At 33.9% G+C, this 72,089-nt stretch overlaps 4 protein-coding genes, 1 long non-coding RNA gene and 1 pseudogene across 7 annotated transcripts; 1 reads left to right on the top strand and 5 right to left on the bottom strand.

Annotated features, from left to right (window-relative positions):
- Positions 1-25,152: 25,152 nt before the first annotated feature.
- Positions 25,153-28,079, bottom strand: LOC108473733 (trihelix transcription factor GTL2). Its single transcript, XM_017775461.2, has 2 exons — positions 27,344-28,079; positions 25,153-26,976 (listed from the first exon to the last, which is right to left on the bottom strand). The coding sequence occupies exons 1-2, from the start codon at positions 27,808-27,810 to the stop codon at positions 25,398-25,400; spliced, it is 2,046 nt and encodes a 681-aa protein (XP_017630950.1). The 5' UTR covers positions 27,811-28,079; the 3' UTR covers positions 25,153-25,397.
- Positions 28,080-34,298: 6,219 nt separating this feature from the next.
- Positions 34,299-35,728, bottom strand: LOC108473884 (probable ribose-5-phosphate isomerase 3, chloroplastic). The gene has a single exon (XM_017775689.2). It carries the CDS (start codon positions 35,340-35,342, stop codon positions 34,497-34,499), a length of 846 nt encoding a protein of 281 aa, XP_017631178.1. The 5' UTR covers positions 35,343-35,728; the 3' UTR covers positions 34,299-34,496.
- Positions 35,689-38,858, top strand: LOC108473885 (PITH domain-containing protein At3g04780-like; annotated as a pseudogene).
- Positions 38,859-42,901: 4,043 nt separating this feature from the next.
- On the bottom strand, positions 42,902-49,043 carry LOC108470479 (peptide-N(4)-(N-acetyl-beta-glucosaminyl)asparagine amidase). Its single transcript, XM_017771803.2, has 17 exons — positions 48,847-49,043; positions 48,701-48,754; positions 48,419-48,625; positions 48,200-48,298; positions 47,750-47,836; positions 47,359-47,441; positions 47,084-47,197; positions 46,432-46,486; positions 46,242-46,328; positions 45,520-45,575; positions 45,343-45,402; positions 45,152-45,239; positions 44,266-45,018; positions 44,103-44,163; positions 43,762-43,861; positions 43,214-43,348; positions 42,902-43,121 (listed from the first exon to the last, which is right to left on the bottom strand). The coding sequence occupies exons 1-17, from the start codon at positions 48,922-48,924 to the stop codon at positions 43,037-43,039; spliced, it is 2,202 nt and encodes a 733-aa protein (XP_017627292.1). The 5' UTR covers positions 48,925-49,043; the 3' UTR covers positions 42,902-43,036.
- A 9,945-nt stretch (positions 49,044-58,988) lies between these two features.
- On the bottom strand, positions 58,989-61,612 carry LOC108480314 (probable phosphoinositide phosphatase SAC9). Of its 3 annotated transcripts, none has more exons than XR_008274818.1 (5): positions 61,534-61,612; positions 60,740-60,783; positions 59,802-59,924; positions 59,439-59,533; positions 58,989-59,356 (listed from the first exon to the last, which is right to left on the bottom strand). XR_008274818.1 is itself a non-coding variant. In XM_053022392.1 (5 exons), exons 1-4 carry the CDS (start codon positions 61,552-61,554, stop codon positions 59,496-59,498), a joined length of 234 nt encoding a protein of 77 aa, XP_052878352.1. In that variant the 5' UTR covers positions 61,555-61,569; the 3' UTR covers positions 58,989-59,356; positions 59,439-59,495. The 3 variants fall into 3 exon arrangements, 1 of the variants encoding a protein (XP_052878352.1); XM_053022392.1 differs by having other exon boundaries at positions 59,802-59,932; positions 61,534-61,569; XR_008274817.1 differs by lacking the exon at positions 61,534-61,612 and having other exon boundaries at positions 60,740-60,890.
- Positions 61,613-61,959: 347 nt separating this feature from the next.
- Positions 61,960-63,598, bottom strand: LOC108480315 (uncharacterized). The gene is made up of 5 exons (XR_001870601.2): positions 62,841-63,598; positions 62,661-62,730; positions 62,476-62,561; positions 62,201-62,263; positions 61,960-62,031 (listed from the first exon to the last, which is right to left on the bottom strand). It is a non-coding gene; the product is annotated as an uncharacterized LOC108480315 (long non-coding RNA).
- Positions 63,599-72,089: the final 8,491 nt, after the last annotated feature.

Genomic DNA, 72,089 nt, shown 5'->3' with positions numbered 1-72,089 from the left:
CACCAACCTTGCACACTATCTCCGTCCAACCCAACACACCATGTGGGGATAAAATCGACCCAGCCATCCCTGCACACCGTATATGGGGTTATAATCGACCCATCCAACCCTACACACCATAAAGTATCGCACTGCAGCACGTATTATAAGTATACAACTTAGCTGCCAGATAACGGGCTTATGAAGCCCATCAGGTACTCCCTTCACTTCGTCAAACCCACCTCGATGCAATGCATCATACAAGCATAGCATGCTATAATGCAGATAAACAGATCATACCTTTATTTACAGAACATAACAGATCAGATAATCATGCTAAGTATATCATGCGTACCCATACATCACAGAATTAAGAGTCTAGATAAGGCTTACCGACCCTACTACAGGTCACAGTCGACTTGGGAAACCCTTACAACCTTATAAAACATTTCAGATTAAAGGGGCTCACAGGCCTGTGTACCTTACCCGTGTGGGCCCTGCGCGTGTGGTCGACGACCAAATTGGCCTTGCCGTGTGGATCTGCGGCACGCCCAGATTCTCACTGCGTCCTTGCACTGACCTACAAGCCATCACACACCCGTGTCTATCGCGCCCGTGTGGTGCACGCATAACCTGGCTCGTCAGTAACATGCCCGTGTCTCGCGATGCAAGCTACTACACGGGCAGACCACACGCCCGTGTGGCATCGACAGGCTACTTTTCAGTTTTCACTGAAACTTGTTTTCTGTGTAATTAGAGTACACACCTGGTTCGTTTTTACTGCTAATCTAACATGAGCACTCCAAAGCCTAAAATCGACAATACCGAGCCTAAAATTAGTCTTTTAAGTCAGATTATTAAGAATAGGCAAATCCCAAAACGAGATATCTACTTACCTTCAACGAATATGGTGATTCCTTGCTGTTTAGAACCCCGATTAATGACCCACAGAACCTTGAATATCCCCTAAACAGCAAACAAAAACCCTCTTAAATGATCTCTAAAAAAATTACGCAACTTAATAAAGCGATACTTATCGAATCGATAGAACAGCTAGCAATACGCCTAAGCTTATCGAAAAAGACGAAAAACGAGGGAGAGGTGGAAAAGGAGAAGAGAATTTTCGGTAGCAAGGGGGATTTAGAAAAAAAAGAGAAGACGACCGAGAAAAGCTTTTTGTTAAAAGAAGGAAATAAGCCCTAATTTCCCTTAAAAACCCTCAACTCAACATTTTGATAAAACCCAACTCTTAGCCAAAACTTGCAGCAAAATAATTCTAAAGCCACTGCAAGGATTCAAACTCAGGACCTTGAACAGCCTGACACTCCTCTTAACCATTAGACCAGTAAGCCCATTCTATTAAGTTTTTACCAACAATTCCTTAAAAGCCCACTGACCTAAAGTCAGGCTTTAGCCCAAGTTAAAGCTTGAACCTGGGACCCCCTCCAAACACACCCCAGAGCACATAACCTCCTAAACCAACAAATCTTTTAAGCCAAAATATCACAAAATAAGAGTTCAGATACTTCCATGCCCAGCCATCACAAAAGCTGAAACTATAGAAATTTGGGGCGTTACATTCTTGACTTAACACTAATCCTTGGAAGACTTTTGAATAATAGACATACTGACTCTCGTGAAAGATAGTCTTCTTGAATTCTTAAAATTGAAACATGTATATAAGATCAACAAAATTTCAACTTGAATCATCCAGATAAGTCTATCGTAAAAGAACTCATAACACAGGTACGCTTCACATCAGAGGCTCTTTTGAGCTAATCATGTACAGAGGTGTCAGGTTACTTGTCTAAACTAAACTTTAATCAACACAATAATAGTCTAGCCAGGGCTGTATATACATGTACGGTTACCAGTCCAAGCTAAATCCATGTCACATGTATCTTTGAGTCTGTAACAAATGTTAGATTTCAGAATCATTAGGAAATAGCACGTGACCATGTGTATGAATCGTTTACTAAGTTTATCAAGACGCTTTCATTTATATTCTCGATCTTATTCCTTTGTATTGGACTGTCATACATATATATATGCAGATTCATATATGCGAGCTGTATTGTGGACTTCTATATGGATAATTTTTACAAGTAACCTTATTATGAAGCTTAGAGAATAATTCTAACAGAATGTCTTATTTTGCGTATGCTCATGGTCATGGAACTTGCTTACATACATGAGGCTTAAGACCTTAGACTTTGCATATCAATCATTTTCACTAGTGACATATATTATGCAATCAACTAAACATATTATAAATAACACAACATAAATCATAACAAACCTATCACTATTAACAATTCATTAAAATAACAACTTATAAATTTGACCAGACATGTATCTAAAATCAACACTTTGCATGCTTCATCAGTACAACAACATTCCACTGTAAATCCACTATTCATCAACAGTTGAACATGAAGTCAAACATACCAAAACAACATAACACTAATATACATAAACAACCATTGAGGATTTAAGTTCAGAAACTCACCAAGAATATACTTGAAATTTGATTCCGCTATATTTGCTTAAATTTTTCTTCATTGCTTGAGCCAACTCTTTATCGGTTAATTAAGCCTAAGAATCATATCAGAAATAAAAAAGAAGGCAAACTTATGTAAGTATAATTCATTTACATGTAGAAAAACTTTAAAGATTATTATAACTTCAACTGTCACAATACAAATTCAATAAATTAAATTGAAATCATCATTTTTTTCTTCCCTTATCTTTGATCAAAAGATATTGAAGAGTTAGAAAGATTACCAATTTACCGAATTTCTCAATTTCATAAGCTAATTCGTTAGTTTCTCCCTATATGCAGACCGCTCCATAATTTCTCTCTTACCAAAACAAACCAAAGAAGAATATAGAAGAAAGAAAATAAATACAGAAATAAGAGAATGTTCCTAGGAGAATGATGTCCATCTATTATATAACCCTCCTATACTTGTACACTAAAACCAATTTATCAGCAGCAACATTAATGTCCCCCATCATAATGTTTCCCACTAAAAAAATACTTGGTTATAAAGTAATGAGACTAATAATAGAAAACTAACCATTTGCTAAATCGGTTAGCAAGATCCAAGTAATTACACTAGAACCTTAAACAATAGGAGTTTATATACTTTGATACCCAAAATTACTTTTGTACTTATCATTTAATATTTCCAGGTGTGACAAGTGGTGCTTTCATGTGTTGATTAAGCCTCGTGAGCAAAAATACACTTGGAGATGTGCGTAAATTCTTGAAGATCTACAACACTATAGATAGCGTTCAAGGGCTTTAAGTTGTAACTAGCTGCTTTGTCTTCATTTTTAGTTTAGGTGGTTTCATGTTTGATGGTTTGACCTCTTAGTTTCTTCAATAAGTGGCTCCCAACCATACAAAAGAACTTGCCAACCAGACAAAGGCTTTCATATGTGTCTTCCAATAGGCATAATTCGATCTATAAAGTATAACGGGTCTCTATATTAATATACCCTCCACCTTAATAGAAAATCAATTGGATATGTGTCTTCCAATAGGCATAATTGGATATGTACATAATTCATATGTATGTGAGGCTTTATCGAGAGAGTGATCCAATCCACTAAAAAAAAGGAATGCAAGACATGAATTAAGTGCAACTCACTCACCAAGTTGCAACTTCATTCCTATAAACAATTTAGATAACTCTTCCACTAAGACTTTCCCTTTTGAAATTGTCTTAGTTGCAAACTGAACAACAAAAATAGTTTGCTTACAACAAATTTGCAAAAAAATAAGTTCTTCACATGAATATGATATGTGCTCTCTCAATCTCATAAAAAAATGACAAGCCTTCACTTAAATAGACATTTACGCTATGTGTGTTCACATGAATAGCATAGCCATTCATACTTTATTCTACATAACAAAGCCATTCAATTGTTTGGTTGGTTGTAAAGTCTATTCCATTGAATAGCCATTATAGGCTAATTTCGTAAAAATACTGAATAGCAATTTAGTGCCACCCCCAATGAATGGCTGTTTAATATTTCCAGCAATATACCAAATTAATTTTCTTCATTTTCTACCCATCTCACATCTTCTAACTTTTTCTCTACCTATCTTAACATCTAAATTCTTTTTTCTCCTTGTTCTACTCTAATGGTGATTGAAACCATTGCATGCCTCCATGCTTTGAAGATTGGAGTAGATTTGGGTCATCAAATGTCATATTAGAAGAAGATGATTTCTTTATAATCAGTAAAATGTGCAAGAAAGAATATAATTTTACAGGGGTTGAAACGATTTTGAATAATTGCCAAGCTTTAGGATTTTTTTCTAAATCTCGTTTATTCTCTCATGGATTTCAAGGTCAAGACTACAAAGATAAAATTAGGTTTCAAAGAGAAAATTTTTTTTTGGGTTTCAACACATCTTTTGGCTTTTGATAACTTAAAATAACTCTAAAAATAAAATTTTGATTGTGAAATTTTTTAGATCTAAGGATGTTTTTTAGGAAAAACAAAATGGAAAATATGGAAGATGACTAGATAAATTTTAGGTTGGTTGTCACTGAAAGGTGATAACAAAAAGAAGTAGAAATAACTTTGAAAGTAATGAAGAAGATGAATTTGGTTGGGGGAGGTGGAGATTGTGATGTAAATAATGAAGAATATGGGAAAGTATGAATATTAATTTTTAAAAATTAAATATTATGTATACTTTTCAAAAATAAATAATATTATGTATAAAATATGGTAAGTATTATTTTGTTAATTATCTATTTAAAATATTATTTTAAATAAAATTATAAATTTTATTTTTAATTATAATTTTAAAAATATTTGTTTAAATATTAAAATATTATTTTTTTATTTTAATTTTTACTATATATAATTGATTTATTTTTTAATATATAAAAAAGCTAAAACTGTTATAAAATAAAGAGAGATGGAGAGAATAAAGAACAAAAAATATAAAAACAATAGAGGATGTTCTTTATTGATCAAAATGGATGATTATAATGCTTTATTAGAGTCTCTATTTATAGGCATAAGAAGTACAAAAGAAGTACATTAAAACTTTATCTTAATCAAGATGAACATCCACTTAATGAGATATTTATAACACTCCCCCTTGGATGTCCATTGTTCGATAATCTGCCTCGTTAAAACCTTATTAGAAAAAACACTGTGGGATAAAACCCTAATGAAGGAAAAAGAGTTCACAATCTATACTATGCATAATATGTTACCTCATTAAAAACCTTACCAGAAAAACTCAATGGGACAAAACCTCAATTAAGGGAAAATGAGTGCAACGCGTATTTCCTCCCTCTCATGAAAACATCACATATTTTCTCATATTCTACGTATTCAATCTTGAATACTAGTTTTCCAAATGACTAGTCGAATGTATTTGTTAAGCATTTATATCACAATTCTTTTGAAAGTCATGAGTGAGAGAAATTTTGGGAAATATATTTTGATCTCTTTAGGAGATTCAACAATAATCATAACAAACTGTAGTTATGATTCTTTTATAAAAAACACAAATAGGTATTTTGGATCATTTTGTAATCCTCTTTCAATTGCTATTCACTAAGTTAAATTTACCACATATATTCAAATTATTTCAATTCATATAAATGAACAATTTATCGAAAAATTCAATATGCTTCTAGCATCCTAAATCCTTCAAGAATTTTAATATAAACTTTAGTAAATAGTGATTCATAAAAGGTTGTCACAATAACCATTAGACGCAAGTTAAATATTTTATGAATTGTCAATTTAATAATATATCTAAAGGTTATTACATCCACCACAAAAGAATATTATATCTTTTCATAATCAATGCCAAGACTTAGCGAAAAACTTCATATTTTTATTCCGCTTTTGCAAAACTACTTCAATTGCACTCTCACTAGCTTTATACCTTTAGATATTAGGACTACTGGTCCAAAAACTCCACGAATTTAATTGTACTTGAATTGCGTCTTTCTATTTTGATCAGTTTATTCCATATGTATATTTCTCAATAGATTTATTCAATATCATTCTTTTATTTCATTATTTTAATAATAATATTGCATACAAAATCATTGTTGACTACTTTTATTATTCGATTCCACAATTTCTTGAATTGACATAACTTATCGAGATCCCTTATTTTTATTATTTTAAAATTCAGTTTCAGGTACCTGAATCTCTTCTGAAGTGTTACTTATTAGTTATGTCTTGAGTCTCTTCTAGAGCACCCACCTCCATTATATGATCATCTAGAAGAATTTTCATCTTTGGAACCGATCAGTCTATTATTTATTCTAACTGATTGTCTTATTGGAACTTTGATTCAAATTAAAATATTTGATGGTATATAACAAATGGTTATTCTCATTAAGTTTGTAAATACATCTAACAAGTAACTTGTAATGAGTTATCCTTATTGAACTTTTGGTTCAAATTACTTTCCCCCCTAACTCATTACAAGTTATTATTTCTCTTCCCCTAATGTCGGGAAACTATCGAATCAAAATTGTAATCACAAATCATGTCATAATTGAATCTCGAATACATTCAAAACATCTTATAATATAAAGAAACTTATACTTAATATATATTCCCAACTTTCTTTGAGGATTCACTTATCTTTGTGCATTGTGGTGGAGCAATTGGAACATATACGTACATAAAAAAATTCAAAGATGAGAAATATTTAGCTCTTGATCAAAAACCAAATAGAATAGAGAGTATTTATAACTTATTGACTTGATGCGTAGAACACATAAATCAACATAATCTCCTGTTGAAATAGGAAGCAAAATTCTCATAAGTAATGGTTTAGACATTAATCAGAGGTATTTAATCAATGATTTCTCTAAACCATTACGCGCAAACTTTTACAAAAGTTTCTCAAACTCAATCAATAAAAGATTGAGATATAAACTCATTAGTATTAGCAAGATGAATTATCTTAATTGCATGATTTGGAATTAGTTATTTAAATAGCAATCTTGCAAACGATAGGTTGCAAATTGATAACACATATGTGATTATTTTGTAAATGCATCTACCAAAATCATATAATATCAAAACCATCCACATGGTGGATGAATTGGCCTATATTCGTTTCAGAAATACAAGACATTAAATTTCAACTTTAGCTAGTGAGTTTCTAATAAATCAATTTTCATTGAGAATGTAATGCCCCAAAAATTTAAGAATTTAATTGTGAGATTCTGCAATAATTAAATCTCTGTATCTGTGGTTCTATGTTCTGCTATTATGTTTAAGGTCTAGAGTTCGAGTTGCATTGCTAAAATTTTTATTCTTTTAGAACAATCCCTATCCATGCGGTATATGGGTAAAGGTAGTTCTGGAAGAACCTATGACAAGAATGAGCCTGTTGGTTCATTGGTTAAGAATCTGTCTGTATTCTATTTGGTCCGAGTTCGAATCCCACTGTATGTGTTAAGAGAATTTTTGCTAGTTGTCGAAAGTATGCTGGTGGTTAAGATAAAATTTATTAAAATTTGGTTAATGTATGTATCTTTTTTTCTTCTTTATTTTTTTATTTTTATTTTTCCCTTTTCTTTTTTCATGTTACTTCTTTGAATTCTTCTCGTCGAGTGTGTTCAACACGTGATTATCAGAAATTAGTGAGATCTTTACGTTACTGAAAGACTTCTATATAAGTTCTTTTGGAATTCTTTGACTTTTGTGAGGTTTGGTTAGATTTGTGTTACGGTGTTAAATTGGGAATTATCGAATTGTTTTACTTAAACTCTCTGTTAACTAGCCGTTGTGTTTCCTTAGGCGTGAGTACAGAGGGAAGCGACCCTTCGTGAATTGTACAAACTTAGCACAGTAGAATCATCGGTAAGTGTTAGTCGTTGAAGTTCCCTCGTTTCGATTTAGTCGACATAATTGATTGTGATTTTAATTTTGTGCTAACTAGTTGTTTAGACAAACGATTGATTGTTGAATGATTAATTAGGTTCTGGTTAGTCTTCGTATTGTTCTTCCATTAAAGGAAACCAAGTACGTATCGAAAACCTTAATTCTTGCAAGTTTCGGTTGCTCGAAAATGGTGGTTGTCAATACCATACAACCAGGTGCACGGGTGTGTGACCAGGCCGTGTGGCAAGCCATATGATTGGCTGTGTAACTCACTGTTCATCTATTTGGGGTCATACGGGCGAGGACGCGAGTGTGTGTCTAGGCCGTGTGTGGCTATGTTAGTGCAGAGTTCGCACGGGCAATGGACACGAGCATGTGTCTAGGCCATGTAACTCACTGTTTGTGGTATAAAACTACACGGTCAGTGACAAGGGCATATACCCAGGCCATGTGGGTTATACGGGCAGGGATACGGACGTGTGTCCAGGTCGTGTGACTCACTGTTTAAGTTTTCAGAAACACACGGGCAAGACACATGGACGTGTGCCTAGGCCGTATGTCATGGTATTAAGGCCCAAAACCAGTTTTGAGGCCAAAAATGTTGTTTAACACTGTTACTAACTTTCTCAAAGTATGAATGGCTGAATTTGATTGTATGAAAGCTATCTGATCTTTTGAGACTGATATGTGAATAACATAGTTGTATGTATACCATGATACATATTCTGAAGTGGAACTGTCTTATCTGTTTGCAAAATAACATAGAATGACTGAATACTCAATATGGGTACTTGTACTTTGCATTTGCATAGGTTGGGATATTGTGAAGAAAGAAGAAATCGGTTTTGAAATCGTGGCTACGCTACAATGAGTATAAATCTGATTCTGGCACTTGACGCATGCTGAATTAGCAGCTAAGTTGCGTTTCTATAAAAGTGTCAGTGAACAATTTAAGGTGTGTAGGTTGGTTGGACATTGAATGTCCTTAATGGTGTGTTGGGATGGCCGAAGTCGATGTGTAGCGGGCGGAGATAAGAATATTGCATCTGAATTTGATCGGTATCATATATGAACTGAAATTGCATATATACATATATATGTAACTGGTCTGCTCTAAATCTAAATTGAATTTCACTTCTGTATCGAACCGAATCTCTGAATTTGGAACTACGCTATAAATGAGAATTAATTGAATAAATTTCTTTTACGCACTGAGTTCACAACTCATTTTGTTATTGCTTGAATTTCAGGCAGTTCGTAGACTTGAACGGGTCGGTGCCGCAGGAGCTTGATCGAGCTATTAACTGTCTTTAAATTATTTCAGTAGGAATCTTGTTAAACTATAATAGTATGACTTTGGTATATTATATACTTAACTAATATTGTGTTGAATTTTATATGAATCATGGTTTGGTATTTTTGTGTTTTGCGTGGTATTTGATTATTCATGTAACTCTCTAAGCTTGGATTGGACGTTTAGGACGGGTCTAAGGCGTTAATTTTCACATCAGATATGATCCAAGATGGTCTAACTGGTCACACCAAGTATTAAATGCATTTGCATTAGTAAACTTTTGGTTTACTTTAATATGTTTTCAATTGTACTAAATTGTAACAAATTAATAATTTTACTATCATTCCTTTTACTTTGTATCCACATATAAGTGCTATTGTGACATTTACTATTAGAAATGTCCAAATCAATATGAATATTATAATGGGATTAAGTCAACAAAAAAAATATAATTTCCAAACAATTATATGCAACATTCGCTTCAAGGAATATGCCAAAATCTTCAAATATCTAAAAAAAAAATTGCAACTTCAGGTGCATCAAACCATAACGAGCTTTAGATAGAATTATCATATTTTATTTCTCATAAATAGATCTTTCACAGTCAAATATTTTGCTTCCAACATTTTAGTGGGGATGATAACAAAAGAATATCGTAAAGATTATAAAATAAATATAAATTAATAACTCAATCTTCTCTTTTCATCCTTTCAAAATAGATATTTATAGCAATAGTGATTCATATGAAATATAATATTTTCCTTATTCGAATCTCAAAATAAAATCCATTATTAAAAATATCTTTTAAAACCAATGGATTAACCATCACAAGATATTAATATATTAGCTCTTCTAGAACTTTCGAATAATTTTGTAATATCAATTATTCCATAATATTTGTTTTTTAGTACTAAATAAGACAAATACTTTCTATCTATAATGATAGAATTTATTACTACATTCTCATATCCTTCCTCAAATAGTATTAATGAAACAAAATATTTAGGCATATGCCACATATATGGCCAATAATCTTTCATATCACATTGATAACATAAGTTATCTTTACCTTTTAAAGAGTTATCTTACGAACTCTCATTGTTCTCTTATTTATTACTATGTTCCCACTTTTAGCGGTTCATGATTATACCTTTTATTTTCTTTATGTTTGCATTCACTTTAGGGAATGCAATAAATCTATTAGAATAGATTTCTAAATATCTCCATTGATTCATTATTTCATAATCACCATCTCAAAACATGCATGGATTTCAAATTAAAATCTATCTATTCATGTTGCCATGATTAGTCTTTAATCACATCGGCCTCAATTACAATAATAATCATGATCTCTATATTTTCATTTTTCATGATTGTTATGTACTGCTACATTCACTTCAAAGAATGAAGCAAAACTAGTGGGAAGAATTTCATAGCTTTTCATTAGTAACTTATTATTTTGCTTAGCCACTAGAAGGCATGAGATCGTTCGGAAATACTATTAAAGTCATTTTCGCAATATTGCTACTGCAGGAGCACATTAGATATTTCAATCATATAGTGTAATGTATTTCTTCGGGAAATATATATAGTACAAATACATGAGTATCTCATGTTATTTATATATATGGTTTTAATGTAAAACACATCAAGGTTTTATTCAACATATATCTTCTTGATCTGAAAAATAATATTATATTTTACAAAATTTTGCATCACAAGGAGATAAGATATAAGCTCTTAAAGAGCTTTTTATAGTTTGATGCAATATTAGCTCTTCAGAGCATAGAATCATTTTATTGTATAACCTTAATGAATGCTTAATTTATTTTAAATAAAATTTTATTTATTCATAATAAAATGAATAGGTATAAATAAAACATATATTAAACAAAACAAAAATAAATTCATGTTATTATAAATCATTATGGTTAGATAATATATATTTTATATATCATACCACAACAAAATAAAAAAATATTATAATGTCAAATTAAAATAACTTTACATCTATAAAAGTTTAAACATAAACATTTTCCAACCTCACCTTTTATGACATAATTTCATATCAAATTTTACAATGATATGAAATTATCATAAATAGGGTGAATATCCCAAAGTTCATGACAAGCAAGTATTTTTACTCACATTTCGCATTAATCATATATCTTAATCAAAATCAAAATTAAATCAATAATTCTATTAAAAATGAAAAAATATTTATCTCCACATAAAATCCTCAATAATTAAATGTGTGAAGGGTTTTATAAATTCATAGAGATACGGATAATGAATTATATAAATTTAACTTTTTAATAGAAATCAAATCAAATTTCAAAAGAAGTTGATTAGATTGACTTATGTTACCATGGATGAGAAGTAGTGATTATAAACATCCTTTTAATGAAGAAAAGGATATCATCCCCAAGCAAATATCAAAAAGCAACCTTTGAGAGTGAATCTTACTTCTCAATTTCATATGGATAACAATATCAAATCTTTCACCATCCTTAAGAACAAAAAATAAATAAGTTAATCAAAACAATTATAACATATAATGAAAGAAAAATAGAAAATAATAATCAGATATGAAACATTAAATAAAAAAACTTCCAGTAAAAACTTTACGTCTTGCCGTCAATTGAAAATCATGAAGGATAAAATTGATCATTCGATAAAAGGAACTATCACTTTGAGCAAAATCATGCTAATAACATGTTATAAAATAAAGAGAGATGGAGAGAATAAAAAACAAAGAAAATATGAAATAAATAGATGATGTACTATATTGATCAAAATGGATGATTACAATATTTCATCAAAGTTTCTATTTATAGGCATAAGAAGCATAAAAGAAGTAGAGATCTAATTCTAATAACTATTAGAATTTAAAGTACATTAAAATTTTATCTTGATCGTGATGGACATTGTAATGGCCCATTTTCAGTAAAATCGGAATAGTGGTTTCGTGACCACAAATCTGATCTAGAAAGAAAATTTATTTTAATATTGTGGCATAGTCTATATTACGATAGGAATACTGCATAAAAATTTTGATAGGAAAATTTTATTGATTATATAGTTAAATTGATAAAAAGAGAAAAGAAAGAAAAAAATGCATTCTCGGGACTCCGTTCCGATTGATTTCGTAAATATTTATAATAAATATTTACGAAGCTAGTTGTGTGTCTAATTAGTTGATTAGGTGAATTTGACTTAATTAGAAGTAATTAGGAAAAAGGATTAGATTGAAATAAGTGTGAAAGTTTAATTATAGATTAAAGAAAATAAAAATGACTAAATAGGTAAATATGCCATTATTATAAAATGAAAATGAGGCGGTTTAATGTTGAAAGAAAAAAATCTAAGATATTTTGATATAAAATATATATTATATATTATATTAACTTAATATTTAAGTATTAATATATTGTAACGCCTCAATTTTCGGGAATCCTGTGAATGTTGGCATAGGTTTAATTATGTTAGTGGGCCTCTAGAAGGCCCAAGCTTAAGATAGAACCCGGTAATTTTAGTTAATTTTTGTTCCATAAGAAAAAGGGAGTGAAATTATGAAATAGGACCTATGTGAAAATGTTTGAAAATGCTATAGGCTAAATTGAAGTGGCCAAATAAATAGGAGTGCAAAATAGGAGGATTTGCATGACAAACCTCCCATTTACATGAAGTGGCCAACCATCATGTTGTTGTAGACAAAATGTACACTTGATATCCATAATTTATGGTACAAATTGATATAAATTGATAATAGGTTAGGTAAATGTTCCATGATAATAGGTTAGGTAAATGTTCCATGATAATGGGTTAGGTAAATGTTTCATGATAATAGGCTAGGTAAATGTTTCATGATAATAGGTTAGGTAAATGTTCCATGATAATGGGTTAGGTAAATGTTTCATAATAATGGGTTAGGTAAATGTTTCATGATAAGAATTTCATGTCTTTTGTATTAAAGAATTAAATGGATGAAATATGAAGTTTTATTAAAAGAAAAGGGGGTGAAAAGAACAAAGTTTTGTCCATCTTTGTTCATCATAGCTGAAAGTTAGAGAAGAGAAATGAGAGGAGAAGGCTCTTGAGTATTTGGTCATTAGGAGGAGGAAAATTGAAGGTAAGTTCTTGGTACCTTGCTTCTATTTTGAGGTTCATGAGTTCTTCTTGATTCTACCTTAACTCTTGAAGTATATTTTGATTTTTGGTTGTGTTGTGAGCATTTGGTCATGAATTAAAATGAAGGAAATGGTTGTTGTTTCATGTTCTTTTGATGAAAAATGGAAGATATGTGAAGTTGAGCCAAACAAATGAGCATGCATGTGCCTTAGATGCTAAAGGGAAATCGGCTAACATGTTGTGCTTTAAAATGATGAAATGGAGATTATGCTTAAGTAAAATCATAGATATGTGATGATTGATTGGTGATATACATGTTTAAATAACAAGCATGCAAGTTAGGTGTGAAAGAGTGATTTGGTAATAAATCTGCTTGAGACAGCAGCAGTAACGTGAATTTGGAAAATCACTATAAATTGTGGGAGATGAATTAGAAGCTGAATAAATTATGTAATTAAAGCTTAATGAGTCTAGTTTCAAATGAAATAAACTAGAACATATTTTAAATTCTGTACAATGAGAAATTTGATTCGTAATGAAGAGTGGTCAGATTAGTCAAACAGTGAAACATGGGAAACTTTGAGAAAAATCTGGTATTTATTGGCTAAACCAAAAATTCTGAAAATTTTATGGATAGAAGATATATGAGTCTATTTTCAGGGAAAATTAACGGTACTTGATTTGGAGTTTCGTAGCTCCAGTTATAAATGATTTAGTGACTGTTGCTCAGGAAGACAGCTTGCAGTGAAATTATGATTATGTGGTAAACATTGACAAAAATTTGTTAATGAGTTGCTTATTAATTTCTTATAAGCTCACTATGATCTGTAGGTGTGGTTGGCCAAATATTGTAAGGGTTAATATGTAGTTTGTATTTGAATAGTTAGATTAACGTGTTAGTAATCCAATTGTAGGCGGTTAGTGTGTGGATCTCGTCAAGATATAAATCGGAAGCAGTGTGTAACTAACACCTCTTTCTTAGTCTAGATCGGCAAAAGTCGAAAAGCGAAATGCAAAAGCGGTATTTTATAGATTTGCGAGTGTGCGAATGCTCGTGAGGTAAATCGATTAACGTTTTGGTAAGCTGCAATGTTTGGACTACAAAGTGCATGATTTACGTGCCTCGATATTTTTGGGCTTAATGGGCCAAAATTGGAATGATAGCCAAGCAGGCCCAATTCGGTAAGAACCCTGGTAGTGATTACATTAGTACGTGAAAGGTAGGAATATGCATGAAAACCTAAAATAGATAAATTCTGAAATACCTTTAAAAGTGGAAATTTTACGGTTTACCCACAGGATTTAAATTACGAAATACCCTAGGGTTAAATTGACCTAAATCCATGTTTGATTGTTGTTATTTCTTGCATGCCATGTTGTTATTATCGATGCATGGGATGGGATATTGACGGAGGAAATCTTGAAAGTGGCTTGTCCACGTCTTGGAGGCTTTGCCTCAATTCTTGATAAGCGAGCAACAAAGTGCAAGCTGTGGAGTGTTGAGTGGGTGGGTTGAGCTATTCCCACATGGAGTGTATGGCTGAATGCGGGTGGAGTGTAGTGGTTGGTGGGTTGAGTAGTCTCCCAAATGGGCTTACATATGTTATTGATGTTGCATGTATTTTGAAATGGGCCTATGGGCCATCTTATTATCTGAATAAGGGCTAAGGCCGGTTTATTATAATCTGAAAAGGGCTCGCCCATTACCACTATTACTGAATGGGCTTAGGCCCAATGGGCTTGAGTGACTTGGACTTTGAATGGGTTTTCCTTACACTGAGTTTCCCAAAACTCACCCTTTTATTTTCATCCACGCAGAAATCCCCAACCATAGTGGGCTTGGAGTTGTGAGGGAATTGGAGTGGCCACCGTTCTGAAAGTTTGATTTTCTTCGGTGAATGGACATCCTTTTATTACATTTGAGGTTTTGGGCTTTTAAATGTAATAAGGCCGCTTATTTATTTTTGATGGTTTTAATAGTATTACTAAGATAGGTAATACTTATTTTAAGCTATTGAAATTGGATAGCTTTAGGCGCGTTTTCAAAAACAACAGTTGATTTCAAAATAACACGACAACAAGCAAAGCTTCCGAATGAAAGTATTTTCCAAAATTAATCACTTTTCCTAAAATGACTTAATCAAATCGGTTTCCTAGAAATATCCATGACGTTAAGGTGTGGCAATGGCGGTATGCATGTCTAGGATTGGATCCGAAGGAGCTTGGTACTTAAGTAGTCCGATGGACTCACCACCTCTTTTCGAGTTTCCTACGGTGCCTGACTTCCATTCACTTTAACCCTTAATGAATTAATCTTTTGAACATCAAGTACGATTTTCTGGACTTAGAATAGAAATTTTTTTTTTACGTTTTTGATGTGTTATGCCGAATCCGGTCATAACTTCTGGGCCGGGTTTGGGGTACTACATTTAGTGGTATCAGAGCCTAGGTTACAACAACTCGGCTGTGGAATGGGTTTACAAAAAAAAGATTTTTGAAAGCGAAAATTTTATAAAGAATGCGGAAAACTTGATTTTCAAAATTTAGATCTTTAGAAGGTGGCATTCCGAATCTCCGGCTCAAGTCTGTAAGTATTACTCTGAACTCTTCTGAATATTTTTCGAATTATCATGCATCTTGAAATCTCGCTAGGATACTCGGATAGGATGATCTTGAAAGCATAAGAAAATCGATAAGAGACTAAAAGCGTAGCTAGACTTGATTCTGCGAAAACAAACTCGAACTCTTGTCGATTCATAAAACATCGTAATAAACACCTTTGGAATATTAATTGATGCATAAAATTTGTAATTAAGATAATACGATATGAGTACAAGAGGGCGTGGGCGGAGCCGAGGAAGTGCTCGGCGAGATCTTCGTCTTGAGACATATCTTGGTGGTGGATGCACGGTACCACCGGCAATGAGGTAGAGTCTCATGATGGCGGTGCCGAGGATGATGCCCTATCACGGTAATGCTTCGTGTTCGAAAAGGGTTGTCGAACAAGTTCGAACAACGAAATTGAGGATCTATTTCGAATGACTTGGGACTAACGGAACGGAGATCTTTAAGGCGTGTCGGTATAGCCTCGAATGTGGCGGAATATTGGTTGGAGGCCACTGAAGCGGATTATGGACGACTTGGACCGCTCGAGGAGATTGTGAGTGGGGTATCTGTACTAAGTCCCTTGGGTCACTCGGTTAGGGTAGACAAAGCGTATAGGAATGTACCCTTAGAAACTCAAGGCAAGGTTTTTCTGGAGATCGATGGAGTTACTGTTCGGAGAGTTTGACCTTATTCAGGAATGGATTGGCTTGTTAAGCATAAGGCGACTCGGATTGTCTTGCTAAAGCGAATGGTGTTAAGAACTACAAAGGATGAGGAGGTTATGGTGATAGGTGAGAGAAGGGATTATTTTTCCAATGTGGTGTCGGCATTAAGAGCCGAAAAGTGGATTCGGAAAGGTTGTGAGGCCTAATTGGTATTTGTAAGTCAGTCGGAAGAGGAAGGACTGACAGTGGATAAGGTTAGGACCATAAAGGAGTTCCAAGATGTTTTTCCGGAGGAGCTTCCAAGATTGCCTCCGAATCGAGAAGTTGAGTTTGGAATAGACTTGTTTGCCTGGAATGGCATCTGTGTCTATCGCACTGTATAGGATGGCACCGAAGGAATTAGTAGAGTTAAATGCTCAAATTCAAGAGTTGTTGGATAGGGGCTTCATTAGGCCAAATGTGTCTCCATGAGGAGCACCGGTGCTATTCGTGAAGAAGAAGGATGGTACAATGCAGATGTGCATTGATTATCGCCAGTTGAACAAACTGACGATTAAAAATAAGTATCCACTGCCAAGGATTGATGATTTATTTGACCAACTTAGAGGAGCTTCGGTATTTTCCAAGATTGACCTTCAATCTGGATACTATCAGTTAAGGGTAAAGGAAGTGGATATCCATAAGACAGCATTCAGGACTTGGTATGGTCATCACGAGTTTCTGGTTATGACATTTGGACTGACGAACGCTCTTGTAGCATTTATGGATTTGATGAATCGCGTGTTCTAACCATTTTTAGATCAGTTCGTAGTCGTCTTTATTGATGATATCCTGGTATATTCTGAAACTGAAACGAAACATGATGAGCATCTCCGTATAGTCTTTGTAAGTATTAAGGAGAAGGAACTCTTTGTGAAGTTCAACAAGTGTGAATTTTGGTTGAGGAGGTAACCTTCTTAGGACATGTGGTCTCTGCTGAGGGATTAAAGTGGACCTCGGAAAATTGAAGCGATTTTGGAATGGAAGCCGCCTAGGTCGGTGTAAATACGGAGTTTCCTAGGGTGGCGAGGATACTCTGAAGGTTTGTAGAAGGTTTTTCGTGATTGCATCACCTCTAACAAAACTCATAAGGAAAGGAGTACCATTTGTATGGACTAAGAAGCGATAGAAGCTTTTGAGAAGTTAAAGAAAATTCGATTGAAGCACTGTGTTAATTCAACCGAGTGCAGGAAGGATTTTCTTGTATGCAGTGGACGCATCACACGTGGGTTTAGGCTGCGTGTTAATGCAAGAGGGTAAGGTGGTTGCATATGCATCACGATAGCTTAAGCCTCATGAGGGAAACTATTTGACTCATGATTTAGAGTTGGCGTGATGATATTTGCACTTAAGATTTGGAGACATTACTTGTGCGGAGAAAGGTGTATTATATACACCGACCATAAGAGTCTTAAATATTTGTTGACTTAGAAGGAGCTGAACCTTAGGCAAAGGAGATGGATTGAGTTGCTTAAGGATTATGACTATTCGATCGAGTATCACCCAAGCAAGGCTAATGTGGTAGCCAATGCTCTAAGTCGTAGAGTCAGATCGATCCGAGAGTAATGTTTGCTCGTCTAAGTCAGTATGATGATGGAAGTCGGTTATTGAGTTGCAAGTGAGGCCAACACAGACGGATCAGATTAAGGAAAAACAGTTGAACGATGAGTCTTTGGTCGCTCGTTTTCAACAAGTTAAAGAAGGAAACTTCGAGTTTGGGAGCCAAAAGAGCGATGCAACAAGCAATACCCTCATCTGTTTGGATTAGGTAAATTTCGAGGACGAAATTTCTTTAAGGAGGGTAGAGTTGTAACGCATGTAATTTTCGGAATCCTGTGAATGTTGGCATAGGTTTAATTATGTTAGTGGGCCTCTAGAAGGCCCAAGCTTAAGATAGAACCCGTAATTTTAGTTAATTTTTGTTCCATAAGAAAAGAGAGTGAAATTATGAAATAGGACCTATGTGAAAATGTTTGAAAATGCTATAGGCTAAATTGAAGTGGCCAAATAAATAGGAGTGCAAAATAGGAGGATTTGCATGACAAACCTCCCATTTTACATGAAGTGGCCAACCATCATGTTGTTGTAGACAAAATGTACACTTGATATCCATAATTTATGGTACAAATTGATATAAATTGATAATAGGTTAGGTAAATGTTCCATGATAATAGGTTAGGTAAATGTTCCATGATAATGGGTTAGGTAAATGTTTCATGATAATAGGTTAGGTAAATGTTTCATGATAATAGGTTAGGTAAATGTTCCATGATAATGGGTTAGGTAAATGTTTCATAATAATGGGTTAGGTAAATGTTTCATGATAAGAATTTCATGTCTTTTGTATTAAAGAATTAAATGGATGAAATATGAAGTTTTATTAAAAGAAAAGGGGGTGAAAAGAACAAAGTTTTGTCCATCTTTGTTCATCATAGCTGAAAGTTAGAGAAGAGAAATGAGAGGAGAAGGCTCTTGAGTATTTGGTCATTAGGAGGAGGAAAATTGAAGGTAAGTTCTTGGTACCTTGCTTCTATCTTGAGGTTCATGAGTTCTTCTTGATTCTACCTTAACTCTTGAAGTATATTTTGATTTTTGGTTGTGTTGTGAGCATTTGGTCATGAATTAAAATGAAGGAAATGGTTGTTGTTTCATGTTCTTTTGATGAAAAATGGAAGATATGTGAAGTTGAGCCAAACAAATGAGCATGCATGTGCCTTAGATGCTAAAGGGAAATCGGCTAACATGTTGTGCTTTAAAATGATGAAATGGAGATTATGCTTAAGTAAAATCATAGATATGTGATGATTGATTGGTGATATACATGTTTAAATAACAAGCATGCAAGTTAGGTGTGAAAGAGTGATTTGGTAATAAATCTGCTTGAGACAGCAGCAGTAACGTGACTTTGGAAAATCACTATAAATTGTGGGAGATGAATTAGAAGCTGAATAAATTATGTAATTAAAGCTTAATGAGTCTAGTTTCAAATGAAATAAACTAGAACATATTTTAAATTCTGTACAATGAGAAATTTGATTCGTAATGAAGAGTGGTCAGATTAGTCAAACAGTGAAACATGGGAAACTTTGAGAAAAATCTGGTATTTATTGGCTAAACCAAAATTCTGAAAATTTTATGGATAGAAGATATATGAGTCTATTTTCAGGGAAAATTAACGGTACTTGATTTGGAGTTTCGTAGCTCCAGTTATAAATGATTTAGTGACTGTTGCTCAGGAAGACAGCTTGCAGTGAAATTATGATTATGTGGTAAACATTGACAAAAATTTGTTAATGAGTTGCTTATTAATTTCTTATAAGCTCACTATGATCTGTAGGTGTGGTTGGCCGAATATTGTAAGGGGTTAATATGTAGTTTTTATTTGAATAGTTAGATTAACGTGTTAGTAATCCAATTGTAGGCGGTTCGTGTGTGGATCTCGTCAGCATATCGTCGGAAATAGGTGTGTAACTAACACCCTCTTTCTTAGTCTAGATCGGCAAAAGTCGAAAAAAATCAAATGAAAACCGTATTTTGTAGATTTGCGAGTGTGCGAATGCTCGTGAGGTAAATCGATTAATGTTTTTGGTAAGCTGCAATGTTTGGACCGCAAAGTGCATGATTTACGTGCCTCGATATTTTTAGGCTTAATGGGCCAAAATTGGAATGATGGGCCAACGGCCCAATTCGGTAAGAACCCTCGGTAGTGATTACTGTTAGTACGTGAAAGGTAGGAATATGCATGAAAACCCTAAAATAGATAAATTCTGAAATACCTTTAAAAGTGGAAATTTTACGGTTTACCCACAGGATTTAAATTACGAAATACCCCTAGGATTAAATTGACCTAAATGCATGTTTGATTTGTTGTTATTTCTTGCATGCCATGTTGTTATTATCGATTCATGGGACTGGGATATTGACGGAGGAATCTTGAAAGTGGCTTGTCCACGTCTTGGAGGCTTTGCCTCAATTTTTGATAAGCGAGCGGTAAAATTTGCAATTGTGGAGTGTTAAATTTGGGTGGGTTGAGCTATTCCCACATGGAGTGTATGGCTGGTACGGGTGGAGTGTAGTGGTTGGTGGGTTGAGTAGTCTCCCAAATGGGCTTGCATATGTTATTGATGTTGCATGTATTTTGAAATGGGCCTATGGGCCATCTTATTATCTGAATAAGGGCTAAGGCCCGTTTATTATAATCTGAAAAGGGCTCGCCCAGTACCACTCATTACTGAATGGGCTTAGGCCCAATGGGCTTGAGTGACTTGGACTCTGAATGGGTTTTCCTTACACTGAGTTTCCCAAAACTCACCCTTTTATTTTCATCCACGCAGAAATCCCCAACCATAGTGGGCTTGGAGTTGTGAGGGAATTGAGATGGCCACCCGTTCGAAAGTTTGATTTTCTTACGTGAACTGGACATCCTTTTATTACGTTTGAGGTTTTGGGCTTTTAAATGTAATAAGGCCGCTTATTTATTTTGATGGTTTTAATAGTATTACTAAGATAGGTAATACTTATTTTAAGCTGTTGAAATTGGATAGCTTTAGGGCGTTTTCAAAAACAACAGTTGATTTCAAAATAACACGACAACAAGCAAAGCTTCCGCAATGAAAGTATTTTCCAAAATTAATCACTTTTCCTAAAATGACTTAATCAAATCGGTTTCCTAGAAATATCCATGACGTTAAGGTGTGGCAATGGCGGTATGCATGTCTAGGATTGGATCCGAAGGAGCTTGGTACTTAAGTAGTCCGATGGACTCACCACCTCTTTTCGGTTTCCTACGGTGCCTGACTTCCATTCACTTTAACCCTTAATGAATTAATCTTTTGAACATCAAGTACGATTTTCGGACTTAGAATGGAATTTTTTTTTACGTTTTGATGTGGCATCGGATCAAGCCATAACTTCGGGCGGGTTTGGGGTGCTACATATATAATATATTATATTATTATATTATATATAATATAATATATAAAACATAAGTAAAGTAAAGAAACAGAATAAAAAGAAGAAACAAAACAGAATAGCAGGGACGAAATAGAGAAAAAGGGAGAAAGAAAAGAAAAAAAGAAAATTTGGGATTTCAAGGGTTCAAATTCAATTTGGTAAGTCAATTTAATTCATTTTCTTGTAATTATTGAGATTTTATGATCCTAGAACAAAATACTATTAGGTATATGTTGAAATTTTGAGAGTTAGTAGATTTTTTTATATAGTTTATGTTGAATTTATGGAAAAATTAGAGATTGAACTTATGAAAAATTCAAATTAGAATTGAGAAAAGATTGAATTGTGAAATAGATTGCAATTAGGAGTAAATTATAAGAAGTTTTGAAATTGGGGTTTATTAGTGAAAATTTGGGAGTTAAACTAATTTATAAGTAGAATTTAAATAAAAATAAAGTATAGATTGTAATAGAAAATGAAATAATTTTAGTTATGGAATAAATTGAAATTTAAGTTAATGTAAGAAATGATGAATTTATTATATCATACATGTTTATTTTTTTAATAGCATAGGAAAGTTATTTAATTATTTTTCTCTAACATATAAATATTATATGTTTTATATGAAATTGAAGAGAAAGAAAAGAAAGGAGAGGACCTAATTGAAGAAAAAGGAAAAGAGAAGGCTAAGGAGTGAAGGAGGACATCATCTCAATCTTTTGTTGTAAGTACTACAAGATTTTTTTAAATTAATTTTATTTAAATGCTTATATTGTAGTATAGAATTATTTAAAAATAAAATGTAATATATATGTATATATTTAAATTTATAAGTAAATAAATAATAATAATAATAATAGATTATGGAATTATGAAATTTGAAAAGAAAATTATAATTGGAGAAAATAAGAAGTTATATTGTTTGAACATTAAGTAATAATATTGTGACAAAAGTATATGTGTGAAAAAGATGTGATATTTGTGAATTGTGTAATATGCACTAAATTGTAATGATGAAGAAATGAGAAATCTTTTTCGAGATATTTATGTAAAGTATTTAAATGTATGAAATTCAGTTTTAAGTAGATGAGTTTAGAACTACTAGGATATTAGTGGCATGCCATTAAGGAACTCTAGCACGCTCTCTGATTATTAGCATATTAGTACTCTCCGTTCTATTATTAGCACGTTAAGTTCTCTCTGTTTAGCACATCTGTGCTCTCTGTATAGCACTTTAGTGCTCTCTGTTCGTTTGTGCATAATAATGCACTTCTGTATTTGTTCCATATATCCAGTGTGTTCTATAAAGTCTACTTTGGGTTAAAATTATAAGTTGTGAACCAAAGTCAATTATCAATGTACTAAGGTAAGTTTTATAACTTATATAATAATAAATTAAATTTTGTTAATATAAGATACAGCTAAAGAAACTTATATGCATATAAATATATATTGATCAAATGAGATTATAATATTTTAATAGGATTTATCTGCCTATTTATTCTTGTAGTGCTTACTAAGTCTTTACCGGTTTAACGCGTTTAATTTTAACGTGTAGGTACAGTTAGACTCGAAGAGGTAGAGTCGGCTAGAAGATCTCTCATCTCATCACATCCTCAAGAGCTTCATAAGTAGGTACCATGTTTTGAATTAAAAGTGACATGTACATAGGTGTTATTTTGATCACATCAGAATTTTACAAGACTTTTGTTGTAAATAAAAATGGTAATTAGTATTTTACTGTTTATACTAATGAAATGGTACAAAAGTTTATATAGGATATATGGTATTGGTTGTTTTTGGTTTGAACTTACAGGGGGTTTTATACAAAATAAGCAGAAATGCTGCCGAAATTTTGAAAAAAAAAATTCGTTCCACTCCTATACGTATTTTGGGCCTCGAGGGTCTATTATAAAGACTTAAAAGTTAAACTATGCTACAAATGTTATTTATTTATGAATTATTTTTAAGTTGTCCAATATGTCCGATAATGCTCTGTAGCCCTGATCCGGTGACGGTTTAGGGTTAAGGGGTATTACAGACATCCACTTAATAAGATATTCATAACATAAACAAAAATATTATTGATTTCACTTAAGGGTAAATGGATCACTTTATATATATATATATATATTCCTTATCTATTCTTTTATGGCATTTTAATCAACCAAACGATGTAATACCATTATTCATATATTCTATTCAATCAACCAAACAACGTGATCCCTATTACCTCTTTATTCTATTTTAATTAAATAGTCATTATATTCATACTATATTCCATTCCAACGAACCAAAAGTACTGTTAGTGGCTTGCTAGAGTACAATCAATATGAATATTTAATTTCCTTAAATTTAGCTTGATCATATCTTCAATATGGAATAGAATAAACTAAGATCTTCTTGACCTAGTCTTTGAAGAAAAATAAATCTCTTCACTTAAGAAAACTTGATAAATATTAAGTCTTTTCAAAAGAGTCTTTTCTTGACTTTAACTTCTTCAAAAGCAACATCTCTTTAAATAAAGTAAATAGATTAAATTAGGACTCTTGAAAACTTACATTACTTGATTCAATCTCATCTCTAAATATAATATAGTGATTTGCTAGTCAAAATCCTAAAAAATATGTAAGTAAATAATCAAGATCTGTTGGTCAAACCTGCCAACAAATAATGCAAGTTATAATATCTAGTTAGCTTTTACTTAAGTAGTAACATATGTAAATAAAAGAATTTATATTAGAAAATTTGTTTAGTAAATTTAATAAAAGTAAGTATTGACATAAGTATGTTTTTGGGTAAAAATTTATACTTAAAAGTATGTTTTTTAGTAAAATTAATAAAAATAGTTTTAAGGAAAAGTCAAATATGATAATTTTGAATTTATTCTTTAAAAAGATAATTTATTTCAAATATATATTTTTAAAATAAAATCAATTTACCATTTTCTATATAAAGTGATAAGTTTCAATATTTTTATTTTGAAAATTTTGTATCAAATACAAAATAAAAATAATTTTCAAACTCTTTTAAAATATCATTGATTTATCAAATATAACAATTTTTTTTGAACCTATTGGTTGAAAATTTCAATTTCATGTATAAAAAAATTGTTATTATAATAGATAAAACATTTGGCATAAAATTAATTTAGAGTGTGAAAAGCATTTATGAATATATCCAGATTATATGTAGAAATATCTGTTATGTTTCTGAAATGTTCCAGCAACTAGTGTACAAAACCTCATTTTCTTGGCTGAAAAGATTCCCAACTTCTTTCAGCATTGTTTTTATTTTATTTGGCATGGAACAGTGAACTGCGCCTGAACACTGTCCTTCCTACATTTAGTAAATAACAATCTCTATTGAAATTATCATCAACAAAATTAGGATTTTTTATTTGGAGGGTGGAATGTAAGTTGTTGAGGTTGAAGTTAAATAAAAGGATTGAATTGAACAATTAATGTTTAAGAGGATCCAAAAGCAAAATATACCCTTTCATCCAGCCCTACCTATCCCTTTGAATTCGCCGGGCCCTTAAAAATAGAACTAAACTCGTAAAATGAAAGAATTAGAAGCATTAATCAATAATTATAAAATGAAAGTAGGCCTGACCTGAAATTAAATTGTCATTTCCCAAATTGTCGGTGGTCACTACAGTACAAGTTTAAACATATATCCTCCATGAAAGTTTACATTAGATTCTCTAAGAAAATTAAAAATTAATTTTCAACCCAAAAAAAGTACTATTATTTCTAATATTGTAGTATTAATAATGTCATTAGCGATTGTAATACCAAAAGTAATTTAACGTACACACAAAAATGTAATGTGATTCAGAATTCAAATTCAAAACCTGGTACTTGAATAACCATGTTTGTCTCATTACCTCCCGAAACATGCACAGTTGAATCCTTGTCTCCCCTTTGACATGAATCCTTACCGGTTTCTGGCAATTTTGAGTGGTTTTCCGGCAACGGCGAGCGATTTTCCGGCCCATCAGAAGGTGCTATAAGTGTTCCTTGACTGTACAAAGTGCTTAATTGATGAAAATAAGGGCATGTCCTTGAGTCAAGGGACCTCTTCTTGTTGATATCTTTGGTTTTTCTGAAGTACTTGTTTATGTTTTCCCATTTCTCTTTGCACCTCTTTGCACTTCTCTTGTAGCCCAATTCTAACATCCCTTGTGAGATTCTTTCCCATAGAGGAGCTTTTATGGCTGTTCCTTCCTTCTCATGGTCACCGTTGTTATAAAGACTGCACCTCAGGTTTATTAATGCCAACACTTCATCTCTTGGCCATCTCTTTCCAAGATCTTCTTTCTCATTGGACGTAGGGTTTTGGGGAGCTTTATTTACCGTCAATGGTGAAGTGGGCGGTAATGGATTGCTTTCAGCACTGACAGAATTAGGGTTTTGCGGAGCTAATGATGAAGTATCAGGTGTTTCCGGATTAGGGTTTTGAGGAGCTTGACTTTCTGTCATGGATATGGGCATGCTTTGTTTGTTTTGATGGGCGAGGTTCATAGAAGATGGAGAAGTGGTAGAAACTTGATCAACTTTGTTTTGGTCAGTGACAATGGGATTAGGGTTTTCTGCTACTGCCACTAAAGGAGATGAAGAAGCAATAGGAGGATTTGAACATTCACTTGGTACCTTGACAACATCTTCATTAACCCTTCCAAAACATTGCTTCTTAGAGGATCCAGTTTGTGAAAATTTGCTCAAGAATTTGATTATGGTGGCCTGTCTATCACCAGCAATAGCTTGTTCCTTGGCTCTAAGTTCAAGCTCCTGGTTAATCCTATCCAGCTCTTGCTTCTTCCAAGCTTCTTCTCTTGCAACTTTTTCTTCATCTCTCTTCACCATATCTTCAATCAGCTTATTATGCATCTCTTCCTGTTGGATCATCAACTTGTTCACAATATCTTCACAAAACCCTTTGAACAACTCAAGTTTCTTCACCCTTTTCCTCTTCTTGTTGTTGTTGGCAGCAGCAGCAGCCTTGTTATCATCATAGTTTGCTTTGTTTTCAACCACTTTTTTGTTATCCTGATCTGATGACATTGCAGTGTTGTTTGCTGGTGAAGTTTGATATAATTCATCAATATTTCTTGAATCAGCTTCCAAATTCTGACCCATATTGTCCTCATCTTCCCTTGACTTTTCCACATTTTTGTTGTTTTCATCTGCAACAACAGCCACCTGCTGCTGCTGGCTATGATGATGAGGAGGAGGAGGAGGAGGCGGAGGTGGAGGTGGAGGTGGAGGATTCTCAGCTTGATAAAGTTCTTCAAGTTCACTAAAGATCCTGTAGTTTTTGCTGCAATTGATGCTGTTGAAATATCTGCTTTCTTCTTCAAATTTTTCTTTGCATTTGTCTGCACTCCTCTTGAACCCAAGATCTGCCAACTTCCTGCACCCACCATAATTGTGTGCACATATATATATAATTGAACCATTACAAAGCTGCATGCCTATATTTATATATCAAACACTTATTCTTTCTATTTTACTATCAATTATTCACTTATAAAATACTATACCAAGGTTTTTTTTTTTATTTAATTATCAGTATCCCTTTTCTCTCTCTCTCTCTCTTTTATTAACAACGGCTCATAAATAATGATATCCCCACAAGGGTTAATGTAGATGATTTAATACTATCCAATTTGATTGTTTCATTCATCAAAATTTGAAGGGACTCTATCTATTAGAAAAGAGAAGAAAAGAAAAGAAAAGAAAACATGAAATGGATATATGTATAGTTTGTATGTATATACCTTGAGACATGTTCCCAAGTGAATTCTGGGAACCAATTTTCTATGCTAGATCTGACCTTCAACAGTGCAAGGACTTCATCATTAGACCAAGGATGATGATGATGATGAAGATTATCAATCGGTTCAGCAATGGATCTCTGATCTCTTCCATTAATCTCCATGTTCATACCTACCAAACTGGTGGTACTCTCTTCATTATTCTTCTGCTGGTGCAATGACTGCAACAACTGAGGCTGCTGCTGCTGCTGCTGCTGCTGATGATGATGATGATGATGATGATGATGATGCAGCTGAGGGGGCACTTGCTGATGATGGGAGTTTGATGAAGAAGTGAACAAAGGGTCAAAGGAAGTGAAACCATTTGAAGAAGTGAAAGAGAGAGGGAGAAGGAGAGTGGTGGTGGTTCTAGCTGATGCTGATGACGCTCCTATGAATTGATGAAGATGGTCTGGCACTCCATCAAACATTTTTCTTTTCCTTTTACACTATCTTTCCTTTTGGGTTTTGGGGGGTTCTGTAAAATGGGAGAGGACTAGAAGGGCTGCAAAAACAAAACAAACACTCAAAAAACACCATAGCTGCCCTTTCTCTATCTCTATCTCTATCTGATGCCTTCTTTGTTTCTCTCTCTCATTTATCAAGAATTTTGTCCTGTCATGGAAGAGAAAAGATAGCCCACCACACCCCTTTTGGTGGCAAGTGAAGTCACTGTCCAATGAGACCCCAACTCATAAATGTACCATTAAGGTTAAGTTCTTGCTGCTTTTTTGAATTAACATTTAATTGCTCCCATTCCACCAAATATATATATTTTTATTCATGCACTTGCACTTGTACTTGGTATATTATTTAAATTTAATGAACTAATTATAAAATAAAAATTATTATTTCTTTATTTATTTTAATTTTTAATAATAAACTTATTTACTCAATGATTTAAACTTTAATAGGAATAATAAAAGGCTTTGTTTTTGTTTTTTTTAATTCTCTTAGCAAAAGGCAAAGCTTGAATATAAAGTTGAAGAAATTTTCTTGGTTTATTTGCTTCTTCTTTTTTTCTCCTTATGTTTTAATTCAAAAGTTTCATTTCTTTTTTGTTGTTTTTTTGAGGTTGTCGTTACTTTTCAACCGACTTCATTTGTCTCCTGCAGCCGTTGATCTGTTTGACTTTCTTATCAAGTCAAACTTTCATCAATCACCTTTTTATATGTATTTCTATAAAACTCCTTTGGCAGATAAATATTTAGGAAAACAAAAAATGAATACTAAAATATAATAATACCATAGTTTAAGTAAGACACAGATTAGTCCTTTTTTTTGTGTGTGTGTGTGTGTGTGTGTGTCTGCACTAAATATATACATATGATTTGAGTGGAAACCAAACAATATTTTAAGAAAAATGAGTCATTTTTTATAAAAAAGAAGAAGAAGAAGTTGGAAAACATATAAATATTTGTATAGTTTGGACCAATTTAACCAAATGTTAATATTATTTACACATTTAAAATGGGATTTTGGAAATGAATTATTTAAAAATGGAAGAAGATTTAAAACAGGGTATGATAATTGATATTAATGAAAGTGAAATGTGAAAAGAAAGTGGGATCCAGTGAACAGGCATGAGAGTGAGGGAAACAACCAACAAAGAGGGGATTGGAAAAGGATACTTTCAATTTTTTAAAATTATGTAATTTAATTATTTATTATATTTGGGTCCTTAGAATCCTATGCAGTAGCTGATGCTGTAATTAACGGCAATGGTGATGGCAGGACACGTGAAAACATGCAGACATTGGGACCAAATTATTTAAGGAAGAAAGAGGCTACTGTCGCCCACCAATTTACCCTAGCCTGTAAATTATATTTATAGTCCATTATTACATTTCTCAAACATACGCCTAAATCTTGATTCCACATAATATGGATACTCATCCATTATATTTACATTTAGAGTCTGATTTTCAATCATTCCTTTACTAAAGTATCATCGATTATACTCTATAAATTAGTTCAAAGAATGGATAATTATTTATCTATTTTACTGTTAAAATTAACATAATTAATGTATAAAGATTATCTTTTAACAGTAAAAATAAATTTTAATAAAAAATAATTTTTTTTGATTTAACATATAATAACTAATTTTCTAATTTTTTAAATAAAAAAATAAATTACAATCCAATTTGCAGTACAATTTACGAATTTCGTTCTCAAAACGTTATATTTACTTTGCCTACAGCTACTATACTGCCTTTGATTTGTGAGGGACAAAAATTATTTCAAATAATTGATTGGTATTTTTGGGGATCTACGCGAATTAGATCTAAGTTGAAATGCTAGATGTTCAATATTAATTTGGATAATCAAATTGGGCATTTAAAGATTGATGAAATAGTTAGCTATTAAATAAACACATAGGAGTTATGAGTACAGTAAGAATAGATTTCTATTATTATACGAATGTATTTCAAAATAAATAAATAAATAAAGAGAAAATGTTTTCTCAAAGATAATAAAGTGGGCTTGCATGCATGCATGTATTATGTATGAGTTTTCACAACCCAACAAAACTTGAAAATACAATGGTTTCAAGTTGTTTAAGTTAATATCTGATTGAGTTTTTATTTGATTAGTATGGGTATTGTTGTTAATACTGAAAGATGTAGATTCGAGTAAATTAAAACACATTATCCTTCTATTTATGAGTTAAGGAGGAACTATAATTAGTTCTAAATATTATGTCAAAAAAGATCAAATATGATTTAAAAAAAAAACCTATAATGAAATTGTTTTAAAAAAGAAGAATGAACTCCTTAAATAATTTTACGGTACAATGAGTGATTTAAGTTAAATCTATCAACTCTCACAAAAGATAATTGAAACTTTATTGTTATATAATTATTTGCACCCCACCCCCTCAAACACCGTCACTCAAATAAAGGAATAATCACTCTAATAGTAAAGTGAAAGTACAAACGAATTACCTTAACAAAATGTTCTCCAATATAGAACAAGTTTAATTAGCTCTCAAAATCAACAACCAACAAAGGATGTTCTCAACCCTTTATAGCCAACAAAAGTGAGCTTTAATCTTCTAAGTTTATCCACTTATCTTTGTTATATTTTCATTGATACATGATTACGGTGTAATGACGTGGTTTTTAATGGTATCGAAAAATACAGTTTCAGAATTCTATCTCCGTAGGTTGAGTTCATAAATATTAAATATTTATGGAGCTACTATAAAAATCGTTTAAAGATTGATATAGTAATTTTACCAAATTAATAGTTCATTAAGGCTTACGGATTAAATCGTAAAAGTCCAATCGCTATAAAATTTTAATTGACAAAAGACTTGGGGATTTATATGGCAATTAGTCAAAGGTCCAAAATAGTAAATAAATCATTTTCAAATAGGGATTAGTGGATGATAATGTTAAATTCATTAAGCATGATTAGTGATTTGTTAAGTTAATTAAGTATAATTAGTTAAACTAATTAACCTATATATATAACATCGTGGAAAGAAAGAGGAAATTTCTCTTCTATCTTCAATCTCTTCGCCGTCCACCACAAAGAAAGAAAATTAGAAACCTTCAAGGGTCTCTAACATTCAACCATATAAATTAGTTATTTTCTTGTAATTTTTATAGATTTGAGGTCATGAGAGCTTGATTTATCTAGCTCGTGTACCAATTTGTGAATATGTTAAAGTTTTAGAAAATTACCGTTGTTGATTTCTTAAAGAATTAGGCTTGAAATTGATAAATTTTAAGCTTAGATTATGAAAAGAACTAGATTGTAAAGTTAATTTAGTTAGTTTGTTAATTTTGTTACATTGGAAACCAAATTGAATAAATGTAAAACTTGTCATGAAATCATATTAGAATTAGAAAATATAAGGTCCCTAATGAAAATATATTAAATCGGATTTTAATCTGAAACTAGGAATTTAAAGTTATACTTATCCCTAATGAGAATTAGTGATTTAACAAGTTAGACCATCAAATTCCGGTCCAATCGATTCAATCATCGGTCTAATCAATTTACTATTAAAAAAAGGAAAAAATAAAAAAATAGGTTAAAAATTCTAAGAAAAAATTGCATTAAAATATGTTGTTAGTTCCCATACTTTGTCAAAATTTAAGATTTAGTCCTTGTACTCAAAGTTAGAAATTAAGTCCTCCAACTACTTTGATTTAAAAATGTCAATTCAATCATTGAAATCGACACGACTGTGTGCTACCGGTAATTTAGATGCATGGTTATTGACACAACCATAGTTTGTTACACGGTCGGGTGACTCTGCACCACACAGCCTCAGTTTGTCAAACATTCTAACCACATGGTTGTGTGACTCTTGTTTACTGAAATTTTCATATATTTTTTTAATTTTACAATTAAGTCCCTATTTATTCCCAAGATGTTTTAAGAGCTTTCGTAAGCTCGTTTGAGACTCGGATTGATGTGTAAATCATTGCATACTTGAGTTACGAATGTTTTAATGCTTGTTTTGATTGCTAAATGTCGAATTTACATGTATTTGTTCATTATCTTCGTAACATCCTCGTAGCTCGAGTCCAATGACCGGGATAGGATATCTGATGTTACATTTATTACTCTATTTTTTGTAAAAAATTTGACAATATAATATGTTGATTAAGTTATCCTCATGTGACATATCATATGATTGATGGAAAATAAATATGTTAAGTTGAAAATTTTTAATAGAAAACTACCAATGACTATATCGATTGGACTAGGAATTCTAAATTGAAAAATTATAAAAGTGAATTGAATTTTTAACTTTTAAAGTACAAGGACTGAATCTCAAATTCTATGGAAATATAGGGACTATAATAGATTTTAACAAAAAATTTATAAACACATAGTAACATTAACAAACACTACTAACAATCCATAAGTAAAACCCCAAGTATTGAGCAAAACAAAAAGGATATCAACAAGATCTCGCGTCCACAGTGGTCGACGAATGGCGAGGGCAAGGGCAGCTTGAGGGGGCCCTTTTGGTGGGTTTTGGCAGGTAGGGTATTGGGGGTCTTTAATCTTTTACTTATTATTTTATTTCTTTCCTTTCATTTTGGGCTGGGAATTAGGTTTTTTAAGTATTGGGCTTGGACCAGGCTGATAAAGCCCAAAATTTTGGAAAACGGCCTGATCCATTTTTTATCAGTTTTTTTTTTCTAGATTCGCGGTTTAATTGTGGTTACTTTCCAATTCTTAATCCAAATAATTTTTTCCTCTATTGGATTGTCTATATACTAATTTTAGTTTAATAAATTCAATCCGATTTAAACATAATTGATTTTAGAATTTAAAATTTATCTACAATCTATATAAATTAAATTAAATTAAATTAATACTATTTAATTTTAAAATTTTTGCTACCAACTCAAATATCAATAATCAGAACAAAATAATTGACATTCATTATAATGGTGCACTGAAAATGTGGAGGCAAATCATTTTACCAACCACTTACAATAATTAATATTAAATTTTATAATGTGAAAGTGAAAAAATCCATGTATTTATTTGAATAAAATTATTTAAATTATAAAACATAATGAATCCTGAGTCCGTTAAAACTATAGTATATTGGTAATGAACCTCTAGATGAAACTTTTTACATGTGTGACCTAGTGACGTCTAAAGGAGAATGGAATACATAATGGTTATCTATGTGCTCCCCAAAGATATTGTTGTCCGAATATGTGCTTGCAACACATGTTGAGGGAGTTGGATTCTGATCAAATCTCTTGGCAATGGTTGTCGGCAAGGAAGTTCTCTCTTGCAGAAATGTATAAGCATTTCTTAAACACTAGTGGACCAAGGCAGTTTGGGTATGACAGATTAATTTAGAGAGTTGTGACACCTCAAAAGGTGCAAGTTTTTCTATGGTTGCTTATCCAAAATAAACTTTTTGACCAACGAGGATTGTACAAGGAGAGGTATGACATTGACTCCCTTTTGCGAACAATGTGGTTGGTCTGTGGAAACGACAATTCACTTGGTGGGGGACTGCGGTTTTGTTCAGTCTATTTGGAAAGCATTGGTTCCTAAGCAAATTTGGAGTTTTTTTTTTCTTTAACTCAACATTAAGAGATGAATTCACTATAATATCAAGAAAAAAAGGAATTAAAATTCAGAGGAAGCAAATGGTTGACGTTTTTTTGCAATGGTCACTTGGTTCCTTTGAAAGAAATGTAATGACTTTTATCTTCAAAAATGCTAGCGGAGTAGTCAAAATTTAATAGCTTCGGTTATGACATGGGCAAGATCATTTGGAACCAATGGCAACATAGAGCAAATGACATGCAAGTCAAGGACAAAAAATAGTTGGCAAAAGCCTGAACCGGGATGAGTCAAGAATAATATTGATGGCTTGATGTTGACAAGTAGACAATAGGCAACAATAGGTGGAATGCTTAGAGGACCAAGCAGAGGGTGGTTGGTGGGTTTTGAAATGGTTAGAGGTACGATTGATATCTTCCAAATTGAAGCTCGGGCTATCCTTGAAGGCTTGAAGCTAACATGGATGAGAGGTTTTGGATAGGTTAAAGTGGAAAGTGACAATGCCCTGTTGATTGATATTATTAGGAATGACTTTGCAACAAACAGTATAGTCGAAGTCTGACTGAATCATGAGTAGTGTAATAGAGAATGACAATTTAAATTTCAAAATAATATGTTTTGAGGGAAAGTAACAATGCTGATTGCATAGCAAATGAAGCAAGTAGTGGAATGAATTAATTGGCTGTATTCATTGATCCAACGTCACATGTACGAAAGTTTCTGCAGGAGGATATTGACAACCTGATGCAAATAAGGTCTTTTGGGCTCTAACTTTATTAGCATTTTATTAATGTACTAAATCTTCTTTTTCAAAAAAAAAAAAAATTGAATCCCTTAACCAAAAGGTAACCCAAGAAAATACAGAAAATTGGAATCTTAAATATGAAAAAGCAATAACCATAAAACTACATATTCATTAACCAATAAAATTCCTTTCTAAAATCCCCTCAATCATTCAACATTCTGCAATCACTCTACACAGAATCAATTTTTTTTTCTTTTTTTCTTTTTTAACAAATTACCCCCTCACAGAAAGTAAATTCCAGTCAACACTTATTCACTTAGTCATAGCCTCTATACCAGTTTTCCCAGCAATGATGACAGAGGTAGCCATTCCTAAAAACAGCCCATGTTCCACTACACCTTCCAAGGCAGAAATCTCTTTCCCAGCTCCAAACCCATCTTTAATTGGATTCTTGAAATACAAATCCACAATGTAATTCCCATTATCAGTGACATAAGGCTTTTCACTACCATCCCCTACTAACCTCAACTTTGCTTCACAACCTAACTCTTTAAACAGCCCTTGCAGTCTAATTAGATTGTATTTCCAGCAAAACTGCACAACTTCAACAGGCATAGCTAGACCACTCCCTCCAAGCCCTGAAACTAGCTTACTTTCATCGGCTACTACAATGAAGGAAGATGAAGCTGCTTCAACCATTTTCTCACGCAAAAGTGCACCGCCTCGGCCTTTAACCAAGTCAAGGTTAGGATCAACTTCATCAGCACCATCAATAGCAAGGTCAATACGGGGATGCAAGTCAAGGGTAGATAAGGGGATGTTAAGTGATGCAGCTTGTTCTTGTGTTCTTTTCGAAGTTGGGATACCTACGATGTTAGAAAGTTGGCCCGTGGAAAGGAGTTGGCCTATTTTGTCGACCACAAAAGCTGCTGTTGATCCTGTTCCTAGGCCTAGGATCATGCCTGATTTGACTGACTCAACTGCTTTGTCAGCTGCAAGCTTTTTAAGATCATCTTGGGAAAGCACTGGGGCGGCTTGGGACCTAATGGAGAATGGTTTCTGGGATGGGGTGCGTAGGTTCAGAGGGGTGCAGCGTAGGATAAGAGGGTTGGTGGAGGTGTGGTGGAGGGAGGAGAGGTTGAGGGATAAGGAAGCCATTGGTTTTTGGTGAATGGAATGAAAGACTGAAAATGGGGTTGTAAATATGATGAAAGGTTGTGGTCAGTGGCTGTTGGATTGCATTTGCTTTGATATATGATCTGTGTTTGTTGGTGTTAGGAGAACTTGAGGTCAAAGATTGAAGGATAGGGAGAAGGGGCTGCTGAGATTTGGTTGGTTAATTGGTTAGATGATTACATTATTGGTTGGTGGGGACTTATTTTGTTTGTTTGAGAACTTGAGAGGGGTGTTGGGCCTCGTGAGGTTTGAGAATTTGGATTGGATATCTATACTGAAGATTGTCTCAAAAAGGAGGCTTCTTTCTTCTCTAAAAATATTATCTCTTGGCCATCTGAAAAAAATTACTGTCATTTTGGTTTGATCAGCAAGGCAAAGCTCTCAAAAACATGGCTTTGAACTTTAAAGGCAGCGTCTGACATCCTTCTTGATTAACCATTAAAAGTGGGCACTATAAAAGTCTGTCTTTTAACTTTCTTTACAATTATTCTCGCTCCTTGTGATTCTTTTTCCTTCACATGACAATTTTTATATCAGCAATCTCATTAACCTCTTAAACCATGGCGGCTGCTGAATCAGCTACTGCAATTCAAGAAACCAAGTGAGTATTCCAATAAAGTTTCTACCTTTCTCTATACCATTTGTTTGGTTTCTGAAACAACTTGAGAAATTTAGTGGGAAAAACAAGGAATCTGGCAACTGATTATCTTTCGGATTTTTTTTCTGGTTGATTGAAAAAGATTCGTTTGTTACTATGTTGTATATAAAATTTTCATCACATATTTCTTGGTGTAATTGCAAGAAAGATTCTTAAAATCTTTAACTTGATTGGGAAATTTTTTGTTTATTAGGCTGATCTCTTGGACTTTATTGATTGGTCTGGAGTTGAATGCCTTGACCAAAGCTCTGGTCACTCCCTGTCCAATGCTCTCAAGCAGATTGTTGGTGTTTTTTTTGAAGCAGAGGAAGAAATACAGGACAGAACAAGGCAGTATTTTTACTTGCTCACAAATGTGCAGCAAGGGAGCTATGGCTTCAGCTCATTTTGCTCATTTTTTCAATAAGAAAAACAATACATTTATAGCCATTTGCATCATTAAATACTCCCTACTACCACTAAGTAGCTTAGTAACTTGAAAACATTGCTTGTACACATAAACAAGCCACCTAAACTAGTCATTCAACACCTAAACATATCAAGCTGTCATCAGCTTGTTCATTTTCAACTAGTTTGATTACAATGAAACTAAAGAGAAAATCTTGCTGTTACAGCAAGCATATTTGCTGCAGCATGTTTACAAGCTACATGTACTTCATCCGGAGATATTACAGCAGCTTTATGTGCTGCATGCACTTTAACAAAAAAAAATATCACAGCAGCATGATAGGCCAATTTCCAACACAGGTAACTCTCTTCAAGCGATTCTTGTTTCCCTGTTCTTCATTTTTACTCCCTTAATACTAGCTAATTTTCAATTGTCATTGAATTATTTAGGCAGACATTTGTACTTTTTTTATGTTGGAAAAATCATGGTTTAGTTTATAACTTTAGGGTTGACTTCATTGTCCAGTGCATTTATCTTGTCTTAAGTTGCTTTAGTGGGAATTGCATATTATGAAATAATTAAAAGTTTTATGGTCATGGATTATTTAGGGTTATAGAGAAGATGAAGGTTTTAATCTAGAGAGTGATGCAGATGAACAACTCTTCATATATATCCCTTTCACTCAAGTCGTCAAACTACATTCCATTGTCGTCAAGGGATCCGAAGAGGAAGGTAAAGTTGTGTATATGATTATCTTCAAATAAATCTTTATTAATTATGTTTATATGTATCTTTTAATTTGTACATTTATGCATCTGAATAACTGATCACGAATTCAACCTCATTGAATACCGCTTCCAAATCCCACCCTTACTAATTTAACCTTTGATGTTGTTGATTGTTGTAGTTTTTTACCATGAAGATTGTCTTCTGCAGGTCCAAAGACGGTGAAACTTTTTAGGAACAGGGAACATATGGGGTTTAGGTAATTTGAATTATAACATTCTCGGGATTGGCTTAACATTTCACTGATGATATTTCATTGTACTTGAATGTAGTAATGTCAATGACTTCCCTCCAAGTGACACTGCTGTTTTATCTCCAGACAATCTTTAGGTAGCTCTTCTTTGTCAGTCTTTCATTGTCGGAAAACTACTATTAAGTAAGGATATTTTAAGAAATCATTCTCTCTCCTTTTGCAGGGAAAACCAGTAGCCGTAAAGTGTGTCAAGTTTCAGAATGTTCTTAGGTATGTTTATAGTTTGTCCACTAATGTACCGGGTTTAGTCTTGATCATCACGTTAACCATACTAATGTTAAAATTACTTTATTATGTTTACCAGCTTGACAATAGTTATTGAAGACAACCAGTCGGGTTCTGAAATCACAAAAATTCAGAAGACTGCTTTATATGGATCAACGTAAGTTCTTAAAAATTCCTTCTCTGCATCATTTTATGTCATTTTCTATACTGCCAGAATCCACTGACAAATTTTAGTATTTACATATTGTTCAAGGGATGAACTCATGCTTTAGTCACATGTCAAATCGATTTGAACATACAGTGATGGTTATTAGTGAGGGATAAGAGTGATTATTTTATACTGAATTATCTTTCTCACACCTGAGCTTTCAAAATTCTGAAACTACATGAACCCAGAGCTTGTTTGCATTGCCTATAACTAGCAAAGCAGCTGACGTAGCATAAGATACGGCATATCCTGTTTTTCCTTCTTATTAGCAACTAGCGAGTTTCTAGATCACTTCCAAGCAGCGATATCAACCTCCGTAAGGATTTGTTGGCTATTATGTTAGTGAATTGCGTATATACAAGTTTGACCATCACCTGTTCCATAATTTCAATTCCTGCATGTTCCCAGATATTTTTACTTCTGGTTAATGTCGTAAATAAATTTATCACCATTGCACAAACTAATGATTGGCTTAGCGTATACGTATGGCATATGCAACGCAAGATATATCTGATAATTGCATTTCCTCTTGTTGTTGCAGTAACGAGATGCGACTTCCATTATATATGCAGACATATATATATATATATATATATATATATTAACTGTTAAATCTGGTGATATTTTGTTTGTAATGTAGGGTGGAAACGACAGACATGAAGGGGTTGAAGCAGATTGAGGAACATTGACCTTGAAAGTTGCCAAGGGAAAATCAAGAACATGGAACATGGATGAACCCTTTTGGCTTGGGACACTTGTAACTTTGTTTTCTTCTTCTTTTAGTTTTGATTACTGAATTACTTTTGACGAAAAAAAAATTATAGAACACCTGAGTTCTGGAAAAAAAGGTACATTTGTGAGGGCATAAACTGTTGCACCCAATTGTTGTTTCAGTCGTTTTGGAATTGTACATGTTTGAATGTGGAATTCAACTCTCCTTTGATTAATAACTAGACTAGACCAGACTGTTCTCTTCCGAAGATTCTTTCATCTGTCTTGGAAGATATTTGTTCATATTCTTGAAACGTGCCATGTTAGCTTCAAGCTAGTTTTGTGAAAGAAATATGGATGGCAAGTAGAGGAAGTTACTCAAGTTTGAGTTTGGTTACAAATCAAGTTTGATTCTGTCATTGTGGAGGGAAGTTCAAACTTCTAGTTATTGAATGAACTGAACTGAAAGATATCCGACTCAATGATTACCATCATGACCAACTATGATGCTTGCTCCTCCGACCTGCTTCCCTCCCTCATTTAAAAATTGTGAATGACTAGGTATGCATGCCATCATATTAGTCCATAAGCTTGTACAGAGATGTGCTCCACTCGATCATTCAGCTTCTAAGCTAAAGTACATTCTAACTCATCTTTTTGAAATGCATCCAAAATCATCCCCAATTCGCTTCAATCAATTTTCAGTGTTTCTATGGTGTATGTTTGCTACAGTGTTTTAGTCCTAATTTTACTTTCCTGAGAGGCCATATTTCTTCTGCCTCCTTGACGATGTCTTTTTTTTCATGATGCAATGGTGACATCCTCCTCAATATGTCTTAATACTTTGACATCCCCTATTGATATAGATTTCTTGTCATCCTCTAATATATTATTCCTTATTGGGCCATTTACCTTCGACTTTCGTTCTTTTCCCTTTTCTAATTTTTCTTTTTCTTTTTTCTAATAAAATCTTTAAGACTTCTAAATTAATCTTCATCACAACTATCCAACTTTTTTCTTCGATCGCACCTATAATCATGTTGTGATATTATCAACTAAAAGGGTCTCATCTTAATTCATTGAATCAAGGTCTTTCACTTTAGAATCTAAATTGTTTTTGTTCCTAATTCGTGGAAATATCGTTTTTTGCATGAGTATTTGGGAACATCATGTTGAGAGCGACAATTTTTGGGAACATTCTTAGGTTGTTTCTTTTTTGAGATGTTTAAAGAGCATGACTTAGAGCCTCAGATACAAATACTATTAAAAAATTAACTTCTTTAACATTTATTTAAAATACAAGTGTTTACTTCTTATTTTTTCATTGAACAACCAATACATTTGTGCTTAAAACCCTTCTTATTAAAATATTTTATGCGACTATAACTTGCATTTAATCGTCATTTTACCCATTTATCTATATTATTTGCCTTCTATTTTTCCACATTCAAGTAACCTCTCTTAACTCACTACCACTATTTTAACACGTTCGTACCCATTTTTTTTTATAATTATTTTTCTTTTAACTGTTGTTTTCAATGTCTATAAATAGAGGCTTAAAAGTCTCATTTAAACTTTTGTATCATTTGACAAACTTGAGTACTCAAAAAAAAAAATTTTACAATTTTCTTTCTACAATCACAATAATTACTGTAGCTCTCATCTTTCTCAGTCTTTTATTGCTTTTATCATCATTGCCTGCCTTTATACTTTTTTCTTTTTTAGAGTCTGCTTCGACCTTTCTCTCAATCATCTCTTAACAACATTTCGTTCTACTAATTTTTAACATTTACTTGCTTGATAAAAAAAATCCTTTACAAAATTGACTTAAAACTTCTTATAATAACAAAACTTTTAAAAATAACCCCCACCCCACCCCACCCCAACCAAATTAATGGAATAGCCATGAGTAACAAGTTCTTTCCGCCAATTATCTCCTAATTATCATTTAGTATTGGAATTTCAATCCATATTACCTCGATGCGTTAAGGATGTTACTTGGTTGTTGCGACCTTTTATTCAGTACTTTTGATGCATGGATTACAAAGGAAATCCCCAGTATGGTTGTACCCTCCCCATTTCATATATGTACATCAATACCATGTTTGCATCCATCCCTACCCTTTAATAAACTTTTCCAAATCCAAGAATTGGATGCCCTGTGGATAACATCCAACAGGTGAAATTGTTGATAGTATTTTGCAAGCGAGGGATGAATCCAAATGGAGCAAGCAGGATAAAAGTGTTTTATTTCAATTCTAAACCTCCTTAGAAAACAATCAATTCAATTTAACCCTTTTTACCATAAATATTTAGGTTTGGTCCCCCAACAATTTAATTTTTATCCTCCCCCCACACTAAAACTTTCTGGGTTCGCCCCTATTGCCAGCATTGTGCCTTGTAATAACTGCCATGGTTTTGTGATTAGTCTTAATGCATGTTTACTGAGTAGTAGATTATTCACTAACCTAGGCTGTGAAAATCACAGTCTGCTCTCTTTAATTGGTTTACAGAGTTGATCCCACCTACACATATGAAATTTCTTTTGTTGTTCATCATGCCTCCACCAAGTAATTTGATCAATCTTATATGTTATATACCATGAAGCTTTAACATAAGAAAAAATATATAAGAGAATAAAATTCAACGCAGACCTTAACAGAGTATGCATTTCTCCACGAGTGAGGCATTTAGATTTCCACACAGCTAACTTCTGACGCAATTTTGTCAATAATAGGACGGAAAAAAAAAAACAATTCCCAATTGCAAACCAACGTACTTACCCAATTGTGCTGCTCTTTTCACCCCTAGTATTTCAGTAAACCATCTATTGTATGCCTTCCTAGAAGGGTTAAAGAAAATGCTTGATTTTCCTTAATTTATCAAGAGACCAAAAGAGTTGACAGTATATGTTTTATTCTCTGACGAGATTGAATTGTGGCACCGAAGAAGATGTAGCAAATAGGAGCTAAAAGATTAGGCATGCAATGATTACCAATTTTACTTCTTTGAAAATCACATTCATTCTCAACCTGTATTAGCTTCAAAGAGAGAATATTTTGATAGAGAATAAATAAAATGCGACCATAAGTCACTCTGTTATCGGATTTTCGTTTATTAACATCTTATATTATACAATATTAATACATTGATGTATGAATTAGTGCCAATTGTGGCTGAATCCTATAACATCCAACACTTCCATTATAAACTTCCAACTAATCTTATCACAAACTTTAAACATATCAATTTTAAACGCTTCTAAAATACCTTTTCCTTGGCCCTTCCTCTTAATACTAGTAAGAATTGACTTCCCACAATAATACATTGTCTCCGAACAAAAGCATTATGAGGTGTAATCAGGTCCGACATTATCCCTCTCAACCTATTTACTAGAACTTTAAAATATTGTTGGAAGTAGCTTTTCAAAGTTCATAGTGTCTTCTTTAATTTCATCTGCAATAAATGGAGCCGCTAATAGATCTTTTCGACCTTGGACGAGTGTCGAAATATTCATATTCAATTGCCTTCAATATTCCATCACCGAATCTCCACCCTATTCCACAAGTTTATCATCCATCCGTTGAAAATGTTCTGCAGCCAATTTCAACATTTCCGATTGTTCCTCAATCCAAGTTCCTGATTCGTTTTGCAATCTCACTATTTCTGTTCACAGCTCTACTCCGCATATTCATGAATCGAAGAAGTTCCCAATGTATATAATTTATTGTTTTTAGCGATCGAAAGTTTGATTCTTACCCTGAGAACAAAATAACTTTAAAATTCGTAATCAACATCTACCCTTTAATAGATCAACAGAACACGAAAGATTAATCGTTGAATTCACTCGAATAGAATACCTTAGGAAACCAAAAGAAACTTAATTCAATCTTCTGTTAAAAAAATTGCAAATACATATTTTACTTTTTTTAAAAAATTAATATCAATGAAAATAAAAGTTCGAATTCAAACGGAATAAATAAATTTGAAAATTAAAAAAAAAACAGATAACTCATATATACGAGTCTAATAAAGTGAACATTGGAGTGGTTTAATTTTTATTCAAATTGAAATCAAACTTTAAAAGGAATAACTTGAACCAAGTTTTTAGTTGAGCTTTTAATTCTGACAACTCAAAACTGAGAATTGGAGGCGATTTCGATAGATAAACGATGACCCTAACTAATGTTGATTTTCTTTGTATCTCAGTTCTTTTATGCAACAATGACATTGAATGTATGTATATATATATATATATATATATCATCTGCTAGTTTAGTGTTTCTTTTCTTTTTTTGGCTCCAGGACATAATTTGGGGAAAATATTTAGCACATCAATAAATACTCCACTCAAGCCAGATTCTTAACCAACACAATGCGGCTTGGAGGCAGGAAAGCCACGAATACAAGTTGGAACTGTTTGTCTTCAATTAATTAATGAAAACTGTCAATTTTGCTTAGCATAGAGGTCAATACTACCTACTTGCAGCCGTGACGTTGATTTAACATCTCTTACCGCCAAGAACCGAAATCTGTCATCCATGATATCGTTAATAAAAGGTTTCAAGATCGACCAACTTAAAACTTGCATATATACTACCTACGAAGTAAAAAAATAGTTCACCTGAACATATTTGATAAGAAACCTGTGGATTTGACATTATAAGTTTTGCGTCGAAAACGTTTGTCAAACATCTCGGACCTTCGTTCATCCAAAACATGCCAGCTCAATCCTCCATCATTACTTCCCTCAACCACCCTGTTAAATAAAGATTAAAATGTTAGTAAGATCAAAGAACAACATGATCTGCAGAAATATTTTTACCCATTAAAGGTTTAACAACACTTCAGGGAATTAGAACTTTGAAACTAAAAAAGATATTTCACTAAACATGGAAAACTCTTTAAATTTCCATTCCAGGCAGAAGCTTTTCAGCTTCAAAAGTAATCTCATTTTCCGAAGAAAGTACAAGTTATGTTCATCGCTTTAGGAAAGAGACATTTATTGCAGCTGATTACACTGAATATAATGATTTTAAGTGTGGTAATAATAAATGCTTCCTAAAAGACTCATCTAAACTAGTGACCTAACATAGGCATAAAGTAGGACCATCATAAATGGCACGTGGTATTTAAAAGCAAAGAGCACGCTTAGAGACAAGCAGATCATACCAATCCATTGGGTCTCGTTCAGGAGCATCATTGGCAGACATTAACTCATATGCAACAAGTTCCTGCATATTCGCTGATAGTTTGTACATAATCCAACAACCTACAAGATGGGATTCAACTACTAAGAGGATGTTTCAATGAAAAACTTTTTATCAATTAAAATCTAAGGTGAGCCAAGTCTTCTACTTAGTATGGTTGAAGGATTGATAGTCTTGTAATTAGTGCTAAGCGTTCAAACATCAGGTCATAAATTAATTTTCTGCAGTAATATTTCTCCCTTGGGTTTTGATATCAATGAGTAATACCCAGACAAAAGCTACTATGCTCATTGTTCATAGTACCTTTAGCACCATTAGGTTCCTCCCATTTAGACATGCGAGTTCCATCAAATGCTGCTGTGGCCTGAAAATATTTAGTGTGGAATTTTAAGATTAATTTCTGTGGCACTTGCAGAAACTTTATATTCAAATGTAAGATATGGAACATAAGGCTATTATTACTTACAATCCCAAAAGGAAGCTCCTCACCACTCGCAAGGACTGCTCCAGAACATATTCTATTCAATCTTAGAAGAGGAAAGGATAGTGAGCCTTTACTAAAGTTGTCACATTTGCTAAGATCACTGATCAGTTCATCCAGAGCATGCAAGGCAACAGGCAACGCTAAGGCAGTTTGAACAGGATCACCAGCTAAGCATACACTGAGAATGCCATTGCTATCCCGTTCACTCTTCAGTGAAAGAGCATTAAGCAACTCTTTAAAAGAGGGCAGCAACTGATGCACCAAAGATGTTCCAACAACAGAGTTAGGCTTTAAAGAAGCTCTCCTTTTTTTATACGGTAATTTCTTGAGATCTACAACAGTTGCTCTAAGAATCTTGAGAACTTCAACACCTTTTGATGCAGTTAAGGAATCCTCAACAAACTTATGAAGGATAGAAGAAAATGCATTGTATATTTTCGTAACATGCTCATCACTGCATATGCGAACTGTACAAGAAGATGAACTCAGAGAGTCAGTCCCAAATTCTGATCTTGCAATGCGCCATTGTTTATCCCCACTTTGCCTCCCAGGTAAGGAGATTGGAGCATCATCAGTAGAACGTAAATCTCTCTCTAGAGCTTCCCTTTCAATGTTGTCACGCTCTTCAAGTATCGAAAGAACTTGAGATGTACAGTTCCTTCTGCATTCTTTGGTAATTGAAGTGAGAACAGACACCACAGAGGACTCTGTGGTAATGGCTCGCCGGGACAAAACCTGAAAAATGGTAATGAACAAGGTGAGTTCGGGAGAGTATCATGTTCTTCATAACAATGCATGAATAAGCATTCTAAGAATAAGAAGCGAAGCATTAGAAGCAATTGACTGTTAAATTTTGTATCGTAATTACCTCATTCCACTTCCGTGTATAACGTTTAGTGACATCATAAACTCCATCTTTTGCAATAGCAATTACATAATTTAATTTCTTTCCCCACCTGTATAAAGAAAGTATTTACTAAAAACACAGTCTAGTATCAAAACCAAAATAAAAGTAATTTTTTTTAAAAAAAAAAGGATAATAAAACACTTAAAGAGTACCCTTTTTCATATAATAGTGGTCTGTCATATATTGCTTCACCAGGATCAAGATGCATCCACCTGTAAAAATTTTATGTAAAACTGATTGATAGAATGACCATATAGTTTAGTCTATTCATTACAGGGTTAGTATCTTCCCAGTAGAAGATATAAAGCATCAAATTTGAGTGTTTTTACCTTCCTAGAGCTTCTGAATAGCACTCTGTCCAAACATGGTCTGTAAAATCCAGGACCTGGAAATTAACAGTTGTACAAATAAACATCATCATCTCAAGTAAGCAAATTATCAGGAATCCAGTTGAATCTCATCTTTCAACAGTTTGAGCTAATAAAGATGCATACAACCATGCATGAATTTGCTGTTCATAAAGCATACAATTCTAGATACACGCCAACAGAAATGTTGACTTTATATATTGCAGAACCAATAGCTTCAACTACCACAATTGTCAGCACAGGAACCACTCGTAAGTCATAATTTATAAAGCTAAAAATGCGTTTCATTTACATAAGCAAACAAGACATCCCAAGCTTGAACATGTTCTTTGTTTGAACTTAATTCAGACGGAACCAAAATCATCCAGGTCAGGCATTCTCCTAATTTCAAATTAATGGCTCTTCACTGAATTTCAAAATCTTTTTATTCCACTTTAACTGATTCCTTTTGTTTAGAAGACTAGATATTACACATATCCTATCATCCCAAGCTTCAGATAAAAACAATTAACAAATCCAGGTCCATATATGCTGAATATGGGTCAAAATAGATGGCCCGCACACCAGTTAGAAGAAATTTTCTTTCTTATTCTGAATTAGCTTAACCTCTCTTTGTAACAAGGAGAAGATTTGTGTTTTAGACAGTTGAATTTTGGGACCGAATTGGTATATAAATTACTAACCAGACGAGATTCATAACCGAAAGCACGACAGTACAATGTGAAGCAATTAGCCCACTCTCCACAACGCCCCGTCCTTGTTTCTACAAGCTGCAAAAAGAAAAGGATAAAATTCATGAAACAAGGAGTACTTGAACCCCTCTCCAGAGAAAAAAAGAGGATAATGATAGAACAAACTAATACAGATTCATACCTTCAGTGGATCATTGTAGCGTGGGAACCGAGTAACTCTTGAACAAGAATTGCAACTGCAGTTTTTCACCAAAGAATTAACTTTTCTTTCTAACAGACAATTATCGGAAACCAAGTTATGACTGTGAATATAGCAATGGAAACAACAGTGCCTCAACCAAACTTGTCAACCTCAATTTCATCAGTATGACAAATCACAACCTTCATTTAACAGAAAACTCACTAAATAAATGATAGGAACTTGAGCTGGTAAAATAACTCAAAGAAGCACAATTTGGCAAAATAACTTAAACATTTGTGCAGAAGGCGTTATAAACAAGCTGACAAAGCAAAAATCAAATCTTTCAGAAATTATATTTTATAGTAATTAGTAATAGACAGTGGAGAAAATGAAATGGAGAGATTGGATGGCAAGTGGTAACCATTCTTTGTGCTACAAAACAGAAAAGTAAATAAAAATGAATGTAACAAATCCTAGGTATAAATTACTAATTTTTGAAATTATAAGTAAAAGGGCCTTGGCCATCTATGTATCAGGTTTCAAGGATGGACCAAATGGAAATATGGATTAAACTAAACAAGAGATTACAAATTGACCGTTATGAATTAAATAAAATAAAAATTGGTAAGAAAAATGTTTTGTGCGCACTGACCGATAAAGTTCAACTATAGTTGCCCCATATTGAATTTCTGAAGGGAGTGCATCGCCCCTCCCTTGAGCCGTGGTTTCATTGCCACATCCATCACAAGGAGGTGCATTAACCCAGCTGCAAGACCAGAACTTAAGATCAGCAATGTCTAGGCAATAGAGAACACAATTTCGACCAATTTGGAGTTACAAGCTTCATTCTGCCACCTTTGCATGAAAGCCAAATGAGAACTTTATAAAGTCTGAGCAAAATGATAAATATAAAGTAGAAAAAAGAACCTGAAAGATCTTTTGAACCAAAAAAGCAGCTGGAGCAGGAAAGCATGATCTTCTTCAACTTTTGATGGTTTAAAGTTCCCCTCCTAAAGCATATTTAGAAAAATCACTCATTATCATGAGTCATTGCAAAATAAAGTCTAAAAATAAGATGGTTCTTAATCTCATATATAGAAAAATGCAATGTCAATTTTAACAGAAACAAAGCCCTTATTCTTTGATCCTTGCCTGTAAGTGGTCATAATATATTAGCTTTGATAGACAGCAATGATTATGCACAATATAGAGCTCTCAAATATTTCCAGATTGGAAAAAGATATAGGACCATTGATACTGATATTTTGTAGCACTTCCAAAAATCTTCTAAAATTGCACAAGTCCAGAGAGCCCTCACCTTGGCCAAAGAAACCAATGCTTTCTCCTCAAGATTATCTAAAGGAACTGTCTTCCGAGCTGCTTCCTGGCGCACAGGATCCTCATACTATATCAATAGACAAAATAAACAGTAAGGAAAGATACCCATCTTCTGATTCCCATAGTATTCATTAAAATCACTTATCCTCTTTTCCTTGCAGCTAAAGTATAAAATTTAGAAATTCAATATCTTTCTTCTCCTGTTATCCAAAAAGTTCAAAAAGATAAAAGCTCATAATCACTATAGGATTGACAGATACTACAGTTTCCTCCACTCCTAACAACTTTCCCCCAAAGAAAGTCAATGAACTAATTATCCAGCAGTAAAAGCAATAGATTTTTTCTACATTTTCTCATAAACCAAATTAACTAATAAACATATCAATAAACCAAACTTGCACGCATAGAAAGAAGAAATAAATGATATTACCAAGAGAACTTTGCTAATATAGGGCCGAACTTTTTCTTCAAAATGCGCACGATTGTCACCTGCTACATATTGTTGAAGCAAAAGTGCTTCTTCCTCTGCCTAAAATTGACCAAAAAAAAACCAAACTAAAGAGTTTCAGGGGGGAAAAATACTAACATTTTAAGCTAGTTCATAGCTAAAAGAAAACTCATTTAATTGACTCAATATCTAGAAGTAAACCTGCAACATTCGCGCTAATTCCTCATCGGACATAACGCTGGTCCCAGCATCAAAGTTCCCGGCGCCAGTAGTGCTACTCGTCGTTTCTTCTTGTTTCTCCGGTTTTCTCGCCTCCTCAGAGGTGATCGATACCAATTGAAGCTTCTCCGAAACGGCGGCCAGATCGGAATCATCTGATACGATTCGGTCATTATCTTCCCCGACGATCTGCACCATCCAAAATCAATCATAAAAAAAGGGCCTCATTAAAGAGATACAGAGTGTGAGAGAGAAGCATTCGACCTTTTGTTCATCGGGAGGAATTGAAGTGAGAGAGAAGAGCTGAAATTGAAATACCTGAAATTATCAAAGTAGAGAAAAAAGTTGTAGAGAGAGAAAATAAATAATAGGAAATGACAAAATAATTTTATTTGTAGAGAGAGAGAGACTTCAAAACCGTCGTCGGTGTCGTAATCGACGGTAAACGTCGAGTCGTCGTGGCGAACCAGGAACGTGCGAGCTACCATTTTCTTTCTTTTCTTGTGTTCTTATTATAATTTGTTTCCCAATTGTTTTTTGTATGTTTATCTTACTTGTTTCATCATTATTCCTAGATTAAAAGCTAAACTACCTAAATAGTCTGTTTAGTTTAATAATATAAATTATCATTTCAAATAAAATTATATACTTAAGTCTTATATATTTTTATTTTCAGCAATTTATTTTTTCTTTTATATTCTTTCAACTTTTCATTTCTTTTTTTTTCTTTTCCTTTCCCTTATGTTTCTATTTTATTTTCCTCTATTCTCCATCTCTTTTAACTTAGTTTTTTAATGTTTTAAAAGAAAAAAAACGCGAAAGCTGAAACTAAAATAAAACTTAAATTGCATATTTTCACCCCACAATTGCAAACCCTCATCATCCATTATCGCTTTAACGAACTAATTTGGATCTCTCAATGACCTAGCCCACAAGCTCACCTCACTCAAAAACCTAGCCAATCGTGACTTATTGTAACGCCCTTAACCCATCTCTGTCACCGGATTAAGATTACGGAGCATTATTGAACAATAAGAACAACGTTTAACATCAAATCATCTCAATAAAATCATTTAAAATTAATTTAATAAACCTCATTAAAAACCTATTAAACATATGCATTTGGGCCCTAAATCGAGCCTTTGAGGTCTTAAAAATAATCTAGAAGCAATTCGGGACTAATTTGAAGCAAATTAGAATATTTGAGAAAAAGTTATAAAATTTGAAAACAGAAGTCACAAGACTGTGTGGCTAGGCCATGTGACATAGCCCAGGCCGTGTAACAATCGAACAAAGGGACACACGGGCATGTCCTAGCCTGTGTCTCAAACCGTGTAACTCACTGAGTTGGGTCACATGGTAGTGTCACAAGCCGTGTGCCAAACCCTGTAACTCACTGACTTGTGACACACGGCCGTGTCGTAGGCCGTGTACTAGGCCGTGTAACACACTGGCTTGATACACCAAAATTAACAAGTGAAACACGGCCGTGTGACAGCCTGTGTCCCAGGCCGTATGCTTTAGAATTTGACCCTAAAAACAAGCCATTTCAAGGCCAAAACATACCTAATTAACCATTCCATTTGTGCATACACTCAAGAGACTTAAATACCTTTTAAGCACATATAAACATACCAAATCAATCAACCTATTTTACCTAACCAATGTGTCATTCAAAGGCACCACATTTATACTAAACATCATTGATCAAAACAAAGCAACATAGCCACATTTCAAGGACAAAACCTAGTTCCTTTAACTACTAAATGACATCAATTATAACCATTCACATATTATCATAAACATACTAAAAGGATCATAGATTACAAGTACCTAAAAGTGGCCAAAATAACTTAAACATACTAAGGCACTAAAGATATATCAAACAAAACATAAACTTCAAAAGCATATTTGATAATACTCTAAAATGACATACTTTTAAGTGTTAATTGCGTATATATTTTGAGTATGATTCTACTAATTTGGGTTTTTTTATGGTTTTTTATCTTGTAGGGACTAAATTAAAGGCAAAAGGAAGTTTAGGGGCAAAAAACATGAATTTAAAGACAAAATGGGTCAGCATGCGAAATAAAGAAGAAGTGGTGTCAAAAATACAAAGTGCAAAAGACTTGGGGCAAAAACTCAAATAAGAGATTTATGAACAAAAGACTCTATTTAAATTCGAATTTTATTTTTAGGATTACTGTTAAGATTATTATGATTTTATTTAGATTTAATTTCAGATTATATTTTTATTTTTCTTTTAGAGTTTAAATATGAACAAATTAGGTTTTCTATGTACTATGATGGAGTGACATGAATATTCATTCACTATTCTCTGTAAAAAAAACTTCTTCTCCTTAAAGCTCTTAGCTTTTGTCCCTTTTATTTTTCAATAAAATTTCATTCCATTAAACTTATTTCTTTTTCCTGAAAAGCATGAGCCACTAAACTCATCTACCCAAATGTTATCAAGATTCCTCCAAAAGAGTTCATAAGGCTTAGAATATGCATTTAGCCTTTTCAATTAGTATTTACATTTCTCCATATTACGGGGCTCGCGCTTCTGTCCATATCCTTCCAAAAGTAATCTTTTCATCTTGTGCAAGGAACAACCGCTTTATATGTTTTGGGAAGGTTGCACAGTCAGTTCGTTAACTTTCTGTGTCAGAAGTTGTTGAGCCCAAGAGACGAAATGGTGTGGCATTCACCATTGAGAAACGATGACCTAGTGTAAGATGGTCCCACAAAAGTGACAGTTGGCTAGAGTCAGGTTCCTCTAAATCATAAGGCTGTAACTTAAGTGGAGTTGGTGGTCGTAGGTGCCCTCTTCCACTATAATTGCCTTATTCGGCCATGAAAAAAATCACCTAAAAGCCGATGATTGAACCAAAGGAGGATCGAGATAACTGGAGGCTGGAATCCCTCTAATCGAAAAATCTATTTCCTTAACTCTTTTCCTTTTTACAATTGCAATTTTAATTTATACAATTTCAACTCGTTCATACTTTTAATTCTATTTTTTTCAGGTACGCCATTTTTCTTGGGCACGACTGTGCCTAAGATTTCGATGAACGAGAGGTTGTAGCAATCCAGCCCTTGAGGATTTGACCCTACTTCCCTTATATTATTCTTTTCGTTATTTCTTAGGGATAGGTTATTTTTTGTGCTTCCAACGACACTAAATTTTAGTGCCGTTGCTGGGGACTGGTAACGTACTAATCTTGTTTCTTTTTCTTATGACGAGATTTGATATAGGAATTCTTGCGTTCAATTCAGAAATAGAAAAGACTGCGAGAGCTAATCGTAAGGAAACGAAACTACGAAAAAAGTAGTCCGAGGTGGTAGGAACTCAGAGTAACCTACCACCAAAAACAAAAACAGGTGACGAAGTTGAGTCTAAGGTTAGTGAAAACCCTACTTAAACACTAAAGAACGAAAGAATATGAGTCAATCCACCAGAAGAAGTGTCTAGCGTTGGGGTTAATGTAAACCCGAATCTAGCACAATAACCCATTGCTCAAACAATTTGGCAAATGGTTGAAGCTCCTGCAGAACAATAGCCGTTATGCATTGTGTATCCTACTAGGGATACTAATTTTGAACTAAATTCAGGATTAATCCAGTTGTTGTCGACTTTTCATGGATTACAAAATGAAAATCCATACAAACATTTAAAAGAGTTTCATATGATTTGTCTTAGTATAAAACCTCAGGGTGTAATTGAGGATCAAATCAAATTATGTGATTTCCTTTTTTCCCTAATAGATTTTTCTAAGGAATGGTTATTTTATCTACCTCCTGGATCTATCACAACTTGGACTGATCTTTCCCGTTTGTTTCTCAACAGATTTTTCCCATTATCACGTACAGATGAGTTAAGAAGGGAGATTGTTGGGATAAAGTAAAGAGATGTAGAGTCTCTTTACGACTATTGGGAGTGATTTAAGAAGTTGTGTACAAGTTACACACAATATGGGATAATAGAACAGTCTCTGCTCCAATACTTCTATAAGGGCTTGAAGCTCATAGAAATGAATATGATAAATATAGCCAGTAGAGGGGCATTAGTTAACATAACCCCCAATAGGTAAGGTACTTGATCTCTACGATGGCTGCAAATATTCAGCAATTCTGAGTCAATCCTGAACCCATTAGAAGGGTTCACCAACTAAGTAATTCAACTTTCGAAGATAAAGTTTATAGACTTACTAATATCATGAATTCTCTTTTTGCAGTAAAAATAGGACCGACTTAACTATTGGAAATTTATGTAACACCCAAACATACAACAGATGTATGCCCTAGTTTGTGTGGCAATATTATAGCCTATTTGGATGTTGTGGGAAACTTTCATGGACCACCTTAAAGGCGATATGACCCTTACGCTAACACATATAACCCAGGATGGAAAGACTATCCTAACTTGAATTATAGAGCTAACCCACAGTATAACTAACCATATCAAAACCGGTTTCCACAACAAACGCGAGATTCAGGTACCTCTCTAGAAACCATGATCAATAAATTAACAACTAATATATTTGATTTCAATAGAAAATCGAGGCGTCTATAAGAGAGTTGACCACATTAATTGAGAAAATAAACTCATAAGGAAAGGTATCATCACAAATAGAACCTAACCCAAGATAAAAAGCAAATGAAGTAACATTGCGAAGTGGAAAAGAACTGGAACCAAATCCTGACAGAAATCTTGATCAAGATTCCACCCAAGAAAAGCATGAGAATGATGAATAGGTTCGAACCAAACCTCCATTTCCCAAAATTCAACCTCCTATTTCCAAGATGGTTGAACCAACATCAGAAAGGTAAAGAGGACAAAGAGATCCTCGAAATATTTAAAAATGTCAAGATTAACATACTATTGTTGGATGCCATCAAACAAGCAAAAATTAACTAGAAATGAAAGAGTAAGTGTTGGTGAAAATGTATCTGTGGCGTTGCAGTGGATGATGCCAGTAAAGTGTAAAGATAGGGGCATATTTGTAATACCAAGCAAAATAGGCCACTTAATAATAAAAAAACTATGTGTGATTTAAGAGCCTCTATAAATATAATGTATTTTTCTATTTAAGAATCACTTAGCGTGGGTTTTTTAATGAAAACATGTGTTATCATTCAATTGGCAAACAAGTCTAATGGGCATCCCAAAGGAGTCCTTGAGGATATATTAGTGAAAGTCAACAGACTTTCTTTCCCGCAGACTTTTATGTAGTGAAAATGGAAAAGGATAACATTCTTGGGTTTTAGGACATCTTGCTGCAGTGACCTTTCCTTAGTACCGCTAGCACTAAGATTGGCGTGCGTAGCGAAACCCTCACGATGGAATTTGACGGGGAGATCGTGAAGTTTAAGTTTACGAAGCTATTAGTGACCCAAGTGAAATATTGAATGTAAATCGTGTCGACATAATTGACTCGTTAGTAAGAGAAACTTTTGAGTCACCTTATGAAGATAAACTTGAAACGTTGTTTGATGATTTTGATTCAAGATTTATTTGTAAATCTATTAATAAATTGTTGTCTCCGATGAACACTAAACTTCTACCTTCTGTTGTGTAGACACCAGATTTGGAATTGAAACCAATTTCTGATAATCTCAAATATGCATTTATGGGGAAAGATAATACCTTATCGATCATAGTTTCAAATAGACTCTCCAAGCTTGAAGAGGAAAATTTGATATAAGTACTAAAAAACCATAATGAAGCAATTGGCTGGACCATCACCAACTTAAAAGAGATAGGCCCCTTGACATGCGTGCACAAGATTTACTTGGAGGAAAATACGAAACCAAAGTGAAAGGGGTAAAGACGATTGAGCCCGAATATGATGGATGTGGTAAAAAAAGAAATAATTAAGCTGTAGATGTTGACGTAATTTGCCCTATTTTTTATAGTAAATGGGTAAGTCCGGTAACAAGCGTGACAGTAAAGAAAAATGTTGAGGGCAATCTGATACCAACCTGAGTGTAAAATGGGTGGTGTGTCTGCATTGATTACAGGAAATTGAATTCTTATACTAAAAAAGACTATTTCCCTTTGTTCCTTTTATAGATTAAATGCTTGAACGTTTAGCTGGAAAAACTCATTTTTGTTGTTTTGATGGATACTTAGGTTTTTTTTCCAAATCCAGTTGCACCAAAGGACCAAGAAAAGACCACTTTTACATGCCTATTCGCCGTATTTGTGTATAGGAGGATGCCATTCGGGCCTTTGTAATGCGCCGACCACTTTCCAAAGATGCACGATGAGTATATTTTCTGAATATGTAAAAAACATTATCGAAGTTTTTATGGATAATTTTACTGTGCATGGGAACTCTTTTGATGAATGCCTTAAAAACTTCACGATAATTTTAAGTAGATGCATAGAATTTAATCTTGTCTTGAATTATGAAAAGTGTCATTTTATGGTAGACAAAGGTTTAATTCTAGGACATATAGTTTCAGCTAAAGGTATTGAGGTCGATAAGGCCAAAATTGATATTATAAATTCTTTGCCATATCCCTCAACTATAAGGGAAATTTATTCTTTCCTTGGCTATGCAGGGTTTTACAGGCGTTTTATAAAGAACTTCTCAAAAGCAGCTAAACTACTATGCGAATTATTGCAAAAAGATAAGAAATTTGAGTTCAGCCCAAAATGCAATGAGGCTTTTAACACACTCAAACAAAAATTGGTTTTTGCTCCTATAGTACAAGCACCAAAATTGGAACTATCCCTTTGAAATCATGTGCGATGCAAGTGAACGAAGTGTAAGGGCCGTGTTGGGGCAAAAGATAAACAGAAAGCCCTATGTCATTTGTTATACCTCAAAAACCCTAGATGCTGCACAAAGCAACTTCACCACCACAGAAAAAGAACTTTTGGCTATTGTATTTGCTTTGGATAAAATTCAGTCTTATCTATTGGGATCTAAAGTGATTATTTTTCTGACCATGTAACTCTATTTGATTGCAAAGAAGGAAGCAAAACTAAAGCTTATTAGATGGATTTTACTGCTTTAGAAATTCGACATCAAGATTCGAGATAAGAAGGGATGTAAAAACTTGGTGGCTGACCACTTAAGTAGGTTAAAAACACCCTGTGACGACACTCCGATAAAGAATGACTTTCCTAATGAGAGCCTATTTACGGCTAAAGTGTATTTCCCGTGGTATGCGGATATGGTAAACTTCCTTACTACAGGTTTATTACCCACTAGGTTTGCTCGTCCCACAAAAGACAAGCTTAGAAGGGAAGCTTGATATTATATTTGGGATGACCTATACCTGTGGAAACATTACTCAAATCAGATAATAAGATGATATGTTCCAGAAATTAAGGTAGCTTCTATACTCACTTTTTGTCATACCAAAGCTTGTGGAGGTCATTTTGGCCTAATCGAACTGCTCATAAGGTATTAGAGTGTGGGCTATACTGGCCTATAATTTTTCGAGATGCATATAATTTCGATAAATCTTGCGATAGATGCCAGTATACAGATAACATAACTAAAAGAAATCAAATGCCCTTATCTCCAATTTATGTATGTAAGATTTTTTATGAGTGGGGCATTGACTTCATAGGTCCATTTATTTTCTCATTTAGAAATATGTATATAATTCTTACGATAGACTATGTTTCTAAGTGGATAAATGCAAAGCCTACTCATAATGACAATGCTTAAACTATCATGGACTTTCTAAAATGAACTAATTTTTCTAGGTTTGGCACACCTCAAGCCTTGATCAGTGATCACTGAACCTATTTGTGTAATAGAGTTATAGAGGCACTTATGAAAAAATATGGAGTTCAGCACCATATAGCTACAGCCTATCACCCTTAAACGAACGACCAAACAAAAGTTTCGAACCGAGAAATCAATACCATTTTAGAGAAAACGGTTTGGTCTAATAGAAAGGATTGGAGTCTTCGACTAAATGACGCACTTTGGCCTATCGAACAACATATAAGGGACCAATTGGTAAGACCCCATATCAGCTTGTTTTTGGTAAGGGTTCTCACCTTCCAATAGAGTTGGAACATAAGGCCCACTAGGCTATACAACAATGTAACATGGAATTAGAACCTGCAGGAAGAGCAAGGAAATTAGACATCCAAGAATTGGAGGAAATTCATAATGATGCCTACGAGAATGCTCGTTTCTATAGGGATAAAACAAAATTGTTCCATAATAAGAAAATATCTCGAAAGCATTTCTCAATAGGACAAAAAGTGTTACTTTACAACTTCTTGCTAAAATTGTTCCCTGGTAAGCTTCGATCTCGATAGCAATGACCCTTTATTGTAACTGAATTATTCATACATGATGCAGTTCAAATAAAAAGTGAAGAGTCAGGAAAATGGTTCACAGTCACTGGTCAAAGGTTGAAGCCGTTTTATGAGAATTTTCAAGCCCATATGGTTGAAAAAATTTAGCTGGAACCTCCATAAAACTAATTGGGACGTCAAGCTAACAACGTAAAATAAGCGCTTGATGGAAGACAACCCAATATTTATTTATTTATTTATTTATTTTTATTTTATTTTCATGTTACTAAATTTCTCTTCTTATGTCTAGGAGAACCGACAAGAAAAAAATTAAAACGACATCTTGAAGGAATCGGCATGCTTTAGTAAAACCTCATATTCTACCCTAATCCAGATAGGAATAGCACATCCTTACTTTAAACTCACCAAAACCTACGCTCAAACACCCACCCTGCAGCCAAACACGCTTCCTCCTACACTTTCAAACCATAATTTTTCACCCATATTTACCTAAAACTCCATCAAGCCGCCATTAACCTTCTCTACTACCCCTACCGTCAATTTTCGAACACCATCATGGCTAGGACTATGAGTCACGCCACCGCTAAACCCTCATTCACTGTTAACAACCATCACTACCAGTTCTTAGCACCTCAAGACATTGACCTTAACGACCCAAACCTTCCCCTCCTCCTCCTCCTCCACTCGTAACTTTCCCTTCAGCCTCACCGTCACCCTTACTGATTTTCCCTCCCCCACCGTCACCTTTGCCAATTGCTTCATATCCACCATCATCCCCATCATCTTCAGCTTATACCTTCACTCGTCGTTGAATCCGTCGACAGCCATAGAGTACTTCGGCTCAACCAGCAGCCGCGTCTGATGATACCTCCTCTACTAAGTCAGCCCACCCCGTGCCGGAGTCTAACTCTGACAACAACACCAATGACCGTACTATACACTCTGACACATCCGAGAGTCACGGTGACCATTAACCATTACCGACCTGAGGCAGGACCTACCAGCCTCGAGTGAATGTTCTGCCACTAAAATACCATTTAAATGGTAACTTAACATTTGATAACGCTGTCGATCGGGACAAGTATAGTCGTTTACGACACAAACAAGTAACACCTTACAAATGTTTATCGATGTATGTTTTGAATGCTTTGCATATTGACACTATTGTTACCAATTATTTTCGCAATACTGGTTGGGTTAGTAATTTTAACATCATTCACTGCACTTATTATGAACTGATTTTATAATTTTATTCCACCCTCTATTTTCGACGTCATGGCCAATTCTTGTTGGACATACCTAGGATTATATCATTTCGACTACTTGGGACCACATACAGTTTGTCCCTGACTGATTTCAATATTGCACTGACTTTTTTGATAGAAGACTATGCTATGTCTACTGACTACAAGAACAATTTGTGTACTTTTCTGACACAATTCAAAGTTATCGAGGCTTTGCATTATTAGCAAACAATGCCAAAACCACATATAGCCCTAAAATATTAAAGGATTTGTGGTTTCATAACCCTGCCTTATGTTACGTACACTTTTATTTAGCTTATAATTTTTCAGGCCAGAGAATGCATTGGCTACCGTCTCGAAAACGAAATTATTTTTATTATGGTGTATGTACACCGATCATCCGGTAAATTTGGGGTATTGGTATGCGCTTCAATTTGAGCATATTATAAATGCCAAACAACCTCTAATTTTAGGATATTTTGTTACATAATTATTATTCTCTTTATATCACTACAGCAAAATAGGTTTTTAGCGGTGTTTTTTTGGGCCTATAGTGGCGTTTATAAATGCCACTAAAACTATTTGTGGCGCTTATAAACGCCATTAAAACTATTTGCAGCGCTTTTACAAGCGTCACAAAAACGCCGCTAAAATTTTAAGGCATTTATGTAAAAAAACGCCGCTAACATTTTGTGGCGTTTATGTAAAAAAACGCCGCTAAAAGTCATTACCTTTAGCGGCACTTCCCCACAAACGCCGCTAAAGATAATGATCTTTAACGCCGTTAAAAGTCATGACCTTTAGCAGCGCTTCCCCAAAAACATCGCTAAAGGTCATGTTTTTAGCGACGCTTTTCTTACATGTTTCATATTTGATGTTCCTTATAATTTGTAGTTCTGGTGATTTTTCTTCATCGTTTACTTTTTTGTTCGTATAGTAATATCAACTATAACGCTTCGTATGAAATTAGCTTCTTATAAATAATGTGTTTAAATTCAATTTATTACAACAGTTTAAATAAAATTCAGTTAAAAAATTTTCTACCAGTAAAAAAAAGCAAATAGTAAATACAACTTTCTTTGTTTCACTGAAAAATGATGTTCAAATTTTGTTACACTGAACTGTAAAATGCAAATCTTATATATCACCAGGATCTTAAGGATTTTTCAATATTTAATCAATAGTGAAAATAAGCATTCTACTCTAACCAGGTTCATCGTTGCTACGATGGAGATTTGATACCTTATTTCGGTTTCCCGCCTCAAAGGTAATTACACCCTTTCGACCAAATTTACTCATGGACTCAGCTATCATATTTCCTATTTCATTGTTGTTCCCAGCACTAACAGCAGCAACATCAGCAAGTTCACTGTCTTCAACCTAAACCCCACAATACACTAATTATATTCGCTTCAAATAGTAAAATAAAGAAAACATGAAAGCAGGTGAGCATTAAGATTACTCTTTTGAAATAGCCTTAAGCTCAGATACTAAAGCCCTTGTAGTCTTCTCAATGCCCCTAGTGGTTAAGACAAGATTTGCATCGGCTGCCACCACCTGAGTTACAACAGCTCTTAGCAATTAAACACAAATAGCATGGAAATGTCTAACTTTAAAGTTCTCTCATGTACCTCAAACATAAGAAATAGTTAAGAAATAGCATGGAAATGTTTAACTTTAAAGTTCTTTCATGTACCCCAAAAAACAAAAAAGTTATTTTTTTTGAAAAAAAGAATAAAGAAAAGAAAAGAGTAGCTTTGATAGGAGAAGGTATTAGTAACCATGTCTACATAGTCGTGGGATAAAAATAGTCACTTCATCTTACCTGTGCTAAAACAGGAATTAATGCCCCTAGCCAAATACCGAGTACCAGGATGCAGCCCACTTCGACAAGCTGTGAGAGCAACAATACCTTCTACCTGACCTGAACTTCCAAAACTTCGACTTTCTGCAAGCCTCGATACAATAATATCAAGTAAGAAAGAAGTATTAAAATATTAACCAAATCTAGACATTATATTATCATGTTGTTACCAATATTATTAAAGTAGGTTAGACATAGAAAATTGCTTTAACAGGATTACAAGATATTATGATATAGTTGTAGGCTTACTTTTAGGAGACAAAGATGGGAAGACAAAATAGATTAATCATGCTATTTTAGATGCTCAGACACAATTAAAGGAACACCAAGTTCCCAACCCCAACCAAAAAAAAAAAACACTACCCAGAATATTTTTCTGATAGTGAATTTTATGTGCAAAATTTATTTCAAAATGAACAAGTAACAGCAACAAGAGAAGAAAAAGTGAACAATATTCAAAGATGACAATAAAATAAGAAATTCCAGTCATTCAATGTGTTACTGCTTCAGGAAATAGCAAGTTTAACTGCATTAATTTATTTAATTCTAAAGTTAATTAGGCGGAATTTCTGAGAGATTTGATCTGAAGCTCTGATTCATGTTTTAAGTCATGTATTTTCATGCTCTATCATTAATTAATCCAGTTTATAAATTGATAAAATCCACAATATTCACTATCCTTGATAGGGAAACTCAATAACCTGCTAAAACAAAATTAAATAAAATGTGCCTTTTGGGGTTTGAATATTAATATTTGCAACCCCTTCCCTTAGATGCGACCTCCTTTGTACCAAAAAAAAAAAGATTAACCCATCCTCATTGATGATCAAGACACCAAAACCAAAAGATATGAATAGAAGTGCACAATATGGTAATGCAAAATAGCAAATGTTAAATACCAAGCAGCGTCCTCAGCATCCAACCTTAGCAGTAGCTTTACAGCCTTCAGAAGAAAGAAAACAAAAATAGCAAAAACATATTAATATGAGATCATGAACTAATAGAAGTACAACTGAGCAAAACCATTGTTCTTCAACTCATATATTTCACAAACTATTTAATCTCAATACAATAGAGCAAAGCCATTGTTCTACAACTAATCATAACAAATGAACACGCATGCAAATTACTGAATTAGTTAATATTCAAGTTAAAAAGATGAATTTAAAATTCGCATACCTTGGTATTTCTAACTAACCATTAAATAGGGATACTGATCAGGCAGTCATACTTACATGAGTTTTATAACACAATAGATAGTAAATTTGATCAAAAATAAATACTTACAGCAGAAATGATTATATATTTAAATATTTCTTTTTTCAAAAATGAGAATTATTTGTTATTTTTATTTTGTCATTTTCTGTTTCATATATATCAAAACTAAACTATCCTAAAAACATTGACAGTAGTAATCAAGCACGGATTCAATCCATTGGGATTTAACCTATTGATGGTTTCTTAAGTACAATCAGAGTTTAATTCGGATTCACCCAGGCATATGCATGTGAAAATGTTGGTAAATTGAGTAAAGAATCCCTCATTTGACGGCAAAAAACTGCCCAACAAAGGACTGGTTTTAAATGAACAAGGCAGAAGGGTTTAATTCTAGAAGAGAGACCCTGAAGATAACAGGAGTATGTGAGCATGCCCTTAAAATTGAGGTGCAACAAAGCTAAAAACATGAGTATACCAGAAATGTAAAGTAAATCATTTTTGACTGAAATGCACGGTCTCAAAACAAATGTTGCATAAAAAAGGAACACTTCTTGATAGTCTCGAGAAAGAAGATAAGCTACTCGACTTCAGCCAAATAATCATCAATTTCAGCCAGGGTTAGTACCCTGCGGTACAGAAAGCAGAAGTAATTAAGCCACTAGAAACAACCGTTCTGAATTTCAGAAATAAAAAGTAGCACGAACAACAAAAATAAGTGCAATAAGCATGATTGCAACGAACAAAAAAAATAAGGGCAATAAGCATGATTGCAAGTAAACAAACACAACATTCAGAAGTGCATTTCACAAGAAGGCGCTACTAAAACTTCCTAAAATGCCATATTCCATCACCATACCATCGGCAAAAGGGTTTAGAAAGTGAGGCAAAGGGTCAAAGCAGTGCTTGCCTGAATTTTTTGTCAGTTCCAATAATCCCAATTTCAATGTTTTTCCCTGAGATTTGTCCTTCAAATCTGCAAAATTAAGAGAACGGGTTGTAAGATTATTAATGACACAATAGTAAAGACAACCTAATACAATTTTTTTCCGAGGTTCTTTGATATATATATATATATAAGGGATCTTCCTGTGCGGTAGCATTTAAAGATAACCAGGTGGGAGAAATTTTAGCATTGACATTACCCCTCTTTGAGAGTCAAAATAGCAGTATGCACAGCATCATCAAGCTCCATGTCATCAGTGTATCTACAAGGAAAGAACAAATCAACTGCAATTTCAGTAACAGAGAAACAGAATGTAAGAGAATGTCCATCTCAATTCTGGAAATGATGGGCATTTAATTTATATAATTTTAAGCTAAATAAATTAATATCCTAGCATAATCAGTATAACTTATTATATAAATTTTTGGTAGATTTAGAATTGAATACTATAAGAACCAGATTCTAGGCAAATACCTTTTCTCAAGAAATGTTTTTGCATTTGAGACATTTTTCCCTATTGCTGAGGCTTTCCATGAGAAATAGGAACCAGATGGATCCACCTAGTGATAAGGAACAAAATCATGAAGCTGAAAAGCACATAAAACACTGTATTGAATCTCTACTTGGCCATATAATCAACTATTATCTATGAGAAATACCTGATACAATTGTGGACCATTGTCGTCATACCCAGCAACCAGTAGAGATACACCAAAAGGCCTTACACCACTACAAAGAAAAAGAAAGATTCATCGAACTTACTATCAAAGCAAGAGGATTGCACAAACATCAAAAGGCAAAAAAAAAAAAATCTAAAAACCAATGAAAAAATACGTTACTTTTTTGTCTGGCAAGTCTTTGCGAGATGATTTGAACACTTCCTTCACCGTCGCAAACCATCCACTCCCTTTCTTTCCCATCGCCGATCAAAAAATATAAGTTTCTAAAACAGATATAAAAATTGCCGATCGTAAAACACCGAATTTTTTAAACTAATGAAACATATTACACTCGTTAAAATGTTAGAAAGAACGATACATAGAGACAAAGCAACAAACACTTATATGCCATTTTACAAATTCATGTTAAATGAAAACAGAGAATTCATGGCAGCTACTCTCAAGGCGCTATTTTGAAGAAGATCAGCAAGTTCATCAAACAACACAGCTCCTTCCCCAACCCTTGGGAGCTTTTGGTAGAAGAGTGCCCCTCTGTTTGAAGCTTCCGAACACCATTACTTCTCGCTTTGATGGACAAATTAGTTGGAAAAACGAAGGTACGAAAACAGAAGGCCATCATAACCTATGAATAAGGGAACAGATTGCAAATGCTTCGATTTGAACTTAGACTTACTAGATTTCGGCGAAAATCAAAGGGATGGAGATTTAGAGATGGAGATTTAGAGAAACAGGAAATGCAGTGAGAAAGATGCTGAGGGTTACGGATCAGTATGGCGACATTGAAATGATGGAAGGATTTTGATTTGGGGATTTTGATTTGGGGAAAAATTAGATGTGTTTTGGGGATACCCATTTTAAGGGAAAATTTTAGGGGTTTCAATGGGTAAATTTTGGGGATAAAATTAGTAAGGGATTTCGGGGTTATATGGGGTAGGAGAAACAAAGGAGGCTTTTAGTAGAGCAAAACGGTATAGTTTTGTTTAAAGTAAAATGATTTTTGCGGTATTTTTGTTGCTTATCTTTTGCGCGTTTTTCGTAAAATCGCCACAAAAAAAACATTTTATTTTAAACAAAACGTCTCTGTTTTATTCTGCTAAAAATCTTTTATTTTGTCTGCTAAAAATTATTAGTAAAGTGATTTTATAAAATATTTATTATTACTATTTTTATAAATTAAATTTTATAAAAAAAAACACTCTCAAGATAAATATCGTATATTTTAATAAGAAAATAAATGATTAAATAGTTGTAATTAATTATTAAGTTAGAATTATCAAATGTAAGCAATCAATCTCTCACATATCAAATTTCTATTAAAGATTGAGACGTTAATCATAATTTTATATTATTCTTTTTCGATTTAATCTCTATTTCATTAGAGATATTTCTTCCTAACTAAAATATAATTAACTATTTTGCCGGATGTTCGATGTGGAATGATTTTAATTTTGGTATTTCATTTTTATTTGTTATAATTTGATCCTATCCAAAATACATAGTTACCTATTCATATCAATCATTAAATTTTTATCGCTTTTTTAAAATCTAATATTTAAATATTTAAATATATCAAATGGTTTAGATTAAATATTTTTAGATATAAAATATTAATTAATTGTATAAATTTTCATCATTTAACAAAACTCAAGTAAATCCTAAACCCTAAACCATGTGCCATAAATCTCCAAACCCTAAACTCTTGTCATAACTATAGAAGCTAACACCGAAACATTAAAGTTAAACCTACATCGTAATACAATTTATATTAAAAAATTCGAGATTAATCACTTATATCAGTATAAAATTTATTAATTTTTAATAAATAGAAGATGAACGATTTGGGGGATTTAGGCCTAAATCCCTAACCCTTAGCCCTTAGACCCCTAACCCCTAAACCTTAAACCCTAACCCTTAAACCATAATCTAGAAACCCATAATCTATAAACCTTAAAATAGTAACTTCTAAACCATATACCCTAAACCATAAACACTAAATTATAATGATAATTAATTCAATATTTTAAAATTAATATTATCTCTTTTACGATTATATAAGAAATTATTTAATATATAAATTAAAAACAATCACTATATACCCAAAAAACTTTAAAATTATTTTAAATAATCTTATTTTAATTTTTTCATTTTTAACATATATTTTTCTATTTTTACTTTCAAATTTTTTCTACGTGTCATTATTTTTTTGAAGAATTTAAATATTTAATTAAATTAATTGTATTTTAATTAATATAAATAATAATAGATAGATAAAATGTTTTTTTCGGCGTTTTTGACAAAGCGCCGCTAAAGCTCAATCTACAGTGGCTTTGTCTATAGTGGCGTTTTTCAAAAAGCGCCGCTAATGCTCCATCTATAGCGGCGTTTTTCAAAAAGCGCCGCAAATGCAACTAAAGCTCAACATGTGCTTAATTTTTTTGCGGCGTTTTTTTATAAAGCGCCACTAATAGTCGACCTATAGCGGCGTTTTCCAAAAAGTGCCGCTAATGCTCGATCTATAGCGGCGTTATTTTAAAAAACGCCGCTAATGGTCGACCTATAGCAGCGTTTTTTAAGAAGCGCCGCTAATGCTCAATCTACAGTGGCGTTTTTTATCCAAGTACCGCTAAAAACGCCACTATAAACCTGCTTTGCTGTAGTGTATGGCTTTAATGTTCCTATTTTGGACTTACATATTACTTGCCAAGCCGATCCATTGGATGCTCACTGTCTCGACTCTCTGGGATTGCTTCTTGGCATTCCTTCTTCCTTCCGTTTCATCCCTCTAGGTATCTGAGCTTCACTGGCTAAACAGATCTTTAGGCAGCAAAATTAGTAAGAGGTACCTAACCAAAACCAACCTTCCATGACCATTGAGCAACGTTTGGAGTGCATTGAAGCTTGGCTGGACACCTTTGGCCAATAGATGGCTGATCTCATTACAGCAATGCGTGAACGACAGTAACACATGGGGAGTTTTTCTAAACCCTTTTTCTTTCGCATATTTGTTTTTTCACATCGAGGGCAATGTTTTTTAAGTAGAGGAGGCATTCCTCATTGTTTTTGATGTTTTATCTACTGTTTTGTTACTATTGTTACTGCCTTGTGCTTATTCTTGCCCACATTTTTTTTTAGTATATCTTGCCCCTTTTCATGCCCAAGATTTTGACTAGGAATAACACACTGTTTGATTTGCGAGAATGATTATTGTCTACTGAGTTAGTTATGATTTTGTTATATTGATTGCATCTCCACTGTTTAATTTCTATTAGGCTAAAATAATTATGATTAATGAAGTTAACCCTATCTTATTCATAGTAGAATTGATTAAGTCTAAATGCAATGAGAACACTTAAAACGAATGTATGCTAAATTTATTTTCATGACCGATCGGTAATTGTCAAAACTTATTTTTGACACTTGATTGTTTTTCCTAGTCCTCCAAAATTGAATTTTTGTTTCATTAAGAAAATAAAATAAAACAAAATTCGATGATTCTTTGGTTATGAGCACAGCTTAAAACGTGATTGACTGAGTAACCGGGGTAGGGTGCTTGGGTTGTCATCCTACTTTGCGTCAAAAGATTGTGTGACTTGTTACATAAAACTCCACTAACCGGAATTAAATAAAAAAATTAAGAGTGTGTTGGGCCGAGTAACCGGGATGGGGTGCTTGAGTTGTCATCTCTCTTCACGTCAAAAGGGTTAAAGCATTCTTAACAAAAAAAAATATAATAATAAAATAGGAGTGTGTTGGGCTGAATATCCGGGGTGAGGTGCTTGGGTTGTTATCCCTCTTTGCGTCAAAAGGGCCAATACGTTTCATTAAAAAAAATCATTTGAGGACTAATGGTGGAACAAATAGGGTGTCTTGGTAAGTTTAGTAAATTACCTAATTTTCATGAAATAATCTAAGTCGATTTAATTTTTGTGTGTTTAAGTTGGAATACATTTTGGTTTTACTTAAAGCAAGCTAAGGGTTTTCTTTATTTTCATATGCATTATGTCTAATTTTTATAAAACTTTGGACTGATACTTCTTTCATGGTAAAATCTAAATTACATAGTGGGCTAGGAACCATACTTGAGGGAAAGCATGGGCTAAGTAGGGGGAATATGATAATACTTTAAAATGACATACTTTTATGTGTTAATTGTATATATATTTTGAGTATGATTCTACTAATTTGGGTTTTTTTATGATTTTTTATCTTGTAGGGACTAAATTGAAAGAAAAAAATTTTGAGGACAAAAAGCGTGAATTTAAAGATAAAATGGGTCAGCATGAGAAATAGAGAAGAAGTGGTGCTGAAAATACAAAGTGTAAAAGACTTGGGGCAAAAATTCAAATAAAAGATTTATGAACATAAGACTCTATTTAAATTCGAATTTTATTTTTAGGATCATTGTTAAGATTATTATGATTTTATTTAGATTTATTTCAGATTATATTTTTATTTATTTTTTAGAGTTTAAATTAGAATAAACTAGGCTTTCTATGTACTATAGGGGATGGAGTGACATGAATATTCACTCATCATTCGCTGTAAAAAAAACTCTTTCTCCCTAAAGCTCTTAGCTTTTTGTTCCTTTTATTTTTCAATAAAATTTCATTCCATTAAAATCTTTTCCCGAAAAGCATGAGCTACTAAACTCATCTAGCCAAAGATTATCAAGATTCCTCCAAAAGAGTTCATGTAACAGCCCGTTTTCAGTGGTGCCAAAAATAGTGGTTTCGGGGCCACAAATTCGACAAGTAAGTTCGTAAATATTATTTATGAATATTTACGAGTCAATTATGGTTTTGAAAAGGTTTTTGATATGATAATTTATGTTATTTGAATGATTAACTAAGTTCAAGTGGTATGAAGTCAAGTGATTTTAGAAAATAAGGTATCAGGACCTCGTTTCCATAAACCACTCCATAAATATTTTTATAAATATTTACGAGTGTCATTAAGGTTTTATTAAAATTTCGTTAAGAAATTTTAATGTTTCAATAGTTAATTAATTAAAAATGACTAAACCGTAAAAGATATAAAATTTGATAACTATTTGATTTGAGTGATTAAATAGCTTATTGAATAAAGGAAAAGGGACTTAAATGGTAATTAAACCATTTAAGGAGTTAGTGGACAAATATGGACATGACTTTTATGTTTTATTTAATTATTAACCAATGTTAAATTGTAATTTGATAAATTAAATTAAAATAAATAAAACCAAAAGTTTGTTCATCTTTAATTTGTCTTCTTCACATATTGTAAAAGAATAAAATGAGCTATTTTAGACCTACAAATTTCGGTAAGTTCAAATGTAACACCCCAAACCCGGCCCAGACGTTATGGCCGAATCTGACGTGCCACATTGGAGTTGAAAACCCACGTTTCGTTTTAGTGTTTTAAAACCATACATTTTATTGAGTTAACAAAGTGTATGGAAGTGGGCACCGTGTAGGTATCCGAGACAGAGGAGGTGAGCCATGAAGGTCGCTTAAGTACCAAGCTCTTTAATTGGATCCAATCCTAGACATGCCCACAACCATAGCCACACATTGTTATATCGAGTTTAAATTTGTTTAAGTGGACGTCTTTGATAAATCGATTAATCGTGGTGTTGAGATATTTTGAAAACAAGTATCATTTTGAAAACACGTCCTAAGTCTAGCCCATTTGAATAATTCTTAACCAATTTTTAAAGTTATTAAAATTAAAATAATTCCGAAAAGAAATAAAAGGAAAGTTAAAATTGGCCTTATTACAACCCAAAAATAAATAATAGTTAAAGGAAATTAAACGGAAACCAACACTTTATTTAAAGCCCAAGACGATCATCGTGGCCACTCTGAATCCCCTCCGGCCCAAGTCCCCACATCAAGGCTCACCTGCAAGGTTAAGGAAAGGGGGGTGAGTTTGGAAACTCAGTGTGCAACAAGCCCCTTTCAGAGCCCAAAACAATAACGGCCTGTTGGGTCTAAGCCCAAATCCAATCTCAATCATGCACTGGGCCGTAGCCCTTTTCATATTTCATATTTCATAATACTGGGCCGAAGCCTTTTCATATTTCATATTACTGGGCCGAAGCCTTTACTGTAAACGGTATGGCCCTTAGGCCCATTTCAATGTCACATATAATTTCAATGAAAGAATGCAACCCATTTGGGGAGACTACTCAACCCACCATCCGCTACTCTCCACCCGTACCAACCAACACACCATGTGGGGATTAACTCGACCCACCCCGCCATACTCTCCACTGGCAGCATAGCTGCTTTATCATATAACTGGAGGCCTAGCCTCTTTTAATAACTGGGGCAAAAGCCCTTTCAATAACTGGGGCATAAGCCCTTTTGATAACTGGGGCATAAGCCCTTTTTCACTTCCTCCATCCATATAAAAACCCAACCCAATGCAGTTATGATTACATCATGTGCATATCATACATATCATGTGCATATCATACATGTCATGTGCATCTCATACATACCATATTTATCAAAATCCCATGTATTAAAATCATACATAAACCCTAGGGGTATAATGGTTATTTTTACCTAGGGGCCAAACGGTCATTTTCATGGTATAAGGGTAATCTCATAATTTTACCAAAAATTAGGGTTTCCATGTTCATTAACGATTACTAACAATCTATGGGTGCAAACAGTGATTCTGGCCCATTTTTAGCGAAATCGAGTTATTGGGCCTAAAACCCCTAATGGGCCCTACTTAGCCAATTCTGTCGTCTAGGCCCACTTAGCCTATATTCCATAACGGTTTTACCAGTCTTATCATGCAATTTAACAGATTTCCGTTTTCTACCAATTTTACCCAAATGGGCCCAAAAGCCCAATGGGCCCCACTTCGGCCCCTCGAGGCCCAACTTACCAAGAACGCTAAAAATCACATTCTTACCGTTTCCATCGTTCTCGTTCACCGTCTCATCGATTCTAACTAACTAGTGAGCGTTCATTGCTCACGAGTCCTCGAAATGCCGAATTTGGCATTTGACTTTTCGACATTTTATCGCTTTAAGCTATGAAAGGGTTCGTTACACACCTGATTTGCGATATTCCTTGACGAGATCTCCTATGCGATTTCTCCTATAATCAATTGTTAAATAGATCAGCTCACAATAATTGAACCAAATCAAGAACTTCCCAATATTAACACTTACACATTCGGCCACCATCCATAATGGCCTTAGGCACCTTACCTTTGTCGCGATTGATGACTAGGCCTAGCTACTCCGGCGATCCAAGCTACTCCAAATCGACACTACACCTTGCTGCTCCTTCAATAAATAAACCATATTCGGCCATCTCCCTAAACTTGGAGTTTCGGCTTTTGGCCAAAGCTACACTAGGAATTGTTTAGAGTTTGAACACTTACCACAGTCTTTCTCCTCTTGAATCCGGATGTCTAAAAGGTAAAGGAATCGAATGCCAACTATTGAGAAGGAAGAAAAAGGTTGCTGGTCATAAAGAATCGGCACCCCCTATCTTCACTAATTCGGCTTTTTACGGCACTTCGGCAAAAATAGAGATAAGGGAAAACAATGGCGAATGAAAGGAAATAGTGGGCTGATTTGAAAGAAAGAAAAGGAAGAAAATTGAGTAGAAGGGAGGTAGATTAATTTGGAAAAGAAAGAGAGAAAAAGCTACACACCAAAGAACAAAATCAGCACAACTAAGACCCTAATGCCGAAATTACTAACCTAATACCCTCTCCGAAAATCCCTCTCCAAACTCCCTTATTCGCCAACTCTATCTCCATATCACATCCCTAAAATCTCTCCCTTATCCCTCCTTAATTTATGCATTTGACTTGATCCAACTCTCTCCTCTTACAGAATCCACTCGGGTTCCAACACTTACCCTTCTTGCACAAAATAAATACTCCTATTTGCCAACACAGGAATCGATCCTGTGTCTTCCCCAACACTTACACGCCACCTTTAAAGCTCCCTAGTGGCGTCACTTAGCCACTTTGCGGAGGATCTTTTGTGATACACTTTACCCACAACTTAATATAAGGGCACCTAGCCGAACCCCTAACTCCTAAGTCCAAAATTTAAAAATTCCACGGGTTTTGGCCAACTCATGGGCCTTCCATAAGCCCATTTACACACCCAAATTATGAATTCCATCATCACCTACCAAATTTTAGAAATTTACTTAAAATATCAAGAATCGCTGAAAACCCGAAAATCGAATGTTACAACTCTACCCTCCTTAAAGAAATTTCGCCTCGAAATTTACTCCAGTCTAAACAGTTGAGGGTATCACTTGACGCATTGCCTCTTCGGTCTCCCAAGTAGCTTCTTCCTTGCCATGGTTCCTCCAAAGTACCTTCACCAACGGGACTGACCTCTTTCTCAACACCTTGACATCACGATCAAGTATTTGCACAGTTCCTCTTCAAAGGTCAAACCGATTGTACCTCAATTTCGTGAATCGCACGATATGAGTTGGGTCAGAACGATATCGCCTTAGCATGGACACATGGAAGACATCGTAAATGCGATCCAGTTCTAGAGGTAACTCTAGTTGATAAGCCACCGGCCCTATTCGCTTAATGATTCGATAAGGTCCAATAAACCGTGGGCTCAACTTACCCTTCTTACCAAATCTCAAGATCTTCTTCCAAGGCGAAACTTTCAAAAAGACCATGTCTCCTACCGCATATTCAATATCCTTACGCTTCAGATCGGCATAAGACTTTTGTCGATCCGCCGCCTCTTTTAACCTCTTCCTCGAAAACAAAGAACTCCCTCACTATTTAACCCAAAGTCAGGATTCTCCCCCTTCTCAACTTGTCGAAACCGAGCAACCAACGACTCGTCCTCCAACTGTTGCTTCTTAATCTGTTCTACCCAAGTCGGTCTCACCTGTAACTCTGCCAACAAACTCCCTTCGGTATACAAGCTTAGACGAGCAAACATCGCCTTTAATTCCGCCACAGCTCTTCGACTTAGCGCATCAGCCACGACATTCGCCTTACCTGGGTGGTACTCAATCGAACAGTCATAGTCCTTTAACAACTCTATCCACCTTCGCTGCCTAAGATTCAGCTCCTTTTGAGTCAGCAAGTACTTAAGACTCTTGTGATCCGTATAGATGATGCATTTCTCTCCATACAGGTAATGCCTCCATATCTTAAGTGCAAAGATTACCACTGCCAATTCCAAGTCATGCGTAGGGTAGTTCACCTCATGTGGCTTAAGCTGTCGTGAAGCATAAGCGACCACTTTACCCTCTTGCATCAACACGCACCCAAACCTACATGTGACGATCGATGTACTTTGTGAAATCCTTACCGACACTGGTGAATCAAAAGCGGCGCTCAGTCAAAACCTTCTTCAACTTCTCAAAAGCCTCTTCGCTTATCCGTCCAAACAAAAGGTGCTCCCTTCCT

The sequence above is a fragment of the Gossypium arboreum genome, chromosome 11 (assembly GCF_025698485.1).
Source record: "Gossypium arboreum isolate Shixiya-1 chromosome 11, ASM2569848v2, whole genome shotgun sequence".
NCBI classification, from domain to species: Eukaryota; Viridiplantae; Streptophyta; class Magnoliopsida; order Malvales; family Malvaceae; genus Gossypium; species Gossypium arboreum.
Note: the sequence above shows the minus strand (reverse complement) of the source record. Positions and strands in the feature narration are given on the sequence as shown.

Bases quoted from the DNA above. Each gene is read 5' to 3' on its own strand.
- LOC108473884 (XM_017775689.2), bottom strand. From the start codon at position 35,342: ATGGCTTCCTTATCCCTCAACCTCTCCTCCCTCCACCACACCTCCACC.
- LOC108470479 (XM_017771803.2), bottom strand. From the start codon at position 48,924: ATGGTAGCTCGCACGTTCCTGGTTCGCCACGACGACTCGACGTTTACC. The intron at 48,299-48,418 runs GTTTACTTCTAG...GGTCAATTTTAG, and splicing joins AATTAGCGCGAATGTTGCAG to GCAGAGGAAGAAGCACTTTT. The intron at 44,164-44,265 runs GTAAGTAATAAT...AAATATTTTCAG, and splicing joins AGGAGCTTCCTTTTGGGATT to GCCACAGCAGCATTTGATGG.
- LOC108480314 (XM_053022392.1), bottom strand. From the start codon at position 61,554: ATGATTTACTTTACATTTCTG. The intron at 60,784-61,533 runs GTATACTCATGT...TTTCTTCTGAAG, and splicing joins TGATTTACTTTACATTTCTG to GCTGTAAAGCTACTGCTAAG. The intron at 59,933-60,739 runs GTATTTAACATT...TATTGTATCGAG, and splicing joins GATGCTGAGGACGCTGCTTG to GCTTGCAGAAAGTCGAAGTT.
- LOC108473733 (XM_017775461.2), bottom strand. From the start codon at position 27,810: ATGTTTGATGGAGTGCCAGACCATCTTCATCAATTCATAGGAGCGTCA. The intron at 26,977-27,343 runs GTATATACATAC...TGGTGGGTGCAG, and splicing joins ACTTGGGAACATGTCTCAAG to GAAGTTGGCAGATCTTGGGT.